The sequence below is a fragment of the Silene latifolia genome, chromosome 11, assembly GCF_048544455.1.
Source record: "Silene latifolia isolate original U9 population chromosome 11, ASM4854445v1, whole genome shotgun sequence".
Classification (NCBI taxonomy): domain Eukaryota; kingdom Viridiplantae; phylum Streptophyta; class Magnoliopsida; order Caryophyllales; family Caryophyllaceae; genus Silene; species Silene latifolia.
The window spans coordinates 199,215,341-199,287,429 of record NC_133536.1 but is presented as its reverse complement, the minus strand read 5'-3'; the positions used below and the strand labels follow the sequence as shown (position 1 = coordinate 199,287,429).

Sequence of the window (72,089 nt, the reverse complement as noted above, 5' to 3'; positions counted from 1 at the left end):
TAATCACTTTCATCCGAGTCTAATATCGTAATCAATCCATTAAATTAACAATTAACCTTAACGATTTGCAGTTCCGGCTTCACAGCCAGAACTCACCCTTGGAACAGACGCAGCAACTGCTGCGCCTCTTCCAAAGGGCGCAGTTTCTGCTGCGCCTGTTCCAGGGTGAGTTCTGTCCCTGAACTCCGTTTCTGCCTTGACCTAGTTTAATTAGCTACGTATTAGTCAACTAATATCTGTATTATCACTTCTGTTCTGTTCGTAATTCATTCTTTTATTTCTTTTTCTCAAATTATCCGTTTTAAAGGTATTTTCGACATAAATCGCCTATCCCAATGTAATTAATGTAATTTCCTTTATTGTAATTTATCGCTATTGTATTGCTCTTATTGCTTGTATGTTTTCACATGTAAATGAACATTAAATCTCAACTTCGACCCAATTGTTTGCTGAATTACATATCAACCGACTTAGTCTAATTCTCACATGCTAGGATTAAAACTTGGATGTTGCATTGCATGCATATAGCCGACGATATATCGAGTACGAATAAACTTCCCTAATCATTAGTAGAGGCCGCTATCGAGGCGGGCGGGATTAGGTGTTCGATCAAAAGAGCTTCCTAATACGTACCCTCACCCCTTACTCCAGATCTCCGTGAGCACCCGTGTTCATTGGCATCCAGGAGAGTCATTCTAGACATAGAATGCTAAGGGTAACGATTGCTTAGTGTTCATGTCACTACTTTGTGTCTTGACATGACACGAGGTATTCGAACGGTTCCAATTTCCCATAAAAATTGGTGGCGACTCCATACAAAATGCAAACGCTTGTTTCGTTTCTCACCAAGCGCCCCCGTGGGCGGCCCGCTGTCCACAGTTTGGCGACTCCGCTGGGGAAATACACTTACGTGTAGCTAAGGGTGAAACTTGAACAAGGTTAGGGAATAGTTTGTACAAGACAATTGTCGGTTTTCATAACTCGGTCTTCCTAGACCGTTTAATTCGGCCTTCCTAGGCCCAACCCAACCCATTCGACCAATCGTCCCGTCTAAACGGTCCTAATTCTTATTTGGGCCTAAAGATGGATAGCGATTGACGTCATCCATACCATGATGCTTACTCTTGTTTGTATCAAGGGCCTTCACTACTTGAGGAAATGGACTAGGAATCGGCCTTACTCTTGTTTGGCACGAGCCTCTCCACAGACTTCGGGTTTGATGGTTCGGTATGGCAACCCACCCTTTAAACCAAAACCCTTCTAAATGCACTCAGCATCCCGTTATAATGCTTGTATAAATGTGTAAACCTTATGTGATCACCATTTCTAAACAAAACCATGACGAATTTTCAAAAAAAATCAAAACCCATTTTCAATCAAGAATTTCGAAATAGGGCCTTTCATTAGCACAAAATCCGGTCAAAACTCTGTCCATTTGTCGTGTCAAAATTCGGGCCACAAGCCCATTTCAAACCTCACTTCGAGTCCACTCCTACAACTACACTACAGTTGACTAGGACACACATTTTCAAGGACCTTGTCTTTCTTCAAAACTCACTCAACACAAGTGGCACACACCCACTTCACGAGTCAAGTCTTTTCCTCTTTTAGCAAGTGTGATGGAATGGTCGATCGTGTTTTGATTCGTCGCCGATCTCTTATCCAGTTTCCAAGATGCCTGGGTCAAGTGATGAAACGAACCTCCAGCAAATTCAAGAAAGTAATGATCGAATCCTAGCCGCGATAGCCCAAATGTAAATTACCCAAGAACAAACCTATGACCGCCTTGAGCTTATCGAAGGCCGTATCTTTGATGTAGAGGGAAAGCTACCTCCCCCTAAAGGTGGAGTGCTACAATTTTCCGATGACGAGTCTAAAGATGAGAATCCTGTCCTAGGAACAACCGCTTGGTGAGAAAAGACTCCAATACCTAGAGGAGCAATTGATGTACCTTAAGGGGGATGACATTTACAGGGAGAACAATCGTAAGTATGAAGTCGTCAATTCCAAATTGCCCACTAACTTTAGCATGACGGATATCCCTAAGTTTAAAGGACATGAGAACCCTTTGAACCACATCCGCGCCTTCAAGGACTACATGTCTATCAAAGGCATCAAACCCGAGATGTTCTTAAGGATCTTTCCTTCATCTCTCGACACCATCCCAAAGCAATGGTTCTACACTTTAGATCACAAAAAGGTCGCTACTTGGGAAGATGCCGCAATCGAGTTCTCAAAGCAATATGCGGATAATGCCGAAATCCAAGTCAATATGCGTACTTTAGAGGTTCTTACCCAAAATGACAAGGAAGGATTCACCGACTTCCTAAGTAGGTGGAGGAAGACTAGTACTCAACTAGTTGAACGCCCGGATGAGGCCACTCTTGTGGAGAAGTTCGTGGACAATCTCAAGCCCATATATGCCAACCATTTGAGATATCAAAATATCAAGACTTTCAAAGACTTAACCGTGTTAGGGACACGAATTGAAGATGATATCCGCAAAGGACTCTTGTCCAAAACGGTAGGTCGAGGATACCAAGGGTCCACGAGTCGTTCATACGGCTCTACTAGCAAGACCGACGAAGTTAACCTTCTCGAGCCATCCAAGAAAACTAGCCCACCAAGGAAGTTCACAAACCTTGGAGATACGTACTCCAACGCTCTAAAAAGACTAATGAAGCAAGGTAAACTCCAACCCATTGGGCCTACTCCCGAACCTGAAAGGAAGTCCAAATTCTGGGATGAAAATTCCTACTGTGAATACCATAGGGGCAAGGGGCATGACACAGAAAAATGCTACAAATTGAAACATGTGCTACAAGATATGATTGAGGATGGCCGACTTCCAATCCCGCCAGGAGGTAAGCCCAACAACACTCAGAATCCTCTTGGAGTTCTAGTGATTACAAGTGACGAATCTACCTTAGATTGCTCACACCTCATTTCTCCCACCGAAAATGAAATTCATGCAATTGAGAAAGAAAGACTCTACTCTACCATCTCCCCTACCATTTCCGACTTCATCGCATGGGCAAGGAGCGTAGATAGACAAGTGTGGGAACTAGAAAACATGGTAATGATCTTGCGCAATCCCAATGCAACACCTAAGGAGCGCATACCATTGACCTTCTCTCAAAATGCCACTATGCAAGAAGTAGTCGCCGTGGTCGACAAGCTAGTCGATCAAATCATACAACTAGAAAGTGACATCATGAGAATGAGGGAACTAGCCGCAATTAATGGGGTTTGGGCCGATGATGATGAAGACGAATACCTCATTGAAAACTCCTTGGTCAAGGAGATAGTCCAAAATGGTGAAGACCAAGATGTGGATCACCTAACTCGCTCGGGTCGTCCATACCAAAGCACTACTCAAAACGGTCCAACCAACGTCATCACGCCAAATGACAACGAAGATGACCCCACTAATCATTTGCTCAAGCAATTACAAAGAACCAAGGCTGATCTTTCAGTCTGGCAACTAGTGGCAAGCTCCTTTCCACACCGCCAAGCTTTACTGCAAGCTTTGGCCAAATTGAATATAGCACATAACTCTACTCCTGAAGATGTAGTCAACTTGGTCTTCCAAGAATCACCCAAGCTAAGTAATCCTATTACTTTCTCAGACGAAGACTTGCCACCTTTTGGCGCTAGTCACAACCTTGCTCTATACATTACTGTCATCTGTCTAAAGAAAAATGTGCCAATGACCTTGGTAGATGATGGCTCCGCGGTCAACGTCATACCCCTCAAAACGGCATACAAACTAGGCATGAAAGAGTCGGACTGGACCCCTACAAATCAAGGTGTACGTGCATATGACGGTACACGACGAAAAGTGGTAGGACTTGCTAACCTAACCATAGCAACGGGACCAATCGAACGAAAGGTTAACTTCCAAATAGTGGACATCGAAGCTTCATTCAACATACTTCTGGGAAGGCCTTGGATTCATGCTTCCAAAGCGGTAACATCCACCCTTCATCAAAAGATCAAGATCCCACTAAATGGCAAAGTTGTGACGATCACTTCGTCACCCATCAAGGCCATAATCGAGAAGCAATCAAATAATCAAGTCCTTGCGGATCCCGTCAACGAACTTGGGGGCTTCCAAAGTGTAAATGTCATAGAAAGTGAGTTGGCACCCTTGTACTATAATCCCTACTCCAACTTGGTGGTCAACCACATACTCAAAAATCAGGGATACTTCCCTGGAATGCCTTTGAACCCGATTCGGAAGAACACCTTCGCGCCATACAAGAAAGGCAACTCATCGAGAATACCACTTGGACTAGGGTACAAACCCACAACAGAAGAAGTTCTCGAAATGCTTGCCCAAGTCCAAAATCGCAAGTATGTAGGAGTCCAAATGAGGCCATATCTCCCCACCTTAAATGGATACTTCGTTCAAGAAGGAAGTTCGGAACTCTTTCACGGATTTCCCGAACCTTGGCATTACCTCGAGAGGAAGTTAGCCGGAATCGAGATCTTTCACGATTGCTACTTCATCCCTCCAGAAACGGTTCCTACCGTCAAAACCCGTCAAGCACCTTGCTTAGACGAGCAAGCTGTGAGCCTCCTGTTTGGAGAGGACCGATTTGTTAAGGCCGCGCAGGATGAGATCATTACTACGATACTTCAAGACGATCGCTTCAACCCCACCGCATTGATCACAGAAATCGACACAAAGCAGCAGAAAGGATGGAGAAAATCAATCAAATGGACCAACAATCAAGGAAGACTCTTCAAGCTCACCACTGGAGAAGGAGAGATGTTCAAAGAAGAACCAGAAGACGACGAGTTCGAATCAGAGTCGGAGTCGGAGTCAGAGTCAAAGTCTAGAGAAGTCATTAGAGAGTCTACTCCTGTCGTCATCCCCACTCCCTTCGTTTCTCCTAGCTTATTTTCAAGTAGCCACAGTAGTTCGGGAAATGCCCCAATTACTGTCCCTTTGCCGCCACTGACCATGGATCAGTTGGCTTCTTTGTTTCAACTTTACTCGAATCTTAATATGAATAAATCAGGTTCTGCTTACTCTTTGCGTTATCTTGAGTGCAATTCTGTTTATGATGATACTGAGGATGATCAAGACCCAGACTTGACCGAAATACCTCCCTACGTAGCCAAAGAAATACTACGGGGAAGGGGAAGGGGACTGTAATTGAGGATACCGAACCCATCAATGTAGGAACTGAACTAGAACCCAAAGAACTTAGGATAGGGACTACCTTGAGCTCTACCGAACGGACCGACCTCATAGACCTCCTAAATGAATTCAAAGACGTTTTCGCTTGGTCCTACAAAGACATGCCAGGGATCGACAGGGATATCGCCGAACATAGGATTCCGATTAAGCCAGGTTTCAAACCTGTGAAACAGAAGCTTCGACGAATGAGAACAGAGTGGGCTCTAAAGATTAAGGAAGAAGTTGACAAACAATTCAAAGCCGGGTTCATCAAAGTTTCCGAGTATTCTGACTGGGTAGCTAACATAGTACCCGTACCCAAAAGGGATGGGAGAATCCGAGTTTGTGTTGACTTTAGGGATTTGAACAAAGCGAGTCCAAAAGATGACTTCCCTCTACCTCACATCGACATATTAGTGGACAATACTGCAGACCACGCATTACTATCCTTCATGGATGGATATGCAGGTTATAACCAAATCAAAATGGCCATGGAAGACATGCATAAGACCGCGTTCGTCACCCAATGGGGAACCTATTGCTATACAGTAATGCCGTTCGGATTGATCAACGCCGGAGCTACATACCAACGCACCGCGACTACACTCCTACATGACATGATGCATAAAGAAGTCGAGGTATATGTAGATGACATGATCGTCAAATCCAAGGAAAGGGAGGGACATATTGCGAACCTTAGCAAGTTCTTCGCAAGGCTACGGAAGTACAACATGAGACTCAATCCTCAGAAATGCACATTTGGGGTGACATCTGGCAAACTCCTAGGATACGTCGTTAGCCAACGAGGCATAGAAATAGATCCTTCCAAAATCAAAGCTCTGATCGAAATGCCACAACCTCAAACAGAAAAGGAAGTCAGGGGATTCCTGGGAAAAGTGCAATACATAAGTCGATTCATATCGAAACTCACGATGATTTGCGAGCCTATCTTCAAGAAACTCAAGAAAACAGACCACATCATGTGGGACGATGATTGTCAAAAGGCGTTCGACCGAATCAAGGAGATATTGGCTAAACCACCAGTGCTCATGCCACCACAACAAGATCAACCTCTTGGTTTGTATCTCACGGTAACCGAAACCGCCATGGGTGCCATGTTAGCTCAAACCGTAGGAAGTGAAGAAAGAGCTATTTACTATCTAAGTAAGAAGTTCTTGGAATACGAGTGCAAATACTCACAACTCGAAAAGACATGCCTCGCTCTTGTGTGGGCAACGAAGAAGCTACGTCACTACATGCTTAGCTACTCTGTCAAGATATTCTCCAAAATGGATCCAGTCAAATACCTCTTCGAGAAACCCGTCCTCAACGGACGTCTGGCAAGATGGACCATGATGCTCTCGGAATTTGACCTCAAATATGTGCCACTGAAAGTAATAAAGGGTCGCGCCGTCGCCGAATTCTTCGCAGAAAATCCCATCAACGACGCACAAACTATAGATACTTGGTCATTTCCCGACGAGGATATACTTCAAACAGATGTAGACTCCTGGGACCTATACTTCGATGGAGCATCAAACCTGAGAGGATTTGGAATAGGAGTGTTGCTCATTTCTCCTGAAGGTGAGCATACACCGATCGCTGTCAAACTCGACTTCGAGGTGACAAACAACGCCGCAGAGTATGAGGCTTGTCTAATTGGATTACAAGCGGCAGTAAGCTTAGGCATCAAAAACCTCCGAGTGCACGGGGATTCATCACTGATCATCAACCAAGTTACAGGATCCTGGAAAATCCGAAGTGAAAGCCTAGCACCCTATCAGGCTAGGATAGACCAAGTCGCTCAATTCTTCGATCACGTAACCTACTTACACCTACCTCGAGAAGAAAATCAATTTGCAGACGCTCTTGTGAAACTTGCATCTTTGATAAACATGCCAGATTACATGATGGAAATGCCTTTGGGTATCGAACGACGGTCGGAGCCGGCTTATGTCCATCAAATTACCAATGAAGAAGAAATCGCACAGGAACCCTGGTTCCAAGCAATCCTGAATTTCAAGCTCAATGGCACCTATCCACCAGATATGGACAAAAGGGGACAGCGCGCTATACGCCTACTAGCTTCCCAATACATCCTAATGCAAGGAGAATTGTACAAAAGAACACCTCTTGGTGTAGTCCTACGTTGCCTTGATCATTCACAGGCACGAAAGGTGATGGAAGAAGTCCACGACGGAGAATGCGGTCCTCACATGAGTGGACCTATGATGGCAAAGAAAATCACACGTCTAGGGTACTATAGGACCACAATGGAATCCGATTGCATCAAATATGTGAGACATTGCCACAACTGTCAAATCTTCGGGAACGTACAACATGTCCCTCCTTCGTTGCTCTATACGATGACATCTCCTTGGCCATTCTCCGCATGGGGAATTGACATAATCGGGAAAATAACCCCAGCCGGAACAGGAGGTCACTGTTTCATCCTAGTGGCAATTGACTACTTCACCAAGTGGGTAGAAGCGGCTTCCTACACCGCTCTTACGGCCAAAAACGTAGCCAAATTCATACAGAACAACATCATCTGCCGATATGGTTGCCCACATGAGATCATCAGCGATAATGGGTCCCACTTCCAAGCCGAAACCGAACAATTGCTAGCCAAGTATAAGATCAAGCATCATCACTCCTCGCCCTATCGACCACAGACTAACGGCGCGGTAGAGGCGGCTAACAAGAATGTCATCACGATCCTCAAGAAAATGACTGACAATTATAGAGATTGGCCAAGCAAAATACCCTTCGCTTTGTGGGGGTATCGAACATCCGTTAGGACGCCCACTGGGGCTACTCCTTTCTATTTGACTTACGGCATGGAAGCCGTACAACCAGTCGAGCTAGAAATACCATCCTTGCGTATCCTACTAGAGAGTCAAATCCCGGAGGCCGATTGGAAAAGGGATAGATACGAAGAACTCATCCTCCTGGATGAACGTAGACTTCGTGCCTTACATAATGTCCAAACATATCAAGCACGTATCAAACGAGCTTTCAACAAAAGGGTTAGGCCAAGAAACATCAAAGAAGGAGATTTAGTTCTCAAATCGGTCAGAGCTCTTTTACCTGTCGACCCAAGGGGAAAATTCAAACCTAATTGGGCCGGACCATATCTAGTCAAATCCATACTCCCAGGGGGTGCGGTTAGAATCACAGACCTAGATGGGAATGAGTTTTCAAACCCCACAAATCTCGACCAACTGAAACGATACTATGCCTAGAATAGGATAAAAACGCGCCTCGCGTAAACCTAAGTGTCGCTCTTGTGGCACTAAATAAACGGCCCCTGGCCCATTTGAATGTCACTATGCTCCTGCATCTTGGAAAACTTGTCATCCTCATATCATCAAACAAACTAAATTTGCACCTCCCGAGTAAGCAAAAGCTCATGCTTATTTTCTATGTTCATTACAAGCTCTTGCTTCGAACAATTATTCTTTTACATTTACTCGAACTACGCGCAAGGGTTTGATTTCGCTTTCTCTAAGTGAATACGTAGGCAATCCTTCACGGGATTCAACCCACCATTATATTTAAAATGTAAATAGAAGGACATTTGCATTGCATATGAAATTCGACAAGAATAATTAAAGAAAATCACAACGGTTTCATAACCACTTAACCTTTTTATTTCATTCAATTTCTAATAATAATAGTACGACAAATAATAAAAATAGATTAGGCTAGGATTCTAAAAATCCCTCCTTTCTTATTACAACAATAAATAATAATAATCAAATAATAAAAAAGACTTGGGCTATTCCTCCATCTTTCCCTTGCCCTTGTCGTTCTTGTCATATTTCTTGTCACGACCTCGAGCCGGGCGCTCTTGCACCACTTCAGACCTAATCACCAACGGTCTTTCTCGAGGCCTGACTCTTCCATTCTTGCCAACCACCATCTCTGCGACAGGAGTAGTCTTCGATTTCTTCGAAGGATGAATGACTTGGAAACCGGCTTCTTCTTCTCCTTCAGTCAGATGCTTCTCCTTCTCTTTCTCTCCCTCGCGCACCTTGTAATCAACGGGCTCGCGCTTCCTCAGTTTTTCGCGCTCTTCCGAAGTTGCAGCCTTCCTCCACCTCAGATAAGAGTCCGACACCCACAAGGCATTTGAGGAGAAGCTCAAGAACCACATGTTTCTTTGGGCCCACTTCATAGCCCACTCTCTTCGGCTCTCTGTAGTAAGCGCCATAGCAGTTTGCGGAACGGTGTCAAGCCTAGGAATCATCTGCTTCAACCCAACTTGCCTCATCAATCTCTCAGGGAAGATGCATATCATAAACTCCAATCCAGGAATGCGCACGGACCTAGTAGGATCCAAAGAAGACACTCCAGTGACAGACTTGAGGTGCCACCACGGAACGACCCACCTGATCAGCGGGCCATCATCATTCTTCAGCTTGTTCTTCCAATAATCGCAGACCCGGGTGAAGTCCACCATGTACAGCCGTGTCCTCATCGAAATCATACGGGCATGATAGGAAAGTGCATGAACTGGGGGCTCGAGCAATCGGAGCCGTTCCATAAGCCAAACCTACCAAAAAACAGGTATTAGACACCCGCAAAAAAAAAAAAAAAAAAAAAAAAAAAAACGGTTGGATTTCCTATTATCCAAGCCCAAAATGATCTCCCCTAGGCATAGACAAGCTGGGCTCCTGCGCAGCTCCATTTGCTCAATAAGACCCAATAGACGGGGATCACCTCGCAGTTCTTCATCAACATGTCCCTGAAAGACATACACATGCAAAGAAACGAAGCCAAATGCTCTCCTCCTAGCAACATAAGAAACAGTAGGGTCGGCCCTGTTGATGAATCGGTCTATAAAGTCCAGCATCCTCACGCCCTTCGGAGTAACGAGACGATCTACCTCGAGTCTAGTAAGTCCAAGCAAATCTCTGAACTTACTCTTATACCCTTGAGCAGTAGAAGGGATGGCAGGTAAATGTTCGGGGTCCCACCCCGCCAATAGCGACAATTTCCTCCAGGAAAAGGACAAATATCACCTCCTGGGAACGCAAAAACATGATAATTTGGGTCCCAATAATCAAGGCAAGCATCCAAGAACGGTTTTACAACCTTAATGAGTTTCAAACTCAACAAAGACCCAAGGTTATAAGCACCCATATCGTGCTTCTCGATGTTCGAGAACTCATTAGTCCATTCCTTCAAACGAACCTCCAAAGTATTCATGATGATAATTTTCTCTTGAAAATTTATTGGGAGTTTTTATGTGTGAATCGACGAAGAAGAGACGGAAGAATTACATGATTTAAAGCTTCGTCGACGCTCCTATTTATACTAATTGTTGTTTCCAAAAATCCGTCAGAACCGACCTGCTTGGGAACAGGCGCGGCACCTGCTGCGCCTCCTCAAAGGGACGCAGCTCATGCTGCGCCTCTTCCCCTGACCTCACTTCGTGATTTCGCGTTTGGATCTTTCCTAATTCTATAAACAAATAATTTCCTATTCCTACGGGATTTTATTTTGGTAAATCCGAGAAATTTACCATGCTTCAGGTTTCCTTAATCCGCGGACGCGCATTTCGAGGCAACATCGGCATTTTCCGCCATTTTTCTCACACTTTTATATTTAGTTTTCATTTTAATTCTTTTTTATTTCAACATTTTACTTAGTCATTTCATTTTCTTAATATTTTTCCATTTTCTAACTTATAGATTTCTCTTTTTCTTTTTTTTCGGGGGTAACCCTCCCTACCGTCCGGTCATTTCCGACAAAATTTTTGCATTTTCACGTCCTTTTGAGTCTCATTTTGCACTAATTAAAGGCCCTATGTGTATATAAAAATGTATGTGTCGCGTTATTTTCTATGTTAATTTCGGCAGCATGACGGCATAAACCGTTGTCTACCAAACCTGTTCAAAAGCTAACCTGCAGGTACAAACAACACAACCCAGCAGCAAAAGGCACTCAGGCCGTCATATATACAACAAAAAGGCAAAAATACAAGCAAACTGGGGGCTTCGCCCCAAACAAGTCCAAATCCAAGTAAACTGGGGGCTTGCGCCCCAAAACAAGTCCAAAAATGTTTCAAAAAACGGATGTCCAAATGTACACAAAAGCTACTGCTGGGCACCCTCCAGCTCGGCAACCCTAGCCGTAAGAGCGGCAATCTCGGCGTCCCGAAACTCGAGCTCCCTCGACAAACGAGCCGTCTCCTCCCGAGACTGGGTCAACTCTCGCTACAGCTCACGATCGGCCTGTGGACAACAATAAATTGACTCATGTCAGTCAATTCAAACAAAACTGAAAAACCAAAGATCAAGAAGTCAAGTGAGGTTCATACCTGACGACCCCGACCACCGATGAGTGCCTCGATAGCGGTAGCTCGCAGCCGGTTGGCCACCCTCCATAATGCCACGAACCGAGAGGGCGCGACCTGCATTTCAAAAAAATTCTCAGCAAAATTGAACAAATTCAATCAAATGTGTTCTTACACGAAAACTATGCAAAATGGGAACTCACCCTCCGAATCGATGCTGCCGTCATCTAGGCCCAGCATCCGTCACAGCCACGTCAAAGTCACGCAGCTCGGAGATCGTCGTCCTCCCGATGAGCGTCGGTGTACTCAAGGGTCTCGGGGTACTCTGGGGGCTCGATGCCCGCCGCCTCAACCTCCTGAAAAGACAAATGGCTCTCGTTAATCGATGATCTTTCGTCGCAATTCTCGAAAATCAAAATCCAACAAAAAAAAAAGAAACAAAAGATACTCACCACTACCGGCCAATACGCCAACCTCCCGTAAAGGAACGCCGAGTAGTCCTCGTCAGGGAGAAGAAGGTCGTCGCCACTAGCACCGGCCAAGTCCGCCTCCCTCTCAGCCTCAGAAGGCTCCCTAAACATCGTCCTAGGAGGATCGACGGGAACCGTCAACGCGCCCCTTCCAAGAGACGCAGCTCTTGCTGCGCCTCTTCCTTTTGTTCCCTCCTTGTGGATTTTCAAAAATCCGTTATGAGTTCGTTATTCGTGGGCCCGTCTTTGGTGCGCCTCTTCCTCGATGACATTTTATCATTTTGGTCCGGCCCGCGTTTTATCCGGTAGCGACAAGATTTCGTGAGATTGTCCCGAGATCATTTTATCCCCGCAGCAGATATTTGTGAGATTGCTCAATTTTTATCCAGTAGAGTAGTATTTTGCAAGATCGCTCACTCAAGACTTTCTTTCTACGACGATCAAGATGTTCCTGGTCGTCTATCCCCAGCGCAGTAGTATTTTGCAGTACTGCTCACTCAAGGTTTCCCCTACGACGATCAAGATGTTCCTAGTCGTCAACATGTTCCCCAACCCGAGTTCGCTTGAGACCGACGCAAGCGGATCCCCAGCAGTTTCTACCGACGTCCTGCTGTTTTCAATATCTCTTGTTTCCCGCGAAGTTCGATTAAATCTCAGGTATGATCTCTTCTTATGGCTGGCGAGCTTCCTTACGTAGTCTAATGGACTTTAAACGACCCTCCCCGATAGTCGACAGACTCTAAAATGTTCCCGACGACAGGTCCTTGGTTCAGACCCCTTGAGCCGCCTCGCGTCGCCATAGTCATCAGGTTGTAATCGTCGATTGACCTGATGGCTATACTTTGACTTTCGCCTTGTCCAAGCCTCAGTGAAAGTGGGGGCTCTGTAGACACCTCGTTTCTGCACCCCTCGCAAACCACCCGGTGATGATTGGGCCGCATGTTTGATTCGCGGAACGATTTGTGACAGTTCGTAAGATTATCGTCAAGTGATTGCTCAAATATTAATGTCAACCTCTTAAATGTCATCTACGTGCCGATACGGTCGTTTTGGCAGTAATTAGAGTACATTCGGAGTCCGGGTCAAAAACCGTCTCCATTTTCTGATAACTGTTAAATCCCGAGTCAGAATGTTCTGGAATGTTCCGGATATTTCTATTCCATATTTCTCAAATTTTATCTTTTGGCAAATAATATCTCGTAATATTCAAAAGATAAATCGAATTATTTCCGTCCTACCATAACTTAAACACGGAAATCTTTCTTAAGCAGGAGGAAACCTCCTGGGAATAGACGCAGCAGGTGCTGCGCCTCTTCCCAGGCCCTTCTTTGCATGATTTACGTATCTTTTTCATATCTTTCCGAGATTCACTTCCAAAGAGTCTCCGAAACCCTATTTCTTCACGTGATTAGTATAAATAGGAGCTTTCGTTCCTCATATTTCTCACGCGAGTGTCCGCCCTTCTCTTCTCCCTTTGCATTCTAGACTTCGTTCTTACTAATTGGCGCCTACGTGCTTGGACTTCCGACCACGTAAGCTCGGATCTTTCCGGGTACCAGCCTCTCCGTTGCATGACCGACCAATTTGACCACTACACTCAATCAATCTAACTAGTCAATCTGTTTTAATCGTTTTCCTCTTTCGAGGGCACTCTTTCCTTGCATTCGCGTCGAGCATCACTAATCGATCTTCTTAGTTCTTCTCGTTCCGTCAACATGTAAGTCTGAGGGTGTATTAATATTCTCTTTATTTATTGTATTTTATTATTGCATATTATTATTGTAAGATTTATGTCGAAAACACCATTAAAACCGATTTCTAAAACCGTCTTTAAAACCTGTTTTGCGGATTTCCAGTAGACAGACGTCGAGAAAAGACGCAGCAACCGCTGCGCCTCTTCGAAGGAGCGCAGCACTTGCTGCACCTCTTTGTGAGGCTGCCGCAGTTCCTGCTTCTTTTCTTCTTCCTCCGTCCTCTGTAATTCGTATCAAATTTATTTCTTTTGTTTTGTTTGTCTGTTAATTCGTTCACATGATAGTTTAATAAATCATATGTATATTAACCATCATCATTAACATGTTTAAATCGTCATAAATCCGACTTAAATCCCTAATAATCAATATTTGTGGGTTTTCGTCATTAAATTCAATTCGAGTTTTAGAAATTCAATTCGTTCATATTGGGTTTCTGGGATTCATTGTTGATATATTTTCGCCTGTTTAGTCATTAATCCGTCGTCGTTCATCATGTTTAGTCTAATTCGTTTAGTTAGTTAGTTTAATTAATCATTCATTAACATCGACCCTTCACATAATTAATTCGTTTAATTCCGTCTCATCCATGTTTTACTGTTTTATGACCTCAATCATATGTAAATAATTCATTAATCACTTTCATCCGAGTCTAATATCGTAATCAATCCATTAAATTAACAATTAACCTTAACGATTTTGCGGTTAAACTACGGCCAGAACTCACCCTTGGAACAGACGCAGCGAATCGCCGCGCCTCTTCCAAAGGGCGATTTAGCCGCTACGCTGTTCGGGTGAGTTCGTCCGAACTCCGTTTCGCCTTGACCTAGTTTAATTAGCTACGTATTAGTCAACTAATATCTGTATTATCACTTCTGTTCTGTTCGTAATTCATTCTTTTATTTCTTTTTCTCAAATTATCCGTTTTAAAGGTATTTTCGACATAAATCGCCTATCCCAATGTAATTAATGTAATTTCCTTTATTGTAATTTATCGCTATTGTATTGCTCTTATTGCTTGTATGTTTTCACATGTAAATGAACATTAAATCTCAACTTCGACCCAATTGTTTGCTGAATTACATGTCAACCGACTTAGTCTAATTCTCACATGCTAGGATTAAAACTTGGATGTTGCATTGCATGCATATAGCCGACGATATATCGAGTACGAATAAACTTCCCTAATCATTAGTAGAGGCCGCTATCGAGGCGGGCGGGATTAGGTGTTCGATCAAAAGAGCTTCCTAATACGTACCCTCACCCCTTACTCCAGATCTCCGTGAGCACCCGTGTTCATTGGCATCCAGGAGAGTCATTCTAGACATAGAATGCTAAGGGTAACGATTGCTTAGTGTTCATGTCACTACTTTGTGTCTTGACATGACACGAGGTATTCGAACGGTTCCAATTTCCCATAAAAATTGGTGGCGACTCCATACAAAATGCAAACGCTTGTTTTCGCTTCTCACCAAGCGCCCCCGTGGGCGGCCCGCTGTCCACACAATCAGGCACCTCTTGACCAGGTGGTTGGATATGTCCAAATTGACTACAAGTGGGTCGCTGTGAGGAGCGATCACTCCTTCGTAGTCCTTCCTTCCGATGGTTATATCGGGGATGTTGGAAGCGGGGATCATTTGTGTTGGGCACAAAGTTGATGGCCCGATATAGCTCGTTCAGGTGCCGTTTGTGCCCATGAGCGGGCCCTCCGTTCTCGTTGCCCCCGATGACAACATGGATCACTCCTATCCGTTCGAAGACGGATTTCTTACCCAATTTGTCGGCGTCGGTCTTTTGGCCTTTGGCAACGTACTTGCCGAGGCTCCCCTTCCGGATCAGCTCTTCAATGGCATTCTTTAGATGCGGCGATCGTTGGTTAAATGGCGGTGTGGCCGTGGTACTCACATGATCTTGGCTCGTGTCACCGTCACTTTTTGGCTTGGGGGTCTTTCCACTTCTCGGCCCTCGCTTTTGCTCGGGGCAAAGACCTCGGCGGCGATACGACGAGAGGGGTCTTATCACTATACCGCCTCGGTGGTACGTTCCCGAACTCCACCCGGCGCCCGTCGAGTCTGTCTCTGGCGGGTTTGTCCGACCGTGACCTATTATTCTCACGGCGTTTTTCATCGGACCGTGACCCGTTGTTGTCACGGCGTCTCTCATCCGGGTTGTCCTCCCGGTGACTCTTCTTTTCTGAGTGCTCGGCCTCGCTGGGGCCTACCCAGCTCTTGTGATAGTCTTCTACCTTGATGGCCTGGTCGGCAATTTTTCTAGCGGCGTCCAAGTTCAGCCCTCCGCACTTGATGAGCTCATTTTTCAAGTCTCCCCTTGGGAGGCCCTTCATCAGCGCGAAGGCCGCCAATTCGGGATTAATTTCTCGAATCTGCTGGACCTTTCCGTCGAACCTCTTCACATAGCTTCGTAGAGACTCGCCCCCCTCCTGCTTGATAGTCAGGAGGTCCGATGTCTCCACGGCCCTTCTCTTGTTGCAAGAGTACTGGGCTAGAAAGGCGTCTCTTAGGTCGGCGTAATAGTATACCGAGCCGTCGGGAAGCCCCTTGTACCAACTTTGAGCCATCCCATGCAAAGTTGTCGGGAAGACTCGGCACCAGACCTCATCGGGCTGTTCCCATACCGACATGTAAGACTCGAAAGCCTCAGCGTGGTCGGCTGGATCACTGTCTCCCTTGTATGATAGAGGTGGTAACTTGAGCTTAGTTGGCACCTGGACGTCTAGGACGTAGGCGTTGAGGGGCTGTCTGACCGCGTATCGAACGACGCGCGGCGATCGGCTCCTCGCATTCCTAATCCGGCTCCTCTCCTCGTAGCGGGAAGGACTTCTTCTCCGACTCGGACTTCTTCTCCAACTCGCCGAGTCGGACTCCTCGGGTTCCTTTGGGGTAAGCCTCGTTCGTGTTGCGGGGACGCTGTCCTCCCATGAGTGCGGGAAGGACTTAGGTCTACCACGCCCACTTTGGGCTCCCCCGGCGACTTGGCTGGGTCAGCTTCTCCCAGTGCTCCGTTCAAATTTCTCGGAGTCACGTTTCGGGCCCTGGTCTCCTGGGCGTTTTCCGCCGCTCCTGTCGGCGTGACAGTGTGAGCAGGCGTATTACTAATTAGGTCCAGGACCATCTTTAGTCTTGCTATGTCAACCACGTGTCCCATGATGGTGACCTGGTTGGCTGGCAGCGGTGTGTCCGGCATTATTGGCATGCCGAACTCCGGTTGGATTACCCCGCCGGTGGAGGGCTGCACGACTCCAGAATTGTTGAAAGTGTCATCGTGGTAGAACGCGGTTTCGTCGGTCACGACTGCGTCTTGTTGTTTTGACATCTTCTTAGCTTTTTGGGTGGGTTTTTGTTGTTTTTTTTTTTTTTTTTTTGGGAATGAATGTGACTAGCTTCTAGTGTCTTTCCCCACAGACGGCGCCAATTGTTCCGGGTGTAATTCCAGAGCAAGTATAGTTACCACCCTTGGCTTGTTGAATGATGTCTTGAGTTGGATTCTCCTTTGGTCTCGATCGTTCCTCACGGCCTCTCCTGCAACAATGAACGAACTGAGGGCTTGGCTTTGTGCCAAGCGTACTCACTCCGACGCTCAAGTCAGTAAACTTAAGAGATAAGTTGTTACTTGGCTGAATGTGTATTGTAGAGAGATGAGGAAGATATTACCAGATGAATAGTGTATTTAGGTTTAGTTGTGGACGAGTTGGGGTCCTTTCCTCAATGAAGGTTGAGGAGTATTTATAGGCTTTCACCTTTTGTCACGTAGTGGCCAAGTGGCCAAGTGGCTAGCGGTGGAAAGCGATCTACCCCTCGAGGGGCCTATGGCTGGCCGGCGGATCTGTTGACTCGCCGCCGAGGGGTCTTGGATATGAGTACGCGGATATGTGTCCCATTTGGCGGTTACCATGCCGAGACCAGTGACGGGCCGATGGGGTCATCGGCTAGATTGTCCAAGTCGTTGACTTTTGTGGATATCTTTGACCTTGCTCAATCATGTTGATTTGGTCGGTGGTGCGGAATATGCCCCATCAATTATTATTATTATTATTATTATTATTATTATTATTATTATTATTATTATTATTATTATTATTATTATTATTATTATTATTATTATTATTATTATTATTATTATTATTATTATTATTATTATTATTATTATTATTATTATTATTATTATTATTATTATTATTATTATTATTATTATTATTATTATTATTATTATTATTATTATTATTATTATTATTATTATTATTATTATTATTATTATTATTATTATTATTATTATTATTATTATTATTATTATTATTATTATTATTATTATTATTATTATTATTATTATTATTATTATTATTATTATTATTATTATTATTATTATTATTATTATTATTATTATTATTATTATTATTATTATTATTATTATTATTATTATTATTATTATTATTATTATTATTATTATTATTATTATTATTATTATTATTATTATTATTATTATTATTATTATTATTATTATTATTATTATTATTATTATTATTATTATTATTATTATTATTATTATTATTATTATTATTATTATTATTATTATTATTATTATTAATAATAATAATAATAATAATAATAATAATAATAATAATAATAATAATAATAATAATAATAATAATAATAATAATAATAATAATAATAATAATAATAATAATAATAATAATAATAATAATAATAATAATAATAATAATAATAATAATAATAATAATAATAATAATAATAATAATAATAATAATAATAATAATAATAATAATAATAATAATAATAATAATAATAATAATAATAATTGATGGGGCATATTTCGCACCGTGACCAAGTCAACATGATTGAGCAAGGTCAAAGATATCCACAGTAAGTCAACGACTTGGACAATCTAGCCGATGCGACCATCGGCCCATCACTGGGTCCCGGCATGGTAACCCGCCAAATGGGACACATATCCGCGTACTCATATCCAAGACCCCTCGGCGACGAGTCAACAGGATCCGCCGGCCAGCCATAGGCCTCTCGGCCGAGGGGTAGATCGATCTTTCCACCGCTTAGCCACTTGGCTACTACGTGACAAAAGGTGAAAGCCTATAAATACTCCTCAACCTTCATTGAGGAAAGGATCCCAACTAATCCACAACTAAACCTAAATACACTATTCATCTGGTAATATCTTCCTTATCTCTCTACAATACACATTCAGCCAAGTAACAACTTATCTCTTAAGTTTACTGACTTGAGCGTCGGAGTGAGTACGCTTGGCACAAAGCCAAGCCCTCAGTTCGTTCATTGTTGCAGGAGTGGCCGTGAGGAACGATTGAGACCAAAGGAGAATCCAACTCAAGACGTCATTCAACAAGCCAAGGGTGGTAACTATACTTGATCTGGAATTACACCCGGAACAATTGGCGCCGTCTGTGGGAAAAGACACTAGAAGCTAGTCACATTCATTCCCAAAAAAAAAAAAAAAAAAAAAAAAAAAACAAAAACCCACCCAAAAAGCTAAGAAGATGTCAAAACAACAAGACGCAGTCGTGACCGACGAAACCGCATTCTACCACGATGACACTTTCAACAATTCTCGAGTCGCAGCCCTCCACCGGCGGGTAATCCAACCGGAGTTCGGCATGCCAATAATGCCGGACACACCCGCCACCAACCAGGTCACCATCATGGGACACGTGGTTGACATAGCAAGACTAAAGATGGTCCTGGACCTAATAAGTAATACGCCCTCACACACGTCACGCCGACAAGAGCGGCGGAAAACGCCCAGAGACCGGGGCCCAAACGTGACTCCGAGAAATTTGAACGGAGCACTGGGAGAAGCTGACCCAGCCAAGTCGCCGGGGGAGCCCAAAGTGGGCGTGGTAGACCTAAGTCCTTCCCGCACTCATGGGAGGACAGCGTCCCCGCAACACGAACGAGGCTTACCCCAAAGGAACCAGAGGAGTCCGACTCAGCAGAGTTGGAGAAGAAGTCCGAGTCGGAGAAGAAGTCCTTCCCGCTACGAGGAGAGGAGCCGGATTAGGAATGCGAGGAGCCGATCGCCGCGCGTCGTTCGATACGCGGTCAGACAGCCCCTCAACGCCTACGTCCTAGACGTCCAGGTGCCAACTAAGCTCAAGTTGCCACCTCTATCATACAAGGGAGACAGTGATCCAGCCGACCACGCTGAGGCTTTCGAGTCTTACATGTCGGTATGGGAACAGCCCGATGAGGTCTGGTGCCGAGTCTTCCCGACAACTTTGCATGGGATGGCTCAAAGTTGGTACAAGGGGCTTCCCGACGGCTCGGTATACTATTACGCCGACCTAAGAGACGCCTTTCTAGCCCAGTACTCTTGCAACAAGAGAAGGGCCGTGGAGACATCGGACCTCCTAACTATCAAAACAGAGGGGGCGAGTCTCTACGAAGCTACGTGAAGAGGTTCGACGGAAAGGTCCAGCAGATTCGAGAAATTAATCCCGAATTGGCGGCCTTCGCGCTGATGAAGGGCCTCCCAAGGGGAGACTTGAAAAATGAGCTCATCAAGTGCGGAGGCCTGAACTTGGATGCCGCTAGAAAAATGGCCGACCAGGCCATCAAGGTAGAGGACTATCACAAGACCGGGTAGGCCCAGCCGAGGCCGAGCACTCGAGAAAGAAGAGTCACCGGGAGGACAACCCGGATGAGAGGCGCCGTGACAACAACGGGTCACGGTCCGATGAAAGACGCCGTGACAATAACAGATCACGGCCCGACAAATCTACCAGAAATGTAAACTCGGCGGATGCCGGGGAGCTCGGGAACGTACTACAAAAAACGGTACGATGATCACACCCCCTTAGTCGTATCGGCCGCCGAAGTCTTCGCGTTGAGCAAGAACGAGGGCCAGAAGTGGGAAAGACCCCCTAGGCCGAGGAGTGACGGTGACACGAGCCAGTACTGTGAGTACCACGGCCACACCGGACACTTAACCAACGACTGCCGTCATCTAAAGAATGCCATTGAAGAACTGATCCGTAAGGGGAGCCTCGGCAAATATGTAGCCGAGGGCCAAAAACCAGATGCCGGCGGGTCAAAGAGCAAGCCCGTCTTTGAACGGGTAGGAGTAATCCACGTGGTCATCGGAGGCAACGGGAACGATGGGTCCGCTCATGGGCACAAATTGCACCTGAATGAATCATATCAGGCCATCAACTTTGTGCCCAACACACCACCCCGCTCCCAACATCCCCGATATGACCATCGGGCGGGGAGGACTACGAGGGAGTCATCGCTCCTCACGGCGACCCACTTACGATCCACTGGGCATAGCCAACCATTTGGTGAAGAGGTGCCCGATTGACACGGCGCCTACACAAACATTATGTACAGAGAATGCTTTCTCGGCCTCGGCCCGAGAGTCGAAGATTTGAGCCCTCGCACCAACCCGCTATACTGACTTTTTCGGGGTCGGCCTGGTACCCCTGGGGTCGGCCGGGGACTGTCGGTGAGGTTAGGCGAGGGAACTGCGCCCGGGGAATGTTATGTCCGAGTTTATAGTTATCGACGGCACATCCGCCCACAACGTGCTCATAGGTCGGGTCACTTTGAGCGAAACCGACGCCGTAATTTCCATCCGGGCCTTGACATTGATATACCTCTCGGACCGGGGGGAAGCACATAAGCTCGTCTCGAAGAACAAGAAGGACCCCGGCGTATGGGAGATACGCACCAACGGCCCCTCCAAGACGGATAGCTCGAAAGCCAAAGATCGTTATTTTTAGCCCAAGCGGAGACGTGTTTGAGCATGCCTTGAAGCTTACCCCCTTGACCTCAAACAACGAATCCAAGTACGAGGCAGTGATAACCGGAGTCGAGGCTAGCGGAGCGCCGGGGCGGAGCATGTCGTGGTGAAAACAGATTCGCTCTTATTGACCAACCGGATCAAAGGAAAGCACAAGGCTCGGGACTATAGGACGACAAAGTATCTAGAGAAGGTGAGAGCTGGCGCTTCAAAATTAAAATCCTTCCGAGATACAAAGACACTCCCGTGTCCGAGATCGACCGAACCATCGGCATGGTTGAAGGAGCAGAGACGAGAGGAGGTGGAGATTGACCAGTCGCACCGTGACCGTCGGTGTCAACTGGAACCAAAATTCAGAGCCGAACTCCTGGACTGCTAAGGAAAAATAAGGACGTCTTCGCCTACTCGCGGCCGAGATGCCAGGCGTAAGCCGGGAAGTAATTATTCACAAGCTGAACGTACTCCCCACCGCTCGCCCTGTCAAGCAAAGGATGAGGAACTCCACAGTCAAGAAAGATGAGGCCATCAAGGCCGAAGTAGATAAACTACTTACGGCGGGCTTTATTATGCCCTGCACTTACCCTGAGTGGTTAGCCAATGTTGTGATGGTAAAGAAATCATCGGGGGCATGGAGAATGTGTGTAGACTTTACCCAACTTAATAAAGCATGCCCCAAAGATTGTTACCCTTTGCCTCGAATAGATAGCTTGATCGACGCCACGGCAGGATACACCATCCGAGCCTCGCTAGACGCCTTCTCGGGGTATCACCAGGTATTCATGGCTGAGGAAGACATGCCTAAATGCGCATTCATCACCGCTAACGGCACATACATGTACAAAATGATGCCGTTTGGTTTGAAAAACGCCGGCGCCACGTATACAAGACTGGTGGACAAGGTATTCCAAAATCAGAAAGGACGAAACATTGAGGCTTACGTCGACGATGCCATTGTGAAAAGCAAGTCTGACAGCGAGCACCTGGCCGATTTACACGAAACATTCTGTTCACTAAGGAAATACAAGATGAAGCTCAACCCAATGAAATGCAACGGTGTCCGGCGGGTAAATTCCTCGGTGTACTTGTCGGTGCGGAGGCATCGATTGCAAATCCGGACAAGATCCAAGCAATCCTAGACTGCCGGAACCAAGGAATCGAAAAGAGGTTATGATCTTCGGCCAAGGGAGAATGGCGGCTCTCGCCCGTTTCATCTCTCGGTCAGCCGACAAGAGCACCCTATTCTTCAAGGTATTGAAAGGGAATAAAGACTTCAGCTGGGGGGAGGAACAGAGCACGGCTTTCAAACAACTGAAAGCTCATCTTCAGACTCTCCCAACTCTGTCCAGGCCGATGATGGGGGAGACGCTATACCTATACATAGCCGTTACCTCGGCCACGGTCAGCGCCGTGATCATCAGGGAAGAGGACAAACAGCAACACCCAATCTACTTTGTCAGCCATACGCTGTTGCCCGCCGAGAGAAATTACCCACTAATTGAGAAAGCAGCCTTCGTCGTCGTCGTTGCCACAAGGAAGATAAAACCCTACTTCGACGCACACCCCGTGACGGTCCTAACCGATCAGCCACTTGAGAAAGCTTTGGAAAGATTCGAACAATCCGGCAGGCTCATCAAATGGGCAGTGGAACTCTCTGGTTTCGGCATTCAGTACAAACCAAGGCCTTCGATAAAGGGGCAAGCACTTGCAGATTTCCTGGCCGAATGCACATATCAAGAAGAGCCAAACCCAGGCATATGGGAGGTTTACACCGACGGCTCCTCCACGACGAACAGCTCAGGAGCCGGCATCCTTATCATCAGCCCAAACGGAGACGAGTTTGAGTACGCCTTGAAATTCACCTTCTCGGCCTCGAACAACGAATCCGAATACGAGGCGGTGATAACCGGAGTCGAGCTAGCTAGGGCCGCCGGAGCAGAACACATTGTGTTGAAGACAGACTCACTGTTGGTTACTAACCAAATCAGAGGGGAGTTTGAGGCTCGGGACGACGGAATGGTAAGGTACCTAGAAAGGGTAAAATCCGACATAGCGAAATTGAAATCTTTCCAAATCCAATGCGTTCCCGGATCCAAAACAACCGGGCCGACGCTCTCTCCAAACCGGCCACTCAACCATCAAGAATGTCACCAACCGTCTTTGGTAGATATCGGAATACGAAGAGCATCACGAGGCCGTCGGCATGGTAGGCAACATAGAGACCGAGACAACGTGGATGACCCCGATCATGAAATACAAACTCACGGGTGAATTGGGAGGGCCGCAATCCCTCGGCCAAAATAAAAAGGATCGCCACCAGATACTTGGTGTTCGAAGGGGAACGTACGGAAGATCCGTAATAAGACCACTCTTGAAGTGTGTCGGTCCACCCGACGCAGAATCGCATCGACAGAGATTCACGAAGGCATCTGTGGACACCACATGGGGGCAAGAACACTAGCCCACAAAGCTCTCCGAGCTGGCTACTCTCGGCCCACCATGCTTCAAGATTCCAGAACAAAGACCAAGAAATGCACAAACTGTCAGATGCATGCCCCGGTAATACACGCTCCCTCCAGGGACCTACAACCGGTGCTTAGTCCCCTTCCTTTCGCACAGTGGGGGATGGACATGCTAGGACCCTTCCCCACAGCCTCCGGAGGAAGGAAGTTCTTAATCGTCGCCGTTGATTACTTCACCAAATGGGTAGAAGCGTAGCGATGCCGGCGAAGACCCACGGTAATTTGTCAGAAAGGTAATTTGGGAAAATGTGATAACTCGCTTCGGGTTGCCCCAAGTTATGGTATTCGACCACGGCCGAGAATTTTGGAGCGACCTGATAATGAACTGGTTAGAAGAGCTTGGCATCAAGTTTGCGTACTCCTCCGTCCGCCACCCACGAGCAACGGGCGGAAGCGCCTAACAAAACAATCCTCAACGGATTGAAGAAAAAACGATTGAAGACCTTAAGGGAAGGTGGGCCGACGAGCTACCCGGCGTCCTGTGGTCCCTTCGGACCACGGAGAAAGAAGCAACGGGTTACACCCCCTTCCACTGGTCTACGGTTCCGGCGATCCTACCAATTGAAGCAACGGTGCCAACATTCGAACGGCTACCTTTAACCCAGGTGAAAACGAGGAGGGCACGAAAGCCTCCCTAGACCTGGTCGAAGAAAGCCGAGATACGACACGTCTCAACTTGGCAAAGTATATCAAAACCGGATGAGAAGAGCCAACAACCGAAGGGTCCACAAAAGGGATTTAAAAATAGGAGACCTAGTCCTAAGGAAGTCAGTTTGCCACCAACAAAGGAAACATTCACGGTAGGTCGACGGCCAATCGGGAGGGTCCCTACAAAGTGGTTGAAGAGATGAGGCCGGGTACATACCGGCTGACGGACATGGAGGGTGTGCCTTTGATGAGCCATTGGAATACCGACAACTTAAGAAAGTACTTTGTATAGCGGCGGAGGTGTCCAAGCCCATTGTGGACACCCCAACGCGTAATCATAACAAAGGAAGAATCACCCAAATTTTCCATCAAAGTACTTGTCCCCTCCATAAAGTTGCCACCGGTCAGTCACCCAAAGAAGAAACGTACACTCAGTGCAGTTGAGACGCAAGTCCGGCGGTCAACATGCCTACAGTTACGAACGCTATCGAGCCATAACCCCGATTACCTCGGCCCTAGCCGAGAGCGACGGGGACACAATGACCGATATGCGCTATCGAGCCGTAACCCCGATTACCTCGGCCAAAGCCGAGAGCGACGGGGACACAACGACCGATACGCTAGAAGAAACGTATACTCAGTGCAGTTGAGACGCAGGTCTGGCGGTCAATATGCCTACAGTTACGAATGCTATCGAGCCATAACCCCGATTACCTCGGCCCTAGCCGAGAGCGACGGGGACACAATGACCGATACGCGCTATCGAGCCGTTACCTCGATTACCTCGGCCAAAGCCGAGAGCGACGGGGACACAACGACCGATATGCTAGCAGGAACATAGACTCGGTGCAGCCGAGACGCAAATCAAGCAATACACTAAAGACGTTAGACACAGTTGAGATATGTATTCTAACTGCCTCAGCCATGCTGGCGGTAAAAACAAAGGCACTCAATTAATAACGCAAGAAAAGCAAAGGTTCGTGACCAAAGTCCCGGCCAAGCCGAGGACCGAAAAGACGAAACTTCATTGAAAATGATTGCAAGGAGAGTACAAACGACGGCCGTCCCCTTGGGAATAGCCTAAACTCTACCTACCAAAGCTTTACAAAAGCTACGAAACAAAAAAACAAAAGGTTACAGACTTGGGATTTGAAGCGCCAAAAGATGGCAGGGAGAGGAGGCTCAATAATATGCCCCCGAACAGCTAAAGCTATCCGAGATGCCGGGTGAGTCCGGTGACGACCGCCCGTCTCCCTATGCCTGTTGCTTCCCTTCATCAGCAGCAGCAGCATCTTCGGTGGCCGGCTCAGAAGAGGGCTCGACATTTTCAAGTACCTTTAGCCCGTCACCCTCCTTCACCCCTGCATCGCAGGCTGCCTTGGCCTCAGCTATCTGAGCCGCCTTCGCCGCCTCCGCATCCACTGCTTCCGCAGCATCAGCCATCTCATCCAGAAGCTGGTCAAATTTATCCCACGGGAAGGTGCCGTCGGGGATAAGTTTCTTAATTGCCTCCCTGGTCGCCTCCTCGGCCCGGTCCCGAAACTGGGCACACATTTTAGGGAGGAGATCATCTTGAAGCATCTCGATATCCTTCTCCTTTTGGGCAACGGCAGCCTGCGCGACCCTGAGCGCCTCCGCCTGGTTGTCGAACTGATCTTTCCACTGATCCCTCTTGGCAACCATGGCGTCATAAGCATCCTTATACCTGTTCCGCTCTTCCATCATCTTGGCGGTGGCGGCATCAGCTTCCTCAACTTTGGCTTTCTCGGCCCCTAGCAGCTTCTCAACTTCCTCCACGCGCTTCGTGGCAGAAGAGAGATCCAATTTAGCCTTCGCGGCTTCCCCCTTTGCGGCAGAGAGATCCAGTTTAAGCTTTGCGAGCAGTGGCGCAGCTTGGGCCATAGTTTTCTCCTGCTCCGTGATGTAGGAGCCGGCCTGTTGGGTCCACCTCCCCAGCCTCTTATACAGTTTCGCACCCTCTGCCACAAGCTCGGAGGCAGAAATCTTCTGAGCCGAGGAGTCAACGATGACATTTCCGTCACCCGCCCTCCCAATAGCCTTCTCAGGCTGCTTCCCTGATTGCCGTTCAGCAAGAACGGTGGTCGCCGAGGGAGGATCTACAAAAAATTTACACAGAGCATCCATATCACCTTGCATTGACACATCAGAAAGCCGGTCATCAGGGATGTCCAACGAACCGGCTAAATCCGAACCGCAAGTTAGATCCGTACCAGTTTGGACCCTCTTAAATGGAGGGCCGGTAGGCTTCTCCCCGGCAACGGTGGAAGCAGGTGGTGGCTCCTTTCTCTTCTTTGGGGAAGAAGGACCCTTAGCAACGGTCACCACCTTGTCAGTGATGTCGATAATCTCCACATGATCCTTCTGCACCACTGGGGTCGAGGAGGGAGTGGACACCGACGCCGCCAGCCTGGGCGCTCCTTTCTTTGTTCTCTTCGGCACGCCTCCGAGAACCCGTACTTGGGCCGCCGACAGATCCAACGACTTCAGCTGCTTCTCCATAAGGTCGTTAGGAGCCGGTCTACGATCACTTTTTTTCACCGTAGGATGTCACGAACGACCTTCCCGTCCTTATCAAGGCCTATCCTCTTTAAGGTACTGGGATGATTCGCCAAACCGGTCTGCAAGAAATCAAACAAAGAATTACATGAAAGAAATGAAACATAGCTCTAAAAACAGGAACATAACGAGCTAAGATGGGCCTCACACCGACCCCACTCACCCTGGCTGAGGGCCGGTATGAGGCCGACGTGGCTGCGGCTCATCCTGAAGAATAACCGAGTCGGGGGGCAGCCATCCCTTCTCGGCGTCAAACAATTTGCAGATCGCCCGCTTCTCATCCTCAGTAAGAAGGACCATCGAAGCATCCATCTTAGCCTTACCCCGGGATATACATTTATCGTACTCTTCCCGGCTCTCACACCGAAAGTGAACAGGGCTCTGGAAAGACCGAAGCAAAGGGTAATCCTCCGGCACTTGGACATACACCCACCGCCGTTGCCAGTCTTTGCAAGAAGTAAGCTTGTTCACGGAGACATAGCCGGGCTCCGTCTGTACGCTGTACCACCCCACTTTACCGGAAATTGACGGACGAAGACTGTGAAGTCGGCGGAATAAGTTGACTGTCGGGGTCTCCCCCCTAAAGAGACAAAGCCAGACAAAGCCAACTATCGTCCTCACGGCCAGCGGATGTAGTTGGGCCACCGCGACGTTCATAGCACTGATAATGGCCACGACGTATTTATTCAGAGGAAACCGCAGCCCATACTCCAGATGCCTGATGTACACGCCGGTGTGACCCGGTGGAGGGCAACAGACCGCCTGACCCTTCTTAGGAATAACGATCTTATACCCCTCACCAAATGAGAAATGGCCTCCGAAAAATGTCTCGCCGGAACAACTGGCGAACTTATGAGACCAACCACGTTCAAGACAAATCGTGCGGGGGCTCGCCATGATCCGGGACAGACAGCCTCCCACCATCGGAAGGGGTCCCCTCATCCTCATCAGCATCCTCACCCTCATCCTCCCGTCCCTCCGAGGTGGTGGATCGACTACGGGAGAAGGAGACCTAGGGCCCCCAAACCTTATCGGAATGGCGTCTAGTATCTCCTCCCCATCAAGACGCAACGGAGAACCCTCCGGCACAGAAGTGCTAGTCCGGCGTCGTGAGAAGACATAATAGCAATAATTGTTCAAAAAATAAAGAGAAGAAGTTTGTTTGTTTACCTTGAAGAAAAACACTCGCTAGGAATGACAAGCGAGAAAGTTAGAAGACAAAGAAACCTTCGAAAGTTTAGAGGAAAATTTTAGAGAATGAAATTGGTGGCCAATTTCACGGGATAATCGCCCTATTTATAGGGAAAAGCCCATGAAGAAGGACCAATCGAGAAGAACGAGCCCATGAAGCGTCAACCAATCAGCGTGCGGACACGTGTCGGACATGCAACCACGGGATGTCAATCGTTGCAACGCGATTAGACGTCAATCAATGCAACAGTGACCAAGCGTCTTCAACACGCCTATTCATATCTCCTTGCCTATTCACCTTCCTCAACAAATTCCCAAGCATCTGCTCTCCGCCGGCCACATAATCAACCAAGCTAGAAAGCGCCGGCAGGGGGCAATCAAAAACAACCGGCACTCTCAACCCTGGTCTCGGCCGGCGTCACTTTCTTTTCCACATCGGATGCCCTTTACGCATCCATGTGGAGGGGGGATATGGTACGGCCTAAGAAAGACCAGACCGAGGCAAAAGAAGCCGCCGCAGAAGAAGCCGATGCAGGAAATTTTTTACAAATTACTTGTGCAGAATATACGCTCAAACATACATCGGAGCCCATACCACGGCATAGACTACGCTGGGGGCAAATTGATGGGGCATATTCTGCACCGCTGACCAAGTCAACATGATTGAGCAAGGTCAAAGATATCCACAGCAAGTCAACGACTTGGACAATCTAGCCGATGCAGCTCATCGGCCCATCAGCCTGGGTCCCGGCATGGTAACCTGCCAGCCGGGACACATATCCGCGTACTCATATCCAAGACCCCTCGGCGGCGAGTCAACAGGATCCGCCGGCCAGCCATAGGCCTCTCGGCCGAGGGGTAGATCAGTCTTTCCACCTGCTAGCCACTTGGCCACTACGTGACAAAAGGTGAAAGCCTATAAATACTCCTCAACCTTCATTGAGGAAAGGATCCCAACTAATCCACAACTAAACCTAAATACACTATTCATCTGGTAATATCTTCCTTATCTCTCTACAATACACATTCAGCCAAGTAACAACTTATCTCTTAAGTTTACTGACTTGAGCGTCGGAGTGAGTACGCTTGGCACAAAGCCAAGCCCTCAGTTCGTTCATTGTTGCAGGAGTGGCCGTGAGGAACGATTGAGACCAAAGGAGAATCCAACTCAAGACGTCATTCAACAAGCCAAGGGTGGTAACTATACTTGATCTGGAATTACACCCGGAACACTTATAATAAATTTAATATTTAAAATTTTTATATTATTTCACATTACACATAAATTTATCTCATTATTATATGATAAAAAAACTGTATACTTTTTTTTTTCTAAAATAAATGTAGATGCAAATTTATTGACTTTTAATGATAAGAAGTTGCACAAAAAATGTTAATAGTAAAAATATTCCAAAAATAACATCATTAATTTCTCGGTAAAAAGAAAACTTTCATTAAAATACTCATTTCATGACTTTTTACAATTTTAATTTTTATTGCTCAAATTAAAATAAAGTGATTAGTAACCTACAAACTAAATTTTTATAAAGTCATGTTACTTAAGTTTAGATTACAGTATTAGTTTTATTTGAGTTATAGTATTAATTAGTCAAGATTGTTCTTGGAAACTACTGATGGAATTACTAAGGCTTTATATTAGTATCTTATTCGATTAACAGTTCATTTTTTTTTTGGAAGGGAAGAACATTAAATAAACATAGAAACAAGATAGTTCAATACATCACGGGGGCTCCCGCAAATGACTATCATAACAACAACAATAATAGCATATCATGACTTGTGTTCGTCTGGGAAGAATCTCTCTCTAAGAAACTAGAGAGCTAAACTCTGCAGGAGAGCTTCCTTTTCTTCCTACTGTAGCTAGTTATTAATTTTTATTCTCACCTAAATCCCTGTTTTCCTCTTCCCCAAATCTCAATCAGTTCTCTTTTTTGATCCATTGGGTCTTCATTTATCTGAAATCTTCTATCTTCTAGTTCATTATTACCCAGCTACTCTACTAAAGTTGGTAATCATTTGAATTAGGCGTCTTGGATTGGGGCTCGAAACCCTAATTTTTTCTATCTGCATTTCCTCTGCAATTGATTTTATTCTCTTTTTCGTTTACTCTTCCCAAATTATAATCATTATGGATAGTTTGTCTTAATTGGTAGTTCATTTATTAGAGTGGCTCGAGGATTTATTCGTGCGTTGGTTGGTTTGCTGAGCTTCGTTGATTTGAAACGTCAGGGTTTCGTTACAGTCTTCTACGAATTCCAATAGTTTCCTTCCTATTTAAACAGCTGGTATGGCTGTAGGAATTTCATCTTACTCATCACATTTCATTGATCTTCTTAACCACAAGAAAAAATCTCGTCACAAAGTCCAGAATCAAGAGCCCTTTACAAAAAATCAATTTCAATCAAAACAACCTACTACTAGAAAGATGGAGACTGATTATGACATGCATAACGTATCAAACTCTCACCAAAACTTCCATGAATCACACCCCTCTGCTGATTTTAACCCCATGAACCCTTTACATGCAAATTTGTGGAGATACCCTAGGCCTGGGGGGTGATCAACATTGACCCAGCTGAACTGGGGCAATCTAAAGCCTTTTGGAGCTGCTGTGTTTTGGGCTTCCTTGTGGATTATCGTCTTTTTGAGGCGGAGCTGATTAATGAAGTGATTAGAAAGAAGTGAACAACTAAGGGAATCATCACTGGGTTTAGGATGGGTGAGGTCTATGTCTTCCATTGTACTGAAGTTGAAGATATGGAAGATTTGCTGCAGCGAACTACTGCAACAATTGATGGGGCAGTTATGGTGTTCTCGAAATGGTTCCCTGATACTGTTCTGCGTACTGTCAGGTTTCCGTATGCTGAACTTTGGGTTCGTATCTTTGGACTCCCCTTTGAATACCTAACAATGCCAGTGGCCCATATTGCTGGTAAGCTCCTTAGCCATAATTATCAAGTTGAGTCATTCCATCTTGTACCAGATAATGATTACTTGAGGGTTAAGGTGCGTGTTCAGCTCAATGAGCCTCTGATGCCTGACTTCTTCCTGGCTATGGAAGGGGGCTATCTCTTATGGGTCCAGTTTCGGTATGAGGAAATTTTTAAATATTGTATCAAGTGTGGCAAAGTTGGGCATAAGGGGGCACAGTGTAGAGAGTCTATTATGGCTGTTGTTGCTGGTATAAATGGCATGCTTGATCGATCAGTGGAGAATGGTTTCCCAGTTTTTCAGACTAACAGTACACACACCATGTTCAATCTTGACTTACGTGCTACCCCCTCTACCACCAAGTTTATTTCCTCTAGAGTCAGACTCGGTCGTACTCGAAGTCTTAATAGAAGAAGGAGAAGGTGGGAGTCCCCAGAAAGAGCTGTGGACTTTGATTTGGGAATTATACCAGGTGGGCAGGTCTTACCTGGCATATCTTTCGCAGTCACAGCACAACCCTTTGCAGGACCTGTATTGGATCATAGTGGCATGGGAATGGGACATGCTGGGGGTGATGCTGGCAATCAAGGTATGTGGCAGGTTAATCCTGCGGAGGGTGCTGGTAATATGACTGCTAATAATTCTGGAGAGCAGAATGAGAGGAGGGATGCTGAGATGACAGATGTGCAGGTTTTGGGAGACACAAGGATTAATGGAAATGGTGCTGCTCCTCAGCCTCAGGATGTGGAGATGGGTTTGGTTAATCATCCACACCCAGGGGCATGAGGGTGGTTAGATGAAGGGGAACCAGAAAATGAAATTTTTCACAGTGCAGGTGAAGAACTGGAAGTTCAGGAGGATCTGAATATGCTGCAACAAAGGGTGTTGGCTCAAATTCAAGCAGAGGATCCTTATGTCATCTACCCAAATCATGACACTCTTTTTGGTGCTTTAGATCGTGACCAGAGACACCAGGCAGCTATTCTGAACAGAATTGAAGGGGACCTGGATTGGACTCACATGGAGGATGAGCATATGGGATACAACCAGACTTTTGACCCCCCTGCTGAGGGGTGGATCTCTGTGTACCACTATCCAGATGGGACTACTAGGCAGGTGGGTTAGAGTTCCAGACAAGGGGGACTAGGTTCAGGGCAGGCAACTGGGATTGATGAAGAGGCAGCTGGTCAGATGATAGTGGCTATGGAGGAGGAGACAAATGAATCTGATGGTGGGCAAAATGTCCAGATTGCTGTTGGGGTATCACAGGGAACTGAACCAGTTATGTCAGGAGACTCTCAGAATCAATGGCTTTCTGATCCAGTGTCAAGTGATCCTGATTTACCTTCTGAGAGTTGGCCTGAGGAAGAGATTATCGTGATTTCCTCAGATGATTCCACTGCGGTTAACACTACTCTACAGCTTGCCACAGGTGATGGGGATCCCAATGGTCAGTCTTTTCTGTGTTCTCAAGAAGCTACTGGGGATGACTTGAAGAATCAGAAATCCAAACCCTCTTTTTTCTCAGAGGGTATTGTCAGGTAAGGGCATGAGCTAGATGAGGGGTCCTCCAACCTGCTACCTCTGGAGAGGATTGTGCAAATGAAGACTGATAAGGAGATCAGAAGGCTGAAGGGCAAGATGCCATTGAAGAGTTCTGAAAACAATTTCTTTGATATACCGGAAGTGGGAGCAAGAGCAAGGTTGTTTGCTGAGTTACCAGTGGGTAACAATTCTGATAGTTGTTTGGGTTTAATTGATGTGTACCGGTTTTCTGATTCTAAGGATGATTACAAGGAGGATATTAGAGGTGCAAGGAAAAGAAAATGTTGTACAGATGCAGGGGAGTATATCATCCCTGAAGTGGCTAAGGAATCTGTTGAACAAGCTAAGGAGTACCTGAGACAGATGGCGAAGAGGTTTTGCGGGGAGGGGGTTCAGAAGACAGAGGCGACACCTAAACCAACATGGGGTTTTAGGGTCAACGTTGAAGATGTTGTGATGTTGGAATCCAGTGATTCGTCTCTCCCATCCGTGAATGGGGGAGGAACAGTTCCTGATGCTGATGGTTTTGCGGAGGTTGGGTCGTCACAACCTCCTCTTTCACCATGATGGGCCTAGTGTGGAATTTTAGGGGTCTTAATAACACGCTCGCCCCTACAATTCCCAAAATAAGAGCGTTATTAGGTAGTAAGTACTATGATTTTCTGTTTTTAATTGAAACAAAATGTAGTGCTAGTCGTATTTTCCCTATGTTTAGACCATTAGGTTTTGTGAAGTGTTTTGGTATTGATGCCGTGGGGGCTTCGGGTGGTCTATGGGTAGGATGGCGCAAGGAGTCGCATATGGAGTTGGTCATGGCATGTAATAATTTTATCATCCTCTTAGTGAAAAAATATAATGGTCTTTTATGGTACTTGGTCCTTGTCTATGGAGCCCCGTGTGTGAGTTCACGCGCCTCAGTTCTACGAGATATTGAGGATTGGAGTAAGTCTTGTAAATACCCTTTTCTTATGGTTGGCGATTTTAACCAAGTTGAATATAGGAGTGATAAGCTAAGTGGGAGTCAAAGATCTATAGAGGGGGCCGATGATTTCAACTTTTGGAAAATCAGAAATGAGCTAATGGATATTCCTTTCAAGGGACCACGGTTCACGTGGTGCAATAACATGAAGGGCGATAAAAGGGTTTATGAGCGCATTGATAAAGCTTATGGATCGAAGGATTGGTTTACTCTGTTCCCAAATACTGGTATCAAACATTATCCCATCCAAATATCGGATCATGCGCCAATTGAAGTGGACTTAAATCTTGTGGGAACTTTTGGAAGTAAACCGTTTAAGTTAGACGCTTGGGTTTTGGATCATGAGGCGTGTATGGAACGGATTCAGAGTGCGTGGAATATGGAGGATCTGGGGTCCCCGGTTTTCCGTGTTACCAGGAAGTTATGTAGAGTTAGGACGTGTGTAAAAAAGTGGACTTTAGATAAACGAGCTGAATGGCATAGAAAATGGGATGATTTTGATCAGAGGTTGGAACATGGCATGGTTCTAGCCACTACCGGTAGTGGGGAGGAGGAGTATTCAAGAGTAAATGAGGAAGTAACTGACTTTGCCAAAGCCACGGCGGTTTTCTGGAAACAGCGTGCCAAATTGAAGTGGATGGTTGATGGGGATACTTGTACTAAATATTTCTTCAACTGGGTCAAAGGACGTGCCGGAAGGAACTATATTCACGGGGTGAAAGGATCTGACGGGATTTGGCTTTATGATGAGGGTCAGGTTAAGGGGGAGTTCCAGAATGCATTTATGGATCTTTTCCTGGCTTCGGGCGAGGGTCATGTGTGGCGTGACCGATCTGCTTTCCTGCATACTCTCACGCATGTGGAGCGTAAGATTTCCCAGGACGAGACTGACCGCATCAATCGGCCGTTTACGGCTAAAGAAGTCCGGAGGGCGGTCTTCCAAATGGAGGCTCTTAAAGCACCGGGGCCGGATGGCATTCCGGCAGTTTTTTATCAACGATGTTGGTCCATGGTTAAAAGGGATTTCACGAAAGCTGTCCTTTCTATCCTGAACTCAGGAAGGCTCCTAAAGGAGGTAAATCGAACATTTATTACTCTTGTTCCTAAAAAAGAGAGCCCGGAAGGAGTGTCAGATTACCGACCTATCAGCCTGTGTAATGTCATGATGCGGGTTGTATCCAAATGCATTGCAAATAGGTTGGCAAAAGTAATGAACACTTTGGTCGGGGAGACGCAAAATGCGTTCCTCCTGGGGAGGAGCATTAGTGATAACATCCTGGTGGCTCATGAGGCAATCCATAAAATATCCAGCCATAAGCAGGGGAGGACAGGTGTAGGCGTGTTTAAAGCAGATATGAGCAAGGCTTACGACCGTATTCGATGGGATTTCTTAGAGGCGGTTTTGGAAAGATTCGGGTTCCCTCAACATTTGAGGATGTTGATCATGAACTGTGTAACATCGGTAAGTTATGAAATCCTTGTGAATGGAGTTCCACTTCCTCAGTTTCGGCCCCGGTGTGGTTTACGGCAAGGTGATCCTCTGTCACCTTATCTGTTTATACTGTGCATGGAGGTTCTAGCCAGTAACATTGATCACGCTCACGACCTGAATAAGATTCATGGAGTTCAACTTACTAGGGATACTCGGCCTATTACTCACCTATTTTTTGCGGATGACTCGGTTTTCTTCTTCAAGGATAAGGGAGACATTGTCCAGCATCTCATGAGTCTTATTCTCGATTATTGCGAGGCCTCAGGACAACAATTAAATCTAGATAAATCTGGAATTCTCTTCAGCCCTAATACTACTTTGATTAAGGCACAGAGGATGTTGAAGATCTTTAGGATCAGTAAGAATAAGGGCATTGGAAAGTATTTGGGGATTCCGGCAGAGTTTACAGATTCAAAAAAAGGTATTTTTAACGCTCTTATTGAACATGTCACCAAACGTATCTCTTCTTGAAACGGGATTTTTCTATCACCAGCGGGTCGCCTTACCTTAATTTCATCGTTTCTATCCAATCTCTCAAATTATGTTCTATCGGTTTTTAAAATTCCGGTAAGTGTGGCAAAAAAGATTAATTCTCTTTTGACACAATTTTGGTGGACGGGATGTAAGATGGGTAATAACATTCACTGGTGTAGCAAAAATTTTCTGAGTTTACCTAAGAGTGCGGGCGGGCTCAGAATCAGAAATGTCGAGTGCCTTAACCAGGCTTTGTTGGCCAAACATGGATGGAGGCTTGTCTCTGGGGAAAACTCATTATTTTGCAGGATTTTCAGGCAAAAGGTGTTTGGGTCTCAGGTTTTCCAGAACGACATGCATCCCATCGAGGTACTGGGAGTTCGTGGGGTATTCGTAGCATTTTACATGGGCTGTCTTTTATTCTAGATAATTTTGGCTGGAAAATCGGGACGGGCTCGAGGTTGAATGTGTGGACCGCTAGATGGGTGGGGGGCAAGCAACCGGAACCAAAGGATATGTGGCTTGATCTGACCAATAGCCATTTGGCAAGCTTGCAAGTAAGGGATCTTTTTTATCAGAATGGTAAGTGGAATGCTGATTTGATTAATACAGTATTCAAGGATGAGTGGTCAACTCGCATTCTTGCCATCCCGCCGTGTGAATTTAGGGTGAGGGACAAGGTTTTTTGGCCGTTTACTACGAATGGAACTTTTACGGTTAAGAGTGGCTACGGACTTATATTTCATAGCTACATGGCCGCAAGAAGTACCATTAAAGACAGGTCAAGAATAAATGATAGAGGGAGAAAGTTCTGTAGGAAAACGTTATGGAGCTTACCCGTTCCGGCGGTTTGGAAAATCCTTATCTGGAAGATTATCGTAAAGGCTTTGCCTATTGGTAGTGAGTTTCAGAAACGTAAGCTTGACATCGAACCTTTCTGTGGCATGTGTAGAGGGGGTCAGAAATGCGTGGAATCCATAGAACATCTCTTTCGCGATTGTAGTCTTGTTCAAAGGCTATGGGCGGCCTCGGAGTTGGGAATCCGGGTGGAAAGTGCCGAAGGGGTCTCGGTCACTGAATGGATTTATGACTGGATGCGCTACTTCTCAAAAAGTGAAGGAGGCGAGGACAAGATGATTACTTTTGTGGCCATCCTGTGGGGTGTGTGGTCGTTAAGAAACAGGGTTATTTTTCAGGATTTGGATCTAAACCCGTTTACAATTACGGGGTGTTTCTTTAGTTCAATCCGGAAAAATGTTCAGGTGCTATGTTGCTCCCATCTTACACAACAACCCCTGTCAAAGCTCCAAAGTTCTGAGGAAGGCTCGTCACAAGAGGACCGTGAGGCCATTCGCAATGGTCATCCCGTCAATCTCATTGGAAACCATAACGCTTGTGGGGTGGTTCGGATCAAAGTGGATGCTAGCTGGGTACGGAACATTGAAGCGGCGGTCGGTTGGATTGCTTTTGATCATGCAGGCAAGGAAATAGCGAGGAGACAAGTGCATTCCAGGGCTGAATCGACATTACAAGCAGAAGCACTCAGGGTCCGAGACGTCTTGTCATGGGCGCAAGAACAGAGAATACTCCATGTTGCTGTTTTGTCTGACTGTTTACAGTTGATCAATCAGGTAGCGGGGATTGACAAGGAAGATCATATGATTGCCGGTATCCTGGAGGATGTTCGTGATCGTTTTAGTTTTTTTTCATTGTTTGAGTCTTAGTTTTATTCCTAGGAGTCTTAACATTATAGCGCATGGTTTGGCTAAACAAGCCCTGCGATTGTAGAACCCTTAATTTACAACTGTCAAAAAAAAAAAAAAAAAGACTTGTGTTCGTCTGGGTCGCTTAACACCAAAAAGCCAATAAGAACATTAACATTACCCAGTGTCTCAAGGACTCCCGCAAATTGGCAAGGTAAGGGGTCGGATATACTGCTATCTGTGACCATATACTAGCAGCAATATAATACAAGTATTGAATAACAATTCCCAATAAAATAAATAACTAATAAACAATTAAAGTTTTCCAAAGCTCAATTTTGATCATCTATTACCTTCAAAGAACTTGTTAGTTGAAGGGAACCGAATGTAGTATCTAAAAAGTGACTTATTTTAATATCACGTAACGTTGTTGACAATCAATAACTTTAAAACTGAGGAACAAACCATATCGGTGGGCAATATGAAGAGCGTGTATCAATGCCTTCATAAAATGGTCGGAATTCATCACACTTGATGTCGTATATACCCATATCATGTCCTCCAAACTCCGTCACCAGTGTCCAATCCTCATTTTGATCATCTGTGAAATATATACAATTACGTTCCAACGATTTGGGTCCGACAGTAACACACATAGAATAGTTTCCACCTACGAACAATGCCAAATCACCCAAATCATCAATTATTTCACAACTTGTGTCTTTGGGATTAATCTTGTACACCTCAAAACCAAGTGTTTCGTAATAAAGGTCGTAGTCGACATCTTTTTTATCCGAATTCATGGCTTGATCCGTGTATCGCACCACTAAGAGGAGATTCTTGCCAGATTGTACTAAATATGCTTTCGTCCACCCTTCTTCGTAATACTCTAATGTATTGAACCAGCTCGGAGAATGATCCATGGGTTGTACAATTCCCTCAAGAATGCCGAATGATTTGTTTACATCCCAATACTGAATTGCTCCATCGTTGTATAAAGCAAACACATAATCATTCATGCCCATCACATCAACTACCCCAACCCTTGGTTTCTTAGGAACTACTGACATCCACAATTGATCTCGAGATGTCCACGATTGATCTCCCGGCCTAGCCCAAGCGACATGGCCATGCTTAGTGTTGGGGATAAAAATATCACTTTTTATCCTTGATGGAGTGTCACCATTTCATTGGAGGAAAGGAAAGAAAAGGATTGGTGAGTTGGAAAAGGTGGGGACCATTGGATTAGTCAAAGTAAACAAACACATATAAGATATTTGTTAAACAAAGCCCACGTAAGAAGGAGTCAACCAACCACCTCCTATTATCAAGCAACTACCCCCTACTTTACAGGAGCAGAGGCAGGAAAACAATGTGGACTCAACCCTAGCAAGACAACAACTATATAAAGAGAAGCAAGTCACAATTAGAGATCATCTCATTCCACACACGAACACTCTCATACTCGACATCCCGTCTTTATTTAGCAATATCCCGCTAACAAATTAATCCTTGTATTTCCTTACTTACATAATACCGTCTCGATTATAGTGCCAAATTGGTGGGATTCCGACTCCCCCCGCGGTTGTTCCCATATCGGGTTTTCCGCGTCACCAAAATTCCTCGTGTCACTCTCTTATTTTGTTGCATTTTCGCTCATCTTTATCGTCGTGTTTTATTTCGTTCATAAGCCATAGATCGATCGCTTTAACCCACAAATTAAATCAATAACTCGGTAATTTTTTACCAAAACAATTTGGCGCCCACCGTGGGGCATAGTGATCATTTTCTATAGCCAAATTTCGCAAAACTGAACCAGCCGTCACAATGTCTGAAACCAGCCAAAGTCCTTCCAGCAGCCAGAGCATGTCATCCCTGTCTTCTGGAGCAAGACCTATTCCTGCATCTGCAGGACCAGTCAGTGCATCTCCAGCGTCCAGTCAGATGACCCCCGTCAGCATGTCGCCCAGAACCATTCCTCTGCCTCTGCCTCTGAAGCCACAACAGATACCCAAAGCAGCAGGCGCACCCAGCCAGTCCAGATCCAGCAGGGAAAGCAGACCCAGCAGAGGTGAAGCTACATCTAAAGCCTCGACCCAGGAGGGATCAGGTGCAGAAGTTCTCAGAAGCAGAGGATCCCCAGTACTTGACCCGATGCAGGTGATGATCCAGGGGATGGATGTTCTGCGTCAGGCCGTTAAAGATCTGAGGAAGGACAACCAGAACCTGATTGCACAGATCGTGACCGCGGTTCAAACCAAGCCAACATCAGCACCAGAGGCTCCTACCAGAACCAGCGGTGGAGGGTCGAGTCGATCAATTTCGTCAGAACTAGTCATCAGACTGGACCTTGCGGGAGTAGCACCCAGCGAACCAATCGAGCCCAGAGGATTGGGATGTCTATCATTTGATAACCCATCCAGCCTGCAGCAGACATCAGGTAATGCTTTGTTTAGCACCCCGTCAGGATCTGACCTTCCACCCTTTTCAGTACCCCGCACACCGACGACGTCGGGATGGCAACTGGACTGTCACCAATGCAGTTAGATTCCATCCGCAACGGGATTCGCCATGATGGAGCTCGGATCGGAGGACTACAACAGACACCAGGGTGGCAGCCTGGATCCATAATCAGTGCAACACCAGTAACCAGTCATCCAGCACCAGGCCAATTTTCTGGAGTGCCCTGGCTAGGAGGTACACCTGCTGGTTCCTTCCCGCCTGTTTCTAACCCTCTTGCAGGAGCAGGTAACTCGCTGGAGCAGCAGTAACAGGAGCTGAGGGAGCTGATGTACAGTATACCAGGCGTAGCCCGTCCGTTGGAGAAAGCAGCCCGAGACAGCTACGAAGACTCACCTTTCGTGGACGACATAGCCCTAATCGGTGTTCCTAAGGGATGTGTGCCGCCAGCCATGACGCTCTACGACGGAACCACGGACCCACTCGATTATATCAACCACTACAAGCAGAAAATGATGGTGATAACCGCAACTGGATCCTTAAACGAAGCTTGTATGTGTAAAGGATTCGGGTCAACCTTATCTGGAGCAGCTCTGCAGTGGTTCGTCGGCCTGCCCAACAAGAGCATATCCAACTTCGCCGACCTAGTCAATGCCTTCAACCAGTAGTTTGCCAGCAGCAGAAAGCCGGAGAAGCAGACCAGCGACCTTTACCGGATAGTACAAGGGTTCGAGGAGTCCACCCGTGATTACTTGAACAGTTTCAACAAAGAGAAGGTGGCTATCCCGAGATGTGATATAGCAACCGCTATACAAGCCTTCCGCCGAGGACTGCACCAGGATTCAGATCTTTACAAGGACCTGACGAAACACCCTTGCACCACCTTTGAGAAAGTACAGCCGAAAGCAATTGCTGTCATAAGGATGGAGGAAGACTATGCGCCCATCAGAGGCATTTATGATTCGGATCCAGTATCCAGAAAAGCTCCAGTGGAGAAGAGGAGCGAAAGACCAGGACCCTACAGCAGAAGCGAGAATAAGGTGTCTGGAAGCACAGAAGGGAAGGACGACGCAGACCTACCTCAAAAGGAAGACTCAAAGAATTGAGTGGATAGAGGAGCAGGAGTAGGATTTGTCCTCAAATCACCCAGGGAGATCTCATAGTCCAGGCTGTACGATGTGAATTCAAGGCCACAAAAAACGAAGCAGAATATGAGACCTTGATCCTGGGTCTGAAGCTAGCTCTGGATCTGAAAATCAGACACCTCCAGGTTTGCAGTGATTTTCAACTCATAGTTAACCATGTAAATGGTTGTTATGAAGCCAGGGACTCCAGGATGATGGCATACCTGGATATAGCAAAGGAGTTGACCCTTAGATTTGCCACGTTCAACATCAAACAAATCCCTAGAGACCAGAACGCAGAAGCAGATGTGCTAGCCACCTTGGGGCCAACCTTCAAAGCAGGAGCCATCTCCACAATACCAATTGTCCACGTGCTGGAGCCAGCGATACTAAAACCTAAGCAGGAAGCAGGAGTGTTGTGCAGCACCAGAAGTGAAGAAGATACTCCAGACTGGAGGAAACCGTACCTGGACTGGCTGCAGAATGACACCCTGCCAACAGATAAAAAGGAGGAAATCCCTCGCTGGACCCTACCTCAGATGCCTGGATCGGGAAGAATCTCAGGCTGTTTTGCATGCTCTCCACAGTGGAGAATGTGAAAACCATGCAGGGGGCAGTAGCCTGTCCAATAAATTACTGAGGCAGAGATACTTTTAGCCCATAATGCGCAAAGATGCTGTAGAATTTGCAAAAAGGTGCGACGCCTGTCAGAGGCACGCACATGTCAGCCACCAGTATGGTCAGCAATTAGGTACTCTGTCTACCAGATACAGCTCAGTCAGGTTCTAGATTTTGCTTTGAACATTCTCTGGTTCTGAATATTTTTCTGGTTCTGAATATTTTCTGCATATATTCTGATTTCAACATTTTCTGGTTCTGAAAATTTTCTGCATATATTTTAAGTTCAACATTTTCTGGTTCTGAAAATTTCCTGCACGTATTTCAATCTAAACATTTTTTGGTTCTGAAAAAAACCATACATATATTCTGACCCTAATATTTCCTGATTCTGAAAGTTTTTCAAGTTACTAAATCACTTTAATATTTTAACTGAAGAAGTTCCTTTTTATAAATATCTTTCAAATAAATGACCAAGTGAATAAAAATGCAAACTAATATGAAAGGGTCTGTATTCACTACAGAAGGCGTGTGTCTGTGGCTAAGCACATACAACCGAGACAATCAGTCTCCCGCGATGCATTAGCACCCACGCAAGCCTGACTCCTCTGGACGAGTGGGCATACTAGACCCCTTAGCCAGCAATCAAACAGTGATGGCCAAACATACAGCGTAAAACGTGCATGCACAAATTAAAAGTACGCCAGAAACGGCAAGATACAAAGCAAATGATAGAACACCTGCGACACTCGCAACACACGCTCAAACATGATCATTCTCACGACACATTGATAAACATTGCATTCCCGACATATAAGTTCATAACGTGTCTATATTGATTAGATCGCTAGATCATGCATTAGAAGGTCATCGCATACACCTAGGTTGCATTACTAACATTTCTCAGGTACCAGCCGCATATAAACTGTGAAGGCAAGTTTTGACAGAGGTTCTCAACACCAGAAGCACCTATGCCGACCAGACGCAGAACAGTAGAGTAAGGAGGAGGCTGGACCTAGCATCCATAAGGTGGATCCATCATTCACCAGCAGCGTGGGATCCAGATGCAGAGTTAGACCCAGAAATAGGAACAAACTCAGAGGCAGTAGTTCGAATACCAGGAGCAGCAGAAGTCACTTCTTCCTCAGCATCTGGCGCGTCAATAGGAGCACCTTCCCCCTCCAGACCAGATAACTCGTCCAGGTTCAGACCCATAGGAAATTCTGCAGCCAGCTTTCTCTCTCCTGCTTCCAAATTCCAGCACCTGCACCTTGAAGGCTAGAGAAGCTTCAGTATCCAGAGCCTGTGAGAGGTGAATCTCAGCATCAAAAGTGCGACCCTCAACATCATAGAAACTTAAATCTCTCGAGAATCTGAACTTGCCAAAAGCTCCAGGGAAACTCAGCAGCAGGAGAACAAGATGCCAGAGTATATCCAGAAACAGAAGCATTTCCAGAAGCAGAAACACACCCAAATGGTGGAGCAGGCCCACAGATTGGGGGCATGGTTGCAAGTGAAGTAATCTCAATAGAAGTAGACTCTGGCAGAAGCAGTAGCAACCCTCTTTCTGGCGCTAGATCCAGATGAAGAACCAGAATATGCCTTCCTTTTCTCTACAGGCTTAGGAGCAGCCCAGAGGCCCTTTTCCTCCTCTGAGTCAAAATCATTTCCAAAGTAGCCTTGGGCTTAGCAGATCCTGGAAGAGGGTGAGACGTCAAGTAGCAGCAACAACAGTACGACAAGTCAAGCAGCAGCAGCAGTACTGCAAATAAAGCAGAAGCATGTGACGCAGAGACAGAAGACTCAGGGCTTGTTTGGTTGCCCATTAAAATCATGGGATTTTAAACTTCCTAGGAAGTGTAAAACCATGATGTTGTTTGGTTGCCAAAATCATGGGAAGTAGAAGTTCCCACATGAATTTACTTCCTCCATTATGTGGGAAGTCACTCACCAAGCCCCCCATTGGTCATTGGAACTTCCCACATGAATTAACTTCCCACATGCAAACCAAACACTTTTTGGGAATTCACATGAATTGGAAATTCATGTGAACTTGAAGTTTCCGGGAACTTTAGTTCCCTTATGTCAACCAAACAAGTCCTCAGAAGCAGGGTCGATTCAGAAGCAGGGGATGCGTAGAAGCAGAGGTAAAGCTACGAGGTGGAACATATCCAGGAATAAAAGGCTTCGTAGCAAGAGGAGTGACCTCAATGGGAACTTGCTCCTTGGTTGAACCAGAGGCAGATCTCCTTTTTGTACGGGCACCAGAAGCAAAGGCAGGGTCATTTTTTCTCTTCTCGGCTGGCTTGGAGGCATCTTCAGCACGTTTCTTCTCCCTCAGAGTCAGAACCGCAGCAAGTGCAGCCGTGGGTTTGCCAGAACCTGGGGGCAAAAGCTTGGTCAGAGGCAGAAAGTCCCAACGGCAATTATGCGGAGTTAGGAACATAAAGTGACGGTAAGAGAAGATTAATTGAGGGGAAGTTCGAAGTCGGCAGCATTGTCAAATCCCGTCAGTTTTTAACGCCTCGAAGAAGAAATTCCCGCTTAAAATATATTGAGACGGAAATTTGGGGGCAATTGTTGGGGATAAAAATATCACTTTTTATCCTTGATGGGGTGTCACCATTTCATTGGAGGAAAGGAAAGAAAAGGATTGGTGAGTTGGAAAAGGTGGGGACCATTGGATTAGTCAAAGTAAATAAACACATATAAGATATTTGTTAAACAAAGCCCACGTAAGAAGGAGTCAACCAACCACCTCCTATTATCAAGCAACTACCCCCTACTTTACAGGAGCAGACGCAGGAATCCAGGAGCAGAGGCAGGAAAACAATGTGGACTCAACCCTAGCAAGACAACAACTATATAAAGAGAAACAAGTCACAATTAGAGATCATCTCATTCCACACACGAACACTCTCATACTCGACATCCCGTCTTTATTTAGCAATATCCCGCTAACAAATTAATCCTTGTATTTCCTTACTTACATAATACCGTCTCGATTATAGTGCAAAATTGGTGGGATTCTGACTCCCCCCGCGGTTGTTCCCACATCGGGTTTTCCGCGTCACCAAAATTCCTCGTGTCACTCTCTTATTTTGTTGCATTTTCGCTCATCTTTATCATCGTGTTTTATTTCGTTCATAGGCCATAGATCGATCGCTTTAACCCACAAATTAAATCAATAACTCGGTAATTTTTTACCAAAACACTTAGCATGTGGCTCATAAAGTAACATAATAAGAGCATCTCCAATGGATGGCTACAATACATTGTAGCCTGATTTGCCAAGTCGGTTTTTTAAGCTGTTTTCTTTTCAGCTACACACCGCTCCAATGGGAAGCTACAACATTTTGTAGCTTATATGGGTCTCACCTTATTAATTTCATCCAATAAAAAAATTTACCTTTTCTTTTTTTTCATGTCAAGCATGTAGCTTGACAAAGCTACAATGCTTTCAAGCTACATTTGTTCACTCCCTCTCCAATGATAAGCTATTTGCTTGAAATTTTACAAAAATTGCAAGCAAGTGCCTAAAAGCAACCATTGGAGTTGCTCTAACAAACTCGTGATTGCCACTTTTAGACACTTTGAGCACAATAAGCTTCGTCAGAAAGATCTGTATACACCAACGAAAATAATCTTTTTTATCCTCACGCCAGTTCTCGTCGTTTTCAGGTAGGTGAGGGAGATTACTCAATCTTGGGAAACTAATACCCGCCTTGGTGATAGGATTGAACAGTTGAACATTAAAGTCATGGCCAACCATTGCGATCCAGCCATAAGGCGAACCCCAACATCTTGCTTCGAATGTTTCAGGGAGATTCAAATTGTAACACTTGTTATTATTAAGATTAAAGATCTTACAAACGCAATCCGGATTATCTTTATTGTTTTCAGCAAGTAATAGCCATGGTACAACTGACGTAGCCCTCCACTGGTGCTTTATTGTAGACGAAGCATGGTTCCAGGACCGACAAACTGCAGAAAAACAAATAAAATCTTCGAAAAATTCCAACTTGAATGCAACAGTAGTAAGAAGATCCATAGGCAATGCAGACCAATCGTATATAGCCATAGGGTATATACTAAGGGGGCTTTTGGTTAGGGGGAATAAGGAAAGGGAAAGAGAATAAAAATGGTTGATTCCTTTTATTGTTGTTTGTTTGACACAAAGAAAGGGTAACCCATACCCCCCCTTACCCCCAAAATCATTCTCATCCTTACCCCTCCCCCCCTTGGGTAAGCCCATAACCCCATAATCCCTTCTTCCTCCTACTCCCTATTTCCACCACTCCCACCAACACCCACCACACCCTCTCACACCGTCAACCACTGCCACCTACACCCTACACCCAAGTAGTGGGGGAGGGGTTTTCGAAGGGTTGTGGTGGATTTTTAAGTGGTGGGGGAGGGGTTTTCGAAGGGTTGTGGTGGATTTTTTTACAATGAATAAGGTGTTTGGAGTCGGGATTTTGGTGTTTGTTGAGGGCGTGAGGCGCGGTGATTAGGTTCGCTGTGGGGTACCGTGAGGAAGATCGTCGGCGCCGCTACTTGTTGTGGTGTCGGTGTAGATAATGGTGGTAGGTGGTAGGTAATGGTGGTGGAGGTGGTGGATGTTGGCTTTTAATTCCCTTTTCCTCTAATTGTCAACCAAACACCCAAGTATAATATGGGTGATCCCATTCATTTCCCTCTCTTACCCTTTCTTGATTTCATTCTCTTACCTTTTCCCGTACCAAACGCCCCCTAATTAAATCGCTATTCCGTAAGATTTAATCTCGTTTTTTTTTCATCAACTAGGATTTTATATACTCCGTATAAAGTTATGGACTATGGTAACTTCAGTTTGGAATACTTCTATCATCGAATCATATTTGGAAATAAAAAAAATAATCTTGGAATGGGATACCTTAGGTGTCGTGTGATTACCTAATATGCAACGACCGGAAATTAATCCGAAATAAACCGTTTTTTTCAACGGAATTATTTTTTTGCATACGGATTTTAGTCTTTCACATACATTTTTTTTCATTAACTTTTCATATCATACCTTTTTCCCTAAGCATAAACGAATTAACTCTATGTACTTTTTTTCCGTTAAAATCGAATCTAGTTGCTCTAAAAACTTAAAACAACGGATTATAATTTTTCAATTAGTGAAATAATTTAGTTATTTATCAATTATTAATATGTTTTGTTGAAATTATTAGAGTTTGTCCATTAATTAAATTAATATTCTGTATGTTTAGTTATTTATCAATTAGGGTTTATAATTAGTGAAAGACACGGTGGTTATAGGGTGGTCAGGTGTGTCAGAGACAATTGCAGGATCAAGTAGTACCAAATTGTCGATTCCAATAAGAAATCATTAGTATCAAACGCACCTGACGGCAATGTAATCTTGATTCTTGAGTATTAGATATTAAATTAATTTCCAAACATCAAATCACTACCATTTACAGCAAATTGGTGTCTTCCTCGTTGTGAGTTGTTCTCCCGTATAGACTTGCAGTATACTCACGACCGCTACAAATGCTCACGACCGCTACAAATGCTCCAAGTGTACGACACTATGAATCCAGCCGCTAAAATTGATGCCGGAGCACCGATTGATCGGGGTAAGGTCGGACGGAGTGGGCCTCCGAAGGGAGGTGAACAGAAGGGAGGTGAAAGTAAGGGAGATTGGAGAAAAAAATCAATTGAGAGTGACTGGGAAAAAAATAATAAGGGTAAAATGGTAAAAAATGTATGTGAAAAAGTAAAATGCGTATGTGAAAAAGCACATCCCTTTGAGCAACGAGTTGATCACTTATTCCGCTTTTGTGTCTCATCTTCCATTGCTTTTACTATCTTGCAACACATCATCATTCACATAATTAAATTAATAGCAATTTCTCTTAAGTTAATAACGTGTCACAAGAAGACAACCTGAAAATGACCTGTCAAAGAGTGGGTCGAAACCCAACATGTAGCGGGTTAACACGTTGGATAAGACAACCAATATTATTGCTACAAACAGTGGCGGAGCCAGGATTTGAACTTAGGGGGGTAAAAAAATTTAGGGGGGGGGGGGGGGTGAACGACTAATTTCATAACACACCCTCGAAAAAATTTCGAAAAATTTAACTAAAACTTTCGAAAATTTCATCCGCCAGGAAGAGACGACCGCCTCTGCTAGCCCCCCAGCTCCACCACTGGCTACAAAGGATTCTACAACATGTAGCGGGTTAACACGTATATGACTAATAATATGATTTATTTCCATTCCTTATTACAATCAATCAATAACTTTAAAGTGGAAGATAAGCCATAAACCATGTCAGTGGGTAATCTAAAGAGCCTGTATCGAGGCCTTCATAAAATCTTCGAACTTGATTACATTTGATGTCGTATACACTCATATCATGTCCTTCAGACTTAGTAATCACTAATCAGTGTCCGTTCCCGATTTTGATCCTCCGTGAAATATATACACTTACGTTCCAAGGGAGTTTCCTTAATTTACCAAATTAAATTAAATAACCAATCTCCCTTTTTTATTCTCTTTTCCTAAATTGTTTCAAAGACTCTTAAGTCCAAATTGCGTCCTCACTTAGAAAATTAGATGAAATATTATTTTCTAGTTTCTATAATACTCAAAAATAATATTCGTAATTTTTTCATACAACAATATTATATACTTCTATAATCGGGGAAGTGGTGCCCCATAACTTTGTGTAATTATGAAATTAACCACCATAACTTTTAATTGGTGTGAATAGGCCCCATAACTTACATAATAATTGAAATTAAACCCCTTTTATCAAAATTTCACGAGAAATTCAATTTATTATATCACAAAAGTAGAAATGGTTATGCTCTTATGAAAAATATGAAATAAAAGTTTAAAAAAGTTAATAAAAAAAATTAGCGTAAATTAAATATAAATAAATTAAAAATTATTTTACGAAAATCAAACCCAAATTATTATTTTTATATAAAGTACAGATTTTACAAATTTTTGTTATACAAAGTACAGATTTTTCAAAAAATTTTAAAAAAAATTCAATTGCAAAATATTTTATTAGGTAGCTGTGTTAAAATTAGAAGTTGGAATAAAAGAGAGTAGGCCAAGAAGGATTAGGGGAGGTGCAATTTTCATGAATCCAAGGTTGGAGGTCGAGAGAGAAGAAGGACGCATCAACTTTGAAATGCTTCCAAACACAAGTGGCATGGCTATAGTCACGAAGAAGGTGGATGGTGGATTCTGTAGAAACTGTATAAAGATGAACTTGATTTACATTGAATGATAGAGACCGTATATATACAATGCTAGACTAGAGCACAAGTTAGCTATAAAACCCTAAGATACAAGAATCACAAGATAATATACAATCTTGGATAATAAGAAACAAATAACTAAATACAATATATTATGCTAAAAGAAATCGTAACTAAAGATTACGTATTATCTTCAATACGCTCCCGCAAGATGGACGTGCCAGAGGAAAGACCAATCTTGAGCAGAATAGGATACAAAGCGGGGCGTCCAAGAGGCTTAGTTAACGCATCAGCTAGTTGATCATTTGCCGAAATGTGTTGCTCCCGTAAAAGCCCTTTGTTAACTTGTTCAAGAACAAAATGAAACGCAAGGGCGACATGCTTCATCCGCGAGTGAAACACGGGATTAACCGAGTAAGAAGTGGCACCCAAATTGTCACAATACAGAACTGGGGGTGCTGTAACACGAAAGTTCAACTCGGATAGTAAGGAACGAAGCCGAATTACCTCAGCGGTGGCTGCGGCTACGGCACGAAACTCGGCCTCAGTTGAGGAAAGAGCAAGAGCTCGTTGCTTCTTAGAAGACCAGGAGATCGGGTTGCGGCCGAGGTACACAATAATATAGCCAGTGGTGGAGACAAAATCGTCTTTGTCACCGGCCCAGTCAGCATCACAAAAGGCGTGTAGAGACAATGGAGTGTCACGATGAAGATTAATGCCAACAGTGAGCGGGCCCTTGAGATAACAAAGAAGACGTTTTAAGGCTAGCCATTGGGACTCTTGAGGATCCTGCAAAAATTGAGCTAGTTTGTTTACAGCAAAGGCAATGTCGGGCCGGGTAAGTGAGAGATATTGAAGGCTGCCAACAGCTGCACGGTAGTCAGATGGGTTGGGAATTGAGTGACCTGTCGTGAGCGTAAGGGGAGGTTAGGGACTCAAGGGTGTAGTGGTGGGTTTGGCATCAAGCATATTTGTGCGAGTAAGGATATCATGGATGTATTTGGTTTGGGTGAGACGGAGGCCAGAGGGTGTAGGTGCAACTTCAATACCAAGAAAGTATGACGGAAATCCCAAATCTTTAAGAGAAAAGCGAGTAGCAAAGGATGAGAAGAAGTGAGAAAGGGACGAGGAAGGGGGACCAGTGACGATGATATCGCCAACATAGACTAGAAGATAAATAATAACAGAATTTTTGTGGTAGAGAAAAAGAGACGGGTCAGAGAGAGATTGCTTGAAACCGTACAAGAGTAGATAATTTTTCAATTCATTATACCAAGCTCGAGGAGCTTGTTTAAGACCGTATATTGCTTTAGAATGTTTGCAGACATAATTTGGAAAAGAAGGATTAACAAAGCCAGAAGGCAGAGACATGAAGACAGTTTCAGATAACGTACCTTGAAGAAAAGCATTGTTAATATCGAGTTGCTTGAGGGACCAACCACGGGCGAGTGCAAGCGAGAGAATAAGGCGCACAGTGACGGGTTTAACTACGGGACTGAAGGTCTCAGAATAATCAACACCCGGCCTTTGATGAAAACCCTTAGAAACAAGACGAGCCTTGTACTTGTGAATGGTATTGTCCGGGTTATATTTGACCCGAAAAACCCATTTGCAGTCGACAACATTGTAAGAGGTGTCGGGAGGGACAAGAGACCACGTCTTATTTGCTAGGAGAGCCGAGTATTCATCAGACATGGCAGCTTGCCATTTGAGATCAGACAAAGCGGATTTGAGTGTGACGGGAGGGAGAGTGGCAGTAGAGAGGTGAGCTAACTTGGCATATTTGGGATTGGGGCAGCGAATATTATTCATGAGCCGTGTAGTGGCTCGTGAGGCAGGGACAACACCATGATCAGGTGGCGGGGCAGAAGGAGAAGAAGAAGGCTCTTGCTCCTCGGTAGAAGGAGAAGGACCAGAGGGAGTGCGGGGAGATGTTACAGGGGAGGTGTGAGGAGAAGTATCAGGGGGAGGAGTGGATGACGTGTCGGGTTCCGTGGCAGAGGGAGGGTTTGGAGTAGGTGTAGGAAAGAGGATGGGAATTGACAGTGAACACCATTGAGTAGGTGAGCATGTCAAGGAAGGAGTGACATTGGGACACAAGGTAGGATAGGGAAAATTCGATTCGACAAACTTAACATGTCGGGATGTGTACAGCTTATTAGTGGTGGGATTGAGACAGTAAAAGGCACTTTGTGTCGAGGAGTATCCAACAAATATGCAGGGGACAGATTTCGGGTCAAGCTTGTGCTTCGTGGAGGGGCGAAGCCATGGGTAACATAGGCACCTGAAGCCTCTCAATTTGCGATAATTAGGAGAGACACCAAACAGTTTTAAAAAAGGGGGAAGAATTTTTAAGAAGGGGTGTGGGCATGCGATTAATAAGGTAGACAGCTGTGACGAATGCATAGGACCGGTAGGTAGTCGGAACAGAGGCGTGTGTGAGAAGGGAGAGTCCCGTTTCGACAATATGACGATGTCGTCTCTCAGCAATGCCATTGTGTTCCGGGGTATGGGGGGAGAAGTTGTTGGAATTTGTGTCCTCCGACAATAATGCGATCACGACTGTTGATCATGATGATCACATGTTTAAGTCTCGTTTTAAAGAATACAATTGGGAAGTATTTTTTTTTTGTCAACTGGTCAACATATATCGGTAATGATTGGCTGAATAGAGTTTGACATTACTGTCGTGCGACGGTGGTGATCAGTTGATCCCCTTGGTCATACCTATAGGGCAACACTCTTAATTGATTATTTAATTAATCGTATAATGTTACGAGTTAATTAAATTTCTTGAAAATTGACGGACGATTTTTGAAAGTAAAATTTACGTATCACATTGTAATGTGATTAAATGAGATACTGATGCGAGTGATTGAATCGTATCATTACTCGGATGAAATAATTGTTTAAAGTAACAATTGAATTGAATGAATTATTATAAATACAATCAGTTGTGATTTATAAATGGTAAAATATTTTGGTACAAGTAATTATGAAATTACTAAGTCAATTTTTGTATGTGACGTATTTTTAATAATACGTTGATTTTTAATATGTTAAAAAAACACAACAAATTTATGCTACATATGACATGTGACATTTTGACAATTGACAAAAATAATATGGATTCCATATTATCCATTTGGACCGAAAATAAGAGGAGGTTTAAGCTAATTGTGTTTGCTTAAATTAGTGGTAAACATAATGATTGTTTGCTATAGTAGCCATGCAACCCTATTGTGCATTGTGAAGACAAATGAGTGCATGCATTGGCTCCCCTCCCACTCCCCTTGTCCGGTTTTTAGAGAAGGAAAAACCACTTGGTTTTTCCTCTCCTTTTACCATATACTTAAGATTATTATTGATAATTCATTCATACTTTTCACTCATCCAAAATTAGAATTCTAGAGAGATAAAAAGCTCTCTTCTTCTTCTCTCCCAAAACCGAAATATTTAAGTGTTACATAATATTTTGGGTCAATTTTCTATAAGATTAATATTGTACTAGTTCTTATAATATTAATTTTTATTAAGAGTAAGCCTTGGGTATAAAGCTTAAGGAGAGATCCTACACTTGGATCTTAGTTCTTCCATTAAAGGAAAGCACAAGAACAAGAGAGAAAGGTGATCTCTCTTGTGCCCTTAAAACCAAAATCACAATGTAAGAACATGATTTCTTCTCTACTTTGCTCATTTGTTTGCATGCATAAAATCCATCTTTAATTTTATGACAAATTAAATTAACATATATATGAATATGTAAGTATATAGATCTACTTTTCCTTCAATTGGTATTAGAGCCATGGTTGTTTGCATGCAAATCGGTTAAAAGTTTTTCCGAGTTATAAGAATAACATATAAAACTTGTAAAATTTGTGTTATTATGATATATCACGAAATTAATTCATGCATGTTAATATTTCTGGTCCTAAAATGTTTTAGGATATTTTGGTGATATTTACGGATTTTTATTGTTCATATTATACAATAATGGCATTTAAATATGATTTTATGAGTAAAAATGTCATTTTCGGTCTAAAATTAGCTATACTTCGAATTTTCCAGTGATTTTTGGATATGTTGTCACATATATTATTTTGAGATAACCTGTAAATTTTCATAATTTTTGGACTTGTTATGCTCGAAAAATGGATTTTTCATTATTAAATTCGGATTTAGGTGAAAAATAGGTTAATATGAGTTAAATTTCGAATCTGGTCATAGAAATTTAATATGTTGTCACATGATATTTTACAAGATGTGTGTAAAATAATGGGCTATATTAAAGTCTTTTGCATGATTTATGGATTTTTGAAGAAAAATTGCATGAATAGTGACTTTATTAGTGAAATATTGATAAAAACATACTCTATGACTTAGGAAAAACATCAAATGTTGCATTTTATTATCTTTTTCAGATCTAAAATTGAAAAGTTGATGAGAATATTTTTTCACATGTTTTTATGATTATTTTGTTAAAAACCGATAAACCGCAACATTGTTTTTCCGGAAAATTTCGAAATTTTTAACCTAAGTTTTTGAATATTATGAGTGTCATGGTATTTTTCCAGAATGTTCATGAGTTTAAATTTTGAATTTTGAATTTATTTGAAATTTTGTGATTTATTTGAAGTTTATAGCTTATTTTTGTAATTTTTAGTCCATTAATGAACAATTTTATAAATATGAGTTAATTATGGTCAAATTATTAGTGAAGACTAAATTTTGAGTCCTAAGAGGTTAGGGTAATTAACTTATGCATAAATATGAATTTATGTATTTTTTGTGATTGTAAAATGTTGAAATCACGCAAATCCGTAAAAACCGAGTAATATATGATATTGGCTAATTAAAGGCGATTTAGCATAAAATTGAGCATGTTCTTACATATTATAATGCTTCATTTTCTTTATGATTGTCATAATTTTAATTTATGTAATTTTTGAATTATGTAATTTTGCTTAGTATGGCCTTAGATTTTAATTGGTATTTCCCGAAATGTATGGGAATATCGATTCGGTTGTAATTTTATTGTGATCTCGTATCACCGTTTTGTAATTTAATAGATTTATTTTATTTTAGTTACAAATGTATAATAGGAAATTATGTAATTTATTATGTAATTTTATTCATTCCGGAGTTCCCAAAGACGGATTTCTTCAAGAATGGCGATACATAAAGACGGTGTTACCTCGAGATGCGTGTCACAACCGAAGTTCAAGGGACCAATGGAGTTGGTTTCCGAATATGTAATAATTAAATAGTTTTTCTATTTTAGGAAAGGCCATACTAGAATTTATTTATTTATTTTTATGCTTGCATTTTATTTTATGTCGCATGCATCGCTAAATCGCCATAACTAAAACATGCATCTTCTTTTATAGAGGTTTTTCGACAGTGTCAATTAGAATTATAGTAGTTCACCGCTTTAGTTCACTTAAAACGTGATAGATAATAAATTGACATGACCTCTCGCTAAAACAATCAATTGAGACATAGCCTTACCAAATAGTAGAAACCATGAAAACCTATTTCGCGAGGGAGTGCACTCGGCCCTACCGGGGTACAAACCTTGTTACGTAGGGGAAGTGGGTGATGAATGTTAATCCACCGAATTCATGTTGATAAGGGATGAATCGGCCCTACCGTGCCCAAGTTGATATGGATTTGGATCATGGACACATTTATTCGAAATTTGGATTGAACTCAACAAAAGTTTTTGATAAGGGATGTATCGGCCCTACCGTGCCCTTGTCGAATGTGTTTTGGGCTAAAGATAATTGTTAATGTAATATTATCGACCAAGAGTTCTAAAAGTAGAATCGATTAAACGTTAATCCACCGAGTTATAGTGATAAAGGATGAATCGGCCCTATCGTGCCTAAGTCGATATGAATTTGGGTCTTGGAATCATTTATCTAGTTGGGTAGAGGTCACTAGAAAAATGCATAAAACTTGTTTAAATCATACATTTTTACGAGTATTATTGTTAAAACGACATTTGTTTTACTCCTTATATTTTGTTTTGTAGACCACTTCTTTTTCTCATAACAAATGGCAACACCAACTCCAAACGCCACACCTCTCGCTAGTTCATCATGGCTCCAATCCTTTATGGATCGATGTAAACTTGAAAAGAATGGGTCAAATTTCTCCGATTGGGATGCCCAACTCAAATTGGCCGCCCAAGGTGACGACAAGCTTCGTTACCTTACCGAGGCCTCTCCACCCGAACCTACTACTAGGTCGACCGCCGCCACTAGGGAAGCATATGAGGCTTACCAAAAGGAGTCCGCCGCAATGAAAAATGTCTTGATATTTGCGATGGAGGCAGACCTCCAAAGGAGAGCCTTTAAAATGGGCAATGCTAATGAGATTTACTCCAAGCTTGTGACAATGTTTTCACAAACTCCGCGGATCGTCCAATATGAGGCGGCCGCGGCATTCTTTGATCTCGACTTCAAAGAGGGCCAAAAGGTTAGCCCTCATGTGCTCAAACTTATGGAGCTTGTCGAGACCTTGAAAATTCAAAAAGTTGAAATCCCCAAAGAACTCATTGTAGATAGGATTCTACACTCCTTGTCTAAAGTGAAAGCGTATGTTCAATTCCGGGTGAATTTTAACATGCAAGACAAGGATGTGTCTCTTGAGGAGTTGCACAAGTTACTTGTGCAAGCCGAAAGGGACATGGGGTTAAATGTGAACCCGCCCAAGGATGTGCTTAACATAAGCACTAAGAGTAAGGGGAAGTTCAAGAAGAATGGGAGAAAGGGCAAGAAGCAAGCTCCCACATTCACCAAAGCTAAGACTTGTGAAGCTAGCACTTCAAAAATCAAGAAGGGTCCTCTTGATAAATGCCATTATTGTAATGGTATGGGACATTGGAAAAGAAATTGTTCCAAATACCTTGGTGATATTAATTTGGAAAGATTACTCCAGTAGGTAAATGACTATCCTTCTTTTATGTTTCTAATTCAACTATGGTATTATGATGCAAAGTTGTGATAATGTATCTCCCTTTTTATTGTAAATAGGGCCTCCACCAAGCAAAGACAAGGGAAAGGAAAAGCAAGCATGAGAAACCATTGAGAAGCTAGGGATAGCTTTTATGGAGCTTTGCTTTTCATTGTCTTATTTTAAATTATGTTTTGGATTTTAGAACCTTAAGTTTCCGTGTTCGACATGGAAAGGTATTTTGGATAATGGGTTGTATTTTGGATAATGGTGACTTGGTTTGCAACCCAAGTCACCCGTTTTATCATTTATCCTTTTATGTTCTAAAATTCATCTTTAAATGCTTGTTCTTAGAAACATAAGATTATTCACTTAAAGTGATCTAATAGACAAATATAATGACGGGTTTCATTATATGTCCACATGCTTAAGGCTTGTGTATGATCATTTATAAAGCGATTTTGAGTCTATGAACTCTCTTAAAGGTATGTCAATCACCAAGTACACATATGAAATATAAAACTATTAGTCAATCTATGAGATAGTTCTCCTTATACTTCAACATCATTATTTGTGTCTCATATGCTATCTTTGAATCTATAGTGTATTTATTCTAAAGATAGAGTGGGAGAAAAATGAGGACACAACACACAAGGCAAGATAAAAATTGTGTACTTGTGTAAATAAAGATCTACGCAAGAGAGAATGATTTGAATGAAGGTATATCTATTTACATAGTATACCGAATAGATGAGATCTATGGTCTCAAGTAAGTTCTATATGACAAAAGAGACCAAGTGAAGTAATCGAAAGAACATATTCTTATGATAACTACACGAGGAGACCAAAAGAAAGTTTTGGAAGAAAAATGACTGATGTAAAGTCTTAACAAAGTTTTTGACTAAGTTCTATATGATAAATTTTGACCAATAGTTTCAACCTTGAGATTTACTTAAGAGCCTTAATGAATCATAGTAACATACTAGTTATGATCGAGTTGCAAAGATTGATATACCGATATCTTCAATGACCAAGTTTTAACCACGCAAATGTCATTGCTTAACCTCTTTATGAAATGGTTAAACCTCCTTCCGAAAGGGTATTTTCGAAGGATGTGTTCTAGATATTATTTATATTTGAATAATGACATTGCTACACATCATTATGACATGAGTGTGTTAGAGATTTAAAATCTCTTTCCGTAAGGTTAAGATGAGACCTCTTCGAAATAGGTATTTTGAAAGGATATGATGGGAACATATATGGTTTTATCTTAATAACTTGGCAATGCAATTTATGTTTCAATTCTTGAAAAGTTTCAATTGAGAAGTCAATTTCGAAATATGTAGAATTGAGTGGGAGTTAGGAAATTCTCATGTGAAGACATGGAATTTAGTGGGAGCTATCATCCTTTGAATGTTTACAACTCACCACTCATTAAAGAATGACGAGCTAATACCTTCTTTCATAAAGAAGCATTTGAGCTTTCAATTCTGGATGATAATGGACTATGATGAATCCAATTACATCAAGGGATGTTGGATTAGTATTAAGAGATACACATCGTACCAACATTCACATAGGTTATTCATGAAGATGAAAATGGAATTGCCATTAGCAGTCATGGTCGTTCATTGAACCTATGAACGGTTGATCTCATGATTATTAGTAACTAATGTTTCCGCCATTAGAATAATCATGCACATGTCCAAATAATGAATCATATGCATAAGAGCATGATGATTCATTGGTAAGCCACAATAGAAACGTCATGAATTCCCAAGTAGAATCCGATGAGCGATTTCGGTGTTTGTCAGAATGCTCTTATATGTGTCAAGAGGTTGCGCATATTAATGAAAATAGGAGCACATGTAAGGATTTATGAGAATCCTAAATCTTTCAAGCCTAAGAAAGAGAAATAAGAAGTTTTGGAAAGATACTTAATTGAATAAGAAGTTACTCAAAACTAATCTTTCCTAACTATGCTAGGACTTGTGAGAAGTGCTAGGCCAATCGTCTTGACAAATTGTTGTAAGACTCTGCAAGACATATACCTAGTGCATTGTGTGTGAATGGAGTACTTGATCAGTACAAGTTATATCATTCACCACAAATTCGTTCGTTATGTGATAATCGATAAGAAAGTTCTTTCAAGATAAAGAACCAAAACCGAGGTCGGGAACCTTGATGTGTAGTTGGTAATGTTCATGCTATGAGAGAGAACATGAATGTAAAGGAAAATGCAAGTGTAAGAAGTTTGAACACATGGACACATGGCATGTTAAACTTCTATTGCAATCAATAAGTGTTTACACTTATGATATACATCACAAGGTTGTAATATGATATTGACTACCCGAGTGTGATGTCGATATTTGTCGTTTGAGTTATTATTAACTCACCTTGTACATTGTTATATCCAAACGGGTTGTGGAGACAATTGAACCCCGTTAAAGTGAACACGGATTAACATTGTATTTGCCCATAGTTACTTATATGAGGTGACGTCTCGAAGTGACTAGAGTGTGATGCGATTGATGGCAAGTTCAAGTGCCATAGAGTCATGTGAGATGACTAGTCGATCACATAGGCAGACTGTTAGGAACTTTTTGTCGGGCCTAATGACCGCTTATAGAGTTCTGGCAAATTTATATAGCCTGGTCGTGGCGAGAGCTACTATAGTATTCGAATGAGTCGATTCTTTTGACTAAAGACTGTTCACCTAAGATGGCACGTTTTTGATTAACTTTGATTTGTGTTACTACGACCTTCGTAAATGGGGTCAAATGGGCATATTTTGGGTTATGATGGCTGTGGCTAGTCGAAGGGAATGAGTGCGATAGGAATTGTCCACCCCTAGTAAAGGTTATAACAATATCTCAGGGCCACTCGAGGAGTAATGAACTGGAAATGCGTGGCCACGCTCGGAAGGTATCTATGATAGATAAGTCCGGTCAATCAGTTATTCTACAGATCGAGGAAACCACTCTCGATATGATCACTTGCAAGTACGGCCTGAAAGACACCTTGCATTGAGTGGGAGATAGTAATAGGACAAGAGAATTGGGGACGCACACTTGTCGAGGACAAGTGGGAGATTGTTGGAATTTGTGTCCTCCGACAATAATGCGATCACGACTGTTGATCATGATGATCACATGTTTAAGTCTCGTTTTAAAGAATACAATTGGGAAGTATTTTTTTTTTTACTGTCAACTGGTCAACATATATCGGTAATGATTGGCTGACTAGAGTTTGACATTACTGTCGTGCGACGGTGGTGATCAGTTGATCCCCTTGGTCATACCTATAGGGCAACACTCTTAATTGATTATTTAATTAATCGTATAATGTTACGAGTTAATTAAATTTCTTGAAAATTGACGGACGATTTTTGAAAGTAAAATTTACGTATCACATTGTAATGTGATTAAATGAGATATGGTCTGAGTGATTGAATCGTATCATTACTCGGATGAAATAATTGTTTAAAGTAACAATTGAATTGAATGAATTATTTTAAATACAATCAGTTGTGATTTATAAATGGTAAAATATTTTGGTACAAGTAATTATGAAATTACTAAGTCAATTTTTGTATGTGACGTATTTTTAATAATACGTTGATTTTTAATATGTTAAAAATACACAACAAATTTATGCTACATATGACATGTGACATTTTGACAATTGACAAAAATAATATGGATTCCATATTATCCATTTGGACCGAAAATAAGAGGAGGTTTAAGCTAATTGTGTTTGCTTAAATTAGTGGTAAACATAATGATTGTTTGCTTTAGTAGCCATGCAACCCTATTGTGCATTGTGAAGACAAATGAGTGCATGCATTGGCTCCCCTCCCACTCCCTTTGTCCGGTTTTTAGAGAAGGAAAAACCACTTGGTTTTTCCTCTCCTTTTACCATATACTTAAGATTATTATTGATAATTCATTCATACTTTTCACTCATCCAAAATTAGAATTCTAGAGAGATAAAAAGCTCTCTTCTTCTTCTCTCCCAAAACCGAAATATTTAAGTGTTACATAATATTTTGGGTCAATTTTCTATAAGATTAATATTGTACTAGTTCTTATAATATTAATTTTTATTAAGAGTAAGCCTTGGGTATAAAGCTTAGGGAGAGATCCTACACTTGGATCTTAGTTCTTCCATTAAAGGAAAGCACAAGAACAAGAGAGAAAGGTGATCTCTCTTGTGCCCTTAAAACCGAAATCACAATGTAAGAACATGATTTCTTCTCTACTTTGCTCATTTGTTTGCATGCATAAAATCCATCTTTAATTTTATGACAAATTAAATTAACATATATATGAATATGTAAGTATATAGATCTACTTTTCCTTCAGAAGTGAGATGTGTGATACCATCATTAGTGATGGTTGGTGTGAGTTTTAAGTACTCTCCTCCGTTGTCAGAGAAAATTTGTAGAATTGGGCGATTAAAAAATTTCTCAACAAGAGCACGGAATCGAGCAAAGACGTGAAATGTATCCGACTTCTTTTTGAGCGGATAGAGCCAGGTATATCGTGTAAAATGATCGACAAAAACTACATAGTATTTGTAGCTGTCAATCGAATAGAGAGGGGAGGTCCATACATCAGAAAACACGAGTTCAAGAGGGTTATGCGAGTACAAAGTAGTTTGAGAAAATGGAAGTTTGTGACTTTTATTAATGGAGCATGCATTACAATTAGAAATAGAAGTGTGCGAAAAAATTAAATTTGCGGAATTATTGATAGATCCTAGGATGGTGGCAGCCGGATGTCCGAGCCTGTGGTGCCAAAGGGAAGCAGCAGAGGTGTGGGTAAGATAAGCAGAAGGAGAGGACGGAGCACGCCATTCATAAAGACCATTCCTAAGTTGGCCTTTGAGTGCTCCGAACCGTCGTTTGGTCCTGCAAAACACACGATTGAGAGGTAAAGTGAGCAGTAGCATTATTATCAACACAGAATTGTGAGACAGATAAGATGTTTTTCAAAATAGAAGGAGCATGTAAAACTTTTGTAAATTGAATAGGAGAAGGCAAAGAAGAGATAGTAAAGGAACCAATATTTGCGATGTGAAGTGGAGAGTCATCGCCAATCAAAAGATCGTCATTTCCGTCATAAGGGGCATGATGTGCAAGATTATTAAGGTCATAGGTAATATGGTGAGTGGCACCACTGTCAATGATCCAGTCAGAGGGAGGGGTGGGGTTCACGGCAGCAGTATTAGCACGGGGGGGGGGGGGGGTAGCGATGAGGTTGGGCAGAGGAGGAGCGTGAAGGGACAGTAATGGTCGGGTACAGGGATTTGAAAACAGGGCAGTGTTCAAGATAATGAGCCGACACATGACACCATTGACATTTCCCTTTAAAGGGAGCAGCAGAGGTGTCAGTGGAGGCAGGGGCAGCGGAAGGAGGGGTGGGTAGGAGGCCAGAGGCAGTGGATGAGGAGGGACGGTTGGAATGGTAGCGATTTTTGTTGTTGTGGTAGGCAACATGAGCAGAGGCAGGGGAATTGGTGGAGGGTTGGAAATTGTTGTGTTTGAGAGACAAATCAAATTGCAGGAGCTTCTCATGGAGAGCATTGAACGAAATCGGAGTATCACGATTCCGGACAGCCTCAATGAGAGAGTGGTAGGTCGCATAATCAAGCCCATTGAGCACCTTAAAGATGACATCTTCATTATCCATGGTCTTGCCTAAGCCGACAAGTTAATCAACGTAGGAACGAATGGCCTGCATATACTCGGTGGCTGATAAATAAGCCTTGGAGATCGAGTCGAGGCAATCCTTAATCTGAAGGATATGACCCCGAGATGGATTGGCATAGGTGGACTTAAGGAGAGCCCAGATCTCGGCAGAGGTGGTAGCACCGAGAAGCAAGTTGGTGATGCTTGAGGAGATGGTTCCTCGAAGAGCACCACTCAAAAGTTTGTCTTGACGGAGCCAGGTATTGTGAGCCGGATTGGAAACACTGCCGGTCTTGTCATCAATAGTTTTGGGTGGACAAGGATGAGTTCCATCCAAAAATTTCATGAGGTCATAGCCAATGAGCAAGTCCTCGATTTGACGAGACCAGGCACGATACATTGAGGGTGAAAGCTCGACAACATTAGCAAAGTTGACGGCAAAGATGGGATTTTTAGGGTCACCAGGATTGGGCAGAACTTGAGCTTGTCCGGCCATGGTGATGGAGGTCGAGATAAGAAGGAAGAGAGAAATATGGATGGATCGTTTTAAGCTCTTTATACCATGTAGAAACTGTATAAAGATGAACTTGATTTACATTGAATGATAGAGACCGTATATATACAATGCTAGACTAGAGCACAAGTTAGCTATAAACCCTAAGATACAAGAATCACAAGATAATATACAATCTTGGATAATAAGAAACAAATAACTAAATACAATATATTATGTTAAAAGAAATCGTAACTAAAGATTACGTATTATCTTCAATAGATTCTTCGAGTGAGGGGCTAAGGCACATGAGGCAAGAAGGGGAGGGGAGAATTGTTCTCTTGAATAAGGTAAGGTTGTGGGGTAATTTGTCCCACCAGGCAAGCCAGAGGAATACTTTAATTTTTGGGAGAGTAGAAAGGTTCCAAACCCATTCCAAATTAGGAGTGAAGGAGGGAAGTCGGATCGCCAGATCAAACAGGGAAGAGTAAGCAAAACCAATCTAGAATTTGTCTTTGGGGGCAAGGAAAGTGGTGAGAAAATCAGGTTTGCAAGAGGAATGGAGGGGGATGGCCAAAATGGTGGTCATGATGTCAAGGGGGAGGACAAAGTCAAGGGTGTCAAGGGCTAGATGTCATTAAAGATGATGGAGTTGAGTTTAGCATTATGTGAGGCAGCCTTTAAGGGGCCGTGGATGATCATTGTAAGAGGTCCAAGTGAGGACCAACGGTCAGTCCACAGGTAAATGGAGGCTCCATAGCCAATGGACCAAATGAGATTGTTTTGGAGAATGGGAAGCCCGATGCCCACATTTTTCCAAATGTGGGAACCGTTCCGAAAGGAAGAAAGACTGGGGTCAGATATTTGCTTCAAATAGCAACGGAAGCTGTGGAATTCTTGTTGAAAAGAAGATTTCAGCTGAGCTTGGTGGATAAGGCGTCATTTAGGGGACGGGCAGCCTTAATGCCAAGGCCATCAAATTTTTAAGAGGGGCTAAAGATGAAAAACGGTGAAAAGTCGTAGACTCATAGTAAAAAGGAAAAAAAAAGGAGAAGAGAAAACTAAGGAGCTCGTGGACAAGCCAAAATACGAAGAAGCTATCTGGCAAAAACGCGAATACAAGATCAATTGTGATGAAGTTGGCTCAATTCAAAATTGCAAGACTCAATACGTCACCGAAGGCTACTCAACAACAAAATGTCGCGATTAGTATTTGAAAGCCAGAAGCACATCAAGATAAAACATCATTTAATAAAACTGGTGGATGACCAAAAACTCAAATTCCAATTTTACAAGCCGGAGAGCAGTGAGTTAGAGGAAATATTTACAACTTACAAGAACCAATTTTTTTTTTTTGATAAATCCGACCTACAGAGAGTAGAGCCGAGGAACAAAAACCACAAAATAGTACAAACAAACTGTTAAACACCAAAGAAACGAAAAGAACAAGTATTAAACTCTAATTTGCCTCCTCTTCTCCTTCCAAGTGCGGATGACTTTCCAATTGCAAATCCAATCCTCAACGGAATATGGCAGTCTCTCCTTCCAGGCCTTACTCCAAAAACCAACTCTCAGGATGATCTTCTCCTTCATATGCGGCCAGTCAGGGGTTTTTTGTTCAAATATAATCGTGTTCCTCAATTCCCAAAGACTAGTAACGACCGCAATGAAAAAAGCGTCCCAAACTTTTCTCTCAAAACCTTTCAGGTGCGAGTTATTCCAAACTAAAAATGCCTCATCAATTTCCAAAGGCCAAACCCAGTCCAACCCCCAATCTGCACAAACCTCATTCCAGAGTTCCCACGAGAACTTACAATGGAGGAAAACATGGTTAATCGTTTCCAGGCACGTCCCACAAAATACACAAGTTACCTCGGCCGCACTCAAAGCTTTCCACTTGAGTATACTATCCTTTGTATTTAGTCTTTTCCACAGTATTGCCCACAACATTATTTCATACCGTGGGGGAGCGAGCCCTTTCCAGACATGACGGAACCAAGGCTTACTATTATCCTCCTTGTATTTCATATCATAAAAAGCTTTCATAAAAGAATTAGCAGTGAACGTACCCGATTTGTCAAGAGACCATATATACATATCAGCTTTGTCTCGTACTGGCGTGAAACCATCAATTAGTAGCCGGAGACTATCTGCTAGCTGCAACTCCCATTGAAATAGATTTCGTCTCCAATGCAAGTGCCACACCCACTCCTCACCCTGCCAGGATCCCATCTCCGATACCTTGCTCAATTTCTGAGTTGAAGCAGTGAACAACCTGGGAAACGAGTCTTTAAGTGTAACATCACCTATCCAAGGGTCATCCCAGAACTTCAGGCTACCACCATTACCAACCTTTACCTTCACACCTTGTTTTGTAATCTTCTCAATGTGTACATCCCAACCGTTAATAGTGCAAACTGTCTTCCATACCCCGTACTTAGCTTCTCTATCACCACTCCAAAAGACGCCCTCAGGGTTTAAATCAAGAATTGAGCAAATAATTCTCTTCCATAACGAATGGTGTTCCTGGGAGAATCGCCACCACCATTTAAATAATAGACTCGCATTCTATATTTCTAAATCACCAACACCAAGGCCCCCTAAACTCCGCGGTCTTTGAATAATGCTCCAACTTATCAGAGGGGCAGGCCGCCCATCATTCATATTTCCCCAAAAGAATCGTCTTTGCAGATTAACTATCTTTGCCAACACTCCTTTAGGCAAACGAAATAGGGACATATAGTACACGGGCAGAGAATTTAAGACAGATTTAATGAGAACTAGTCTACCAGCTTTAGAAATAAGGGGGACCTTCCAACCAGCAAGCTAAAAAAATTGGGCATATGAAGCAACTCCAAGTATAAGATTTTTTACAATCGGACAGGGGTAAAAGGGGAATGTTAAAATTATCATCTGAAAATTTTGTAAAAATTTAGAAATCACTATTCAAATCAAGACTGTGTTAACACTAATCTCATCAACATACAATGGCTACTTACATGAACAAAATTTTGTAAACATATGAACAAAATTGTTCATATTTTTGTTATGGCCTGGTGACTTTTTATCAAAGCAATTGGCACATTTTATCATAAATAATGACTCGTATTTTCTCCGACTTATTTGGGACGCAAAAGACCCATCTTAAGGGAGAATTGATGTGTCTGGTATAGTGGTAGTACATTTCCTTTTTAACGGGAGAGGGGATACGAATCAATGACCTATTACAAATTTACAATTACTAGGACCTCAATCCTTACCTTAAACACACAACCTCATTAGCGTCGTTGTTATTGTTGTTGTAATTTTATTTCACGAAGTAGGAGACAACATCGAATTGAACCGCCATTTTTCTTCTTATGTGTAGAGCGCGAGTTTGGGCCTTATGTTACTGCTGATGGAAACTCAAGTTCAGTTCTAAAATCTTGAAGCTGTAATATGTTTGACGCTAATAGTTTTATTTATCAAATATCATATTCGAGGTCATGTGATTCAAGTGTCGTTTCAACAAGTCTTCGATAGGCGATAACAAATAAAAAGAGAAAAAAAAATTGAGTCTAAAAAGTGACTTAATTTAATACTCCGTATCACGTTGTTGACAATCGATAACTTTAAAACTGAGGTACAAACCATATCGGTGGGCAATATGAAGAGCGTGTATCGATGCCTTCATAAAATGGTCGGATTTCATCACACTTGATGTCGTATACACCCGTATCATGTCCTCCGAATTCTGTCCCGATGAGTAACCAATCCTCATTTTGATCATCGTCTGTGAAATATATACAATTACGTTCCAACGATTTGGCTCCAGCAGTAACACACACAGAATAGTTTCCCCCTACAAACAATGCCAAATCACCCAAATCTTGAATTAGTTCCCAACACCTGTCTTTGGGATTAACCTTGTACACCTCAAAACCAAATGTTTGATAAAAAAGCTGGTTGTAGTCGTCGTAGTCAGTTTTACCCAATGATTGATACTTGTATCGCATCACCACGAGGAGATTCTTGCCAGATTGTACTAAATATGCTTTCGACGTCCACGATTGATAAGACTCTAATGTATCGAACAAACCCGGTGAATGATCCATGGGTTGTATAATTCCCCCAAGATTGTTAAATAATTTGTTAGCATCCCAATATCGAATTGCTCCATCGTTATACAAAGCAAATACATAATCATCCATGCCTATTACATCAATTACCCCATCCCTTGGTTTCTTAGGGACCTCTGATATCCACGATTCATCTCCCGGCTTAGCCCAAGCGACATGCTCATTAAACGAATAAAGTATGTTAGAACACATTAGATTGATGATGTCAAGTCCCCTTGTTATTTGATTGTTTGCTCTTAGTTGATATAATTAGTGAATGAAGCAATCAAATGGACTTTCAACAATGATTCAAGATGATCAAGTCATTCAAGGAAGTCAAGACAATGATACTTTCCAAAGCCTTAGTCGATATATGTAAGAGTAAGTGTAACATTCTCATTTAAGTCAAGTAATGGCAAAACCATGCAACAGACTGTTGTCATCGTGGTTTCGGTACTATCATACGGAGGAGTTTTTCGTCCAAATGTTTTTGAGTGTCAAAACTTTGCAAACCTTAAACCTTAAACATTTGAATTTTGGAAACTTGAAAACAATCGAAATTTTGGAGTCACAAGCCCACTTGACTAAGCCTCTAGATTTGTGCAAACACCTTTTACCAAAAATGGCAAAGAAGACTTGTCAAACTTCTAAAGTAAGAAAGGCTTTTTGCCATTTTGGTAAATTGTCACATGTTGAGTGTAGAAGCTTAAGTTTTCTGATTTCTTAAGCCCCAAGCCTACAAGTCTAACACTTACCATCACTCAAAGCTATCATTTTAATATTGGATTTAATTTTTCAAAGTGTACTAACCTAAGACTAAATCCACTATAAATAGAGTGTCTTAGTCACATTTATTTCTCAAGACTTCCAAAGCATTTATTGTAAAAACCTTGCAAATCATTTGTGCATTAAAAGCTTTGTTCTTCAAGCATTTGCAAAACGTTTTTCTGGTTTTAAGTCTTCAAAATTGTTTTCGAAAAAAGCTGTAAAACCTCCAAGTATCGATTCATTTGATCTTTGTGACATGATGAGTTTGTTCCATGATTCTCGTGTTAGATCCTCATTGTAATCTCCATGTTCATTTAAGTGAACTCTTGAGATTCAAGATTCTGTAACACCTTGAGATAGAACCCATAAACTCTTGAAGCGGAGTAGCTTTAAGTTTGAGTGCAACCGGAGTAGGTTGGCGAGTTATTTTCATTGTAAGGGGTTTAGTAAGTTTGAGTAAATTTCTAAACAAGCAATAAAATAACGGTTGGACGTAGGCCTCGGAGTAGAGGTGAACCAATTTTAAAATGTCGTTTGTTTGTTCATTTACTTTTACGTTCCTCCACTTTGCCATTTCTCGCATGTACCTAATCAAGTTCTGTGTCACAGTCACCTATACCGTGACATAGAACTGCTGTACCTTCTTGTGAACTTACATCTAATTAAGTTTCTCAAGTCTTGTACTTCACTTATTCTCTACTTAAGTTAATTAATTAACCAAGTTAAGGATAAATTTTTAAAAGGTACACCTAATTCACCCCCTCCCCCTCTTAGGTGTTAATCGTTCCTAACTCTTCAATTGGTATCAGAGCCTTGTGCTCTTGATATTGGTTAAATCCAAAGAGTTGATCCTATAGTTATGGACGATTCAAAACACACTAAGTATCCCATTTTCAAGGGAGAAAACTATGCCTGGTGGAAACATCGCATGGAGCACTATGTCAAAAGTGCGGACTATGAATGTTGGTTAATCATTCAAAAGGGTCCCCTCAAAATCGAAGTGACTAATGCTGATGGCACTAGCTCCTTGAAAAGTGAGGATAAGTATGTTGAGGCCGACTATAAGAAAATCGAGAAAAACTCTAAGGCCATGTCCATTCTTCAATATGGAATCGGTGACCAAGAGATTAATCGTATATCTGGATGTGCCTCGGCCAAAGAGATTTGGGACACCCTAAACCTTGCTTATGAGGGAACGTCACAAGTCAAAAAATATCGTATTGATCTTCTCATGCAACAATATGAGATGTTCAATATGGACCGAGATGAGTCAATTAATAGTTTGTCTTCACGTTTTTCTAGTATTGTCAATGACCTTAAGAGTTTAGGTAGGAGTTTTCAATCCGAGGATTTAGTCCATAAAATCCTTCGTAGCCTAATCGAAAAGTGGCAACCGAAGGTTACGGCTATTGAGGAAGCTAAGGACCTTTCATTGCTCACCCTTGATGAACTTATGGGCTCACTTATGGCTCATGAGTTAACTCTCATGAAGCGTTCTAGTGAAAGCTCTAAAGGGAAAGGACTCGCTCTTAATGCTCTCTCAAGTGATGAGGAGGATGAAGATGATGAGTTTGCAATGTTCACTAAAAACATTGTTGGCATGATCAATGGTCGAAACTCTCAAAGGTATAGCAACAACTCTAGTAAACGCCGTTTTCCTAAGAGAAGATCTAACTCCACTGTTGGTTGCTTTAAATGTGGTGATAAAGGTCACCAAATCAAAGAATGCCCAAAGTGGAACGATATCAAATCTAAGGAAAAACGTGACTTTGCAAAACGTGATTACAAAAACAAGGTAATGACCGCTATTTGGGGCATGTCGATTACGAAGAGGACGATGTCCTTGAGGATGAATTAGACGCCAAACTTAGCATCTCGTCTAGTTCCTCAAAAATTGCTTCCAAATCATCAAAGAAAGAAGACATCAAGTGTCTTATGGCTCACTCCGTGGATTCGGACTCGATTGGACCATGAGGTAATTAAGCTCAAGAAAAAGGTTCGATCTTTCTCTAAAGACAAAGTTTGTCTCCTCCTAGATCAATTCATAGATAAGTGTCGTGTCCAAACTAATAAGTTGGAAGCTATGCAAATCGAAATTGAGGACATAGCTGAGGAAAATGTAGTCCTTAAAGAAAGTCTAAATGAGAATGATCAACCTAGTTCCATGTTGGGTCTTGAAAAAGAAATCAAAAAACTTCGAAAACAAAACTTGTTTTTAGCCAACAAAGTTGATGAAACCGTCTGCAACAGATCCTTACCTTTGTTGCATCCATTCTAAAGGAAATGTGTCATCACTAACACAAGAACGTGACCAACTTTTGATTGACTTAGCTACTTGTCACAACGAAAAAGATGATCTTGTTAAGATTGTTGAAATGTTAAATGATGAGTCGAGTCATGTCAAATGTGCCTTAGAACGAGCTCAAAAACTAAATGATGACCTTCTTGCTCAAAATGAGATGTTAAAGAAAGCTGAACAGGACTCATGCCACGAGAGGTTTCTCTTGTGGCATCCGATTCAAGAAAAGAAATAGATACTCTCACGGAATTAGTGTCTTCTTTAACTAAGGAACGTGACACTCTTCTAGCTGACCTCAAATTATGTCAAAGAGATAATAAACAATTGGAACAAATTGGGATGTTACTTAGTGATGAAGCAAGACTTGCAAAACAAGCGTTTGACAATTTAGGTAAATTGAATCTTAATCATCTTGCTAAAATTGAAACATTAACTAAAGAGCTAGATGAGACTAAGATGTTTTACTTAAAATGGGAAGGAAGTCAGAATGTTTTGGAGTTTCTCTTGAAACAATCACAAGAGTACGAAAAATTTGCAAAGAATCTTTGGACTTGGTTTCAAATGCAAACAGTAGCACACCTTTGTTGCACTCGAAACCGAGGATCCAAGTCAAACCGACTTAGAAGAAGAAAGTATCTTTGGTCTTCTGAGTACATCATTTGTAACTATTGTGGCAAAACAGTCATGAGTTTAATGGTTGTGAAAAAAGAGTCCGTGACTTAGAAAGAAACACTAAGAATGCTAAACAAGTGTGGATAAAGAAAGAAGAAGTCAAAAAGGTCGTTGTCAAGAAGGAGCCCAAACTTGTTTGGGTTCCTAAACTAAATGTTTGATTTCTTATAGGCATTAGTGAGGGGCAGCAGCAATTGGTACTTAGACAGTGGATGCTCTCGTCACATGACGGGAGATGAAAACCAATTCCTCTCGCTAGAAGCCTACGATGGTGGCATGGTGACTTTTGGCGACAACAAGAAAAGTGAAATCATTGGTATTGGAAAGGTTGGTAAGTCAAAGTCATTATGCGTGGACAAAGTGTTGCTTGTCAAAGGTTTGAAACACAATCTCTTGAGCATTTCACAACTTTGTGATCGAGGTAATATTGTTGAATTTCTTGCTAGTGAATGTAGAATCATCAATGGTAAAACTAGAGAACTCATACTTGAAGGTAAACGTGTTAAAGACGTCTATATGACTAACTTGTATGCATTGTCGGGTCAATCACTATCATGCATGAGTGTTCAAAAGAACGACCCTTGGCTTTGGCACAAACGACTTGGTCATGTAAATGCTAAGACACTTAACACCCTTAAGAAACTTGATCTAGTTGACGGCATTCCTAACATTAAATTTGAATTTAAATCACTTTGCGATGATTGTGTTAAAGGGAAACAAGTTAAGTGCTCTTTTAAATCCAAAAAGGTTGTTAGCACCTCCTTACCTCTTGAACTCATTCATATTGATTTATGTGGTCCCATGCGAGTAGTGAGTAGAGGTGGAAGTCGTTTTATTTGTGTCATTGTAGATGACTTCACAAGATTTGTTTGGCTTCTCTTCTTAAGTTCTAAGGATCAAACATTTGATGAGTTCTTAATCTGGGTCAAAAAGGTTCAAAACAAATTTGGATATAAACTTGTCTCATTAAGATCCGACCATGGAACCGAGTTTGAGAACTCGTCATTTGAGTCCTATTGTAATGAGTATGGTGTTAGTCATAACTTTTCGGCCGCAGGAACCCCACAACAAAATGGGGTTGTGGAACGAATGAATCGAACTCTTGAAAATATGGCTAGGACCATGCTCATTAGCTCTAAGGTTCCTAAGAATTTTTGGGCCGAAGCCGTAAACACATCTTGTTATATTTACAACCGTGTCATGATTAGAAAAATCATTGAGAAAACTCCCTATGAACTACTACGAGGAAGAAAACCTAATCTTTCACACTTAAAATGCTTTGGTAGTAAATGCTTTGTGCACAACAATGGAAAAGACAACCTTGGCAAATTTGATGCTCGTAGTGATGAAGGAGTTTTTGTTGGTTATTCCGATCATAGTAAAGCATATAAAGTCTATAACAAAAGGACTATGAAAATGGAAGAAAGCGTTCATGTAATATTTGATGAATCTAGTCTTTTTGTGTCAAACACACAGGTTGATGATGAGGATGATGAATATGATGATGATTTTGAGATTGGTATGATACGACATGAAATGGATCAAGTGGTAGAAGAAGGCGAGCAACAGTTAGAGCCTTTGTTGCATGAGGAGGATGTGCAAAATTCGGGGGAACTAATCGTCCTCCTACACAAAATGATGCTACCTCATCCAGGGGGAACAAGGATGGTGAAGAACAGCCCAATCTAATCATAAACGAACCACAATCACCTCCTTCAAGCACTCCTCATGCAACAGTCCCCTCGACTGTTGCAGACGAACAAACCGAATCTTCTAACTCACTTATTCCCAAGAAATGGAAACACTAAAGCTCTCATCCCTTATCAAACTTAACCAGTGACCTAACCTCTGGAATAAAAACCAGATCATCGCTTCAAAATTTCTGTGCACACAATGCCTTCATCTCAAAAATCGAACTGAGACCATGTCACAAGTAGCCTTGATCGATGAATCTTTGGATGATTGCAATGCAAGAGGAATGGAGCAATTTGAAAGGAACAAGGTATGGCATCTTGTCCCTAGGCCCTCCCAACGTCAT

General features: G+C 42.9%; 2 protein-coding genes across 2 annotated transcripts; both read right to left on the bottom strand.

Moving 5' to 3' along the window:
• Positions 1 to 38,045: 38,045 nt before the first annotated feature.
• LOC141614645 (uncharacterized) lies at positions 38,046 to 38,669 on the bottom strand. Its single transcript, XM_074433392.1, has one exon. The coding sequence runs from the start codon at positions 38,667 to 38,669 to the stop codon at positions 38,046 to 38,048; it is 624 nt and encodes a 207-aa protein (XP_074289493.1).
• A 6,607-nt stretch (positions 38,670 to 45,276) lies between these two features.
• LOC141614643 (F-box protein At2g05970-like) lies at positions 45,277 to 45,882 on the bottom strand. Its single transcript, XM_074433391.1, has one exon. It carries the CDS (start codon positions 45,880 to 45,882, stop codon positions 45,277 to 45,279), a length of 606 nt encoding a protein of 201 aa, XP_074289492.1.
• Between the last annotated feature and the right edge of the window lie 26,207 nt (positions 45,883 to 72,089).

Excerpts from the sequence above, each read along its gene's own strand:
- LOC141614645 (XM_074433392.1), bottom strand. The coding sequence starts at position 38,669 with ATGTCAGTAGTTCCTAAGAAACCAAGGGTTGGGGTAGTTGATGTGATG.
- LOC141614643 (XM_074433391.1), bottom strand. The coding sequence starts at position 45,882 with ATGGCTATATACGATTGGTCTGCATTGCCTATGGATCTTCTTACTACT.